The 72,089-nt window shown below is 43.5% G+C and overlaps 2 protein-coding genes and 1 long non-coding RNA gene across 7 annotated transcripts in view; all 3 read right to left on the bottom strand.

Annotated features, from left to right (window-relative positions):
* grm8a (glutamate receptor, metabotropic 8a) overlaps positions 1–13,385 on the bottom strand; it is a 333,220-nt gene extending 319,835 nt beyond the window's left edge. For 2 of the 3 annotated variants that reach the window (XM_086147148.1, XM_086147146.1), the window contains exons 1-2: positions 13,060–13,385; positions 8,306–9,129 (exon numbers count right to left, since the gene is read on the bottom strand). In XM_086147148.1, the coding sequence (XP_086003274.1) occupies positions 8,306–8,848 (543 nt within the window). In that variant the 5' untranslated portion in view covers positions 8,849–9,129; positions 13,060–13,385. Of the gene's footprint in view, positions 1–8,305; positions 9,130–12,115; positions 12,472–13,059 lie in introns of those variants that run through there. The other variant, XM_086147147.1, reaches the window with a different exon arrangement.
* A 9,927-nt stretch (positions 13,386–23,312) lies between these two features.
* LOC147234278 (uncharacterized) lies at positions 23,313–34,807 on the bottom strand. The gene is made up of 5 exons (XR_015106181.1): positions 34,300–34,807; positions 34,123–34,204; positions 29,540–29,804; positions 26,563–26,686; positions 23,313–23,550 (listed from the first exon to the last, which is right to left on the bottom strand). It is a non-coding gene; the product is annotated as an uncharacterized LOC147234278 (long non-coding RNA).
* Positions 34,808–36,374: 1,567 nt separating this feature from the next.
* Positions 36,375–64,085, bottom strand: znf800b (zinc finger protein 800b). 3 transcript variants are annotated; one of them, XR_015106180.1, is made up of 12 exons: positions 53,623–55,705; positions 51,853–52,210; positions 50,956–51,051; positions 49,580–49,723; positions 44,900–45,080; positions 43,503–43,683; positions 43,192–43,354; positions 42,024–42,385; positions 39,992–41,164; positions 39,350–39,464; positions 38,647–38,847; positions 36,375–38,274 (listed from the first exon to the last, which is right to left on the bottom strand). XR_015106180.1 is itself a non-coding variant. In XM_086147144.1 (12 exons), exons 2-11 carry the CDS (start codon positions 53,677–53,679, stop codon positions 39,363–39,365), a joined length of 2,817 nt encoding a protein of 938 aa, XP_086003270.1. In that variant the 5' UTR covers positions 53,680–53,727; positions 63,715–64,085; the 3' UTR covers positions 36,375–38,847; positions 39,350–39,362. The 3 variants fall into 3 exon arrangements, 2 of the variants coding, with proteins under 2 accessions (XP_086003270.1, XP_086003271.1); XM_086147144.1 differs by adding an exon at positions 63,715–64,085 and having other exon boundaries at positions 36,375–38,847; positions 53,623–53,727; XM_086147145.1 differs by lacking the exon at positions 53,623–55,705 and adding an exon at positions 63,715–64,085 and having other exon boundaries at positions 36,375–38,847.
* Positions 64,086–72,089: the final 8,004 nt, after the last annotated feature.

Below are 72,089 nucleotides of genomic sequence, written 5' to 3'. Positions count from 1 at the left end.
TTTTTGCCCTTCGGGCATTCGGCGCTAAAAAGCCCGGGATGGAACCGCCATCCTTCCAATTGGACGAATGACCAACTGATCCCCATCGGCTCACCCTTAAGGCGGTAGAAAAATACCAACTTCAAAACTTTGCATTTTTCATTCACTTGGTAGCTAATTTTCTCCCCAAAACCTGTACATACGATTTACACACATGTACCTGTAGGCTTCCCCGGGGGCGTGAATGCTTGTATCGTACGTGCCGGGAATCCGGCAGAGAGACCTGCTCTCAGGGAAGCAATCATAGCGGCGGTAATAAACAGGAAGTAGATGAATACATCAGCCACGCAGCCGTTCATTCCCCGGACGGACCGAGAGCAGAAAAACGCCGAATTACAGAGGCAATCGGAAAGCGCGTCCTCATGTGAGCATGCATGGATACATACATACATACATACATTATATTACATTTGGCAGACGCTTTTATCCAAAGCGACTTAAGCACTGCAAATAACACCTGCAAATACAAGATGCACAGGAAATATACAGGACAGTAAGCTGTTTTTTTTTTTTTTTTGGACAAAGACGTACACAAACGTACACACACACACACACACACACAGAGCATAGCCTAACTTGGTGCCTAACCTGATCTGGGGCAGCTCAAGCATCAGCGCAGTACGTACATACGTACATACGTACATACGTACATACGTACATACATACATACATACATACATACATACATACATACATACATACATACATACATACATACATGAGCGGTTGGACACATGCATGTGTGAGATGTGCATCAGCCAGATCTACAGGACTGTCTCAGAAAATTTGAATATTGTGATAGAGTTCTTTATCTTCTGTAATGCAATTCAAAAAACAAAAATTACCTTTCATGATATTCTAATATTTCGAGATAGGATTTTTGAGTTTTCTTAAGATGTAAGCTATAATCAGCAATATTAAAATAATAAAAGGCTTGAAATATATTTCAGTTGATTTGTAATGAATCCAGAATGTATGATATTTTTGTTTTTGTAATTGCATTACAGAAGATAAAGAACAATATTCGAATTTTCTGAGACAGTCCTGTCGTCCTTGTGTGATGTCACGCGTTCAAACTGCTCGCCAACCAATCCCGGCGCAGCTGGAGAGAGACAGAGCGTGGGAAAGACTTCCGCCTCCGACCTCGACAACGCAAAATTTGCGAAGAACCCTGCCGGCGTTGGAAGTGATGACAAGTTTTCTTCCCAAAAGAAAAACGTTGGCGCGTGCATTTCCATGACTTTTGGAGTCTCGGGTGGAATGAAGCGGAACCGAAGCTGATTGAATAAAGGTTTGATATCCCTGCATGTGTGTGTGTGTGTGTGTGTGTGTGTGTGCGCGCACGATAGCAGTGTTTCCTAAATTCCCAGAGGCAATGTCACTCCATCTCCTCTCACTGGCAGAGAGCCGTCGCCACTTATCAATTTTATGAATTGAATTTCATTTTTTGGTTTCCGTCTCACAGCGTGCACGCGTCGCCGCCTGAATGGCGCCTGTCACTTTGCTGAACAATCGGACGGGACTTCCTGCAGACAAGACACACACACACACACACACACACACACATCCTATTTACGGCAGCGCTGACGGAGGCAGTCGCTGATCGACGTTTTAAAGCATTTTCGTATTGCAGTTAATAATAAGTCGCACATTATGCTCATTATTGTTGGGTGTTGGAGGAGCTCGCCTTGCAGGAGCCGGTCTGAGGGTCGACCAGAAGGTCCCGAGGGTTCTGCGATCCATACCGGCGCTGTAATTACCAACCATGAACAAACGCGATCGATATTCAAGGGCGAGAAAGGAAGTCTCACAGAAAAACAGGTTAATCATAGGAAAGCTGCTTTTTTAGATCCGTTAATGACCGAAACGTCACAGTTACGGTTTTCCACAGACAGAAGCCGAGGCGCAGCGGCTCTTCTCTGATTGGCCGACTCCAACCTCCCGCACCAGGACGCGTCCTATAAAGACGTACGATGGTTCATTCGTCATATAAGGGGTCGGAGCCTTGGAACCGGTAAATTCCCGGTTCGATTTCCGCGCTCGAAGTGTCGTCGAGCAAGACGCTGAACCCCCAAACTGCTCCCCTGGTTCTGCTCGAACTAACTTCTGCTCATGGTTCATAGAAACCTACAACTGTTCAAAGGTCCTACAGTGAAATGCAAATATTCAGCGCTTCCCACATCAGCATCATGGTTGCCCTCAAACGTTCACATGTAACGGTAACAGTATAAATCAGGGGTCAGGTACCTTTCTGACTGGGAGAGCCATAAAAGCTAAATATTTCTAGATATATTTCATTGAGAGCCATAAAGTATTTTTGACGAAATAAGTAATTTTAACATAATTAAAATAATCAGAATAAAATAAATAATGAAAACATACAGGACCGTCAGTTAGGATATTGTGATAAGGTTCTTTATCTTCTGAAATGCAATTACAAAAACAAAAATGTCAGACATTCTGGATTCATTACAAATCAACTGAAATATTGCAAGCCTTTTAATCTTTTAATATTGCGGATTATGGCTTACATCTAAGAAAACTCAAAAATCCAATCTCAAAATATTAGATTATCATGAAAAAATAATTTTTGTTTTTCAATTGCATTACAGAAGATAAAGAACTCTATCACAATATTCTAATTTTCTGAGACAGTCCTGTAATTTTAACATAATAAATACATAAATAATAATAATATAAATTAAATAGGTCTTACTTTCAATACGACCTCTGATGCCGCACGGATTTGTTCGAAGTGCCGCTTTATATTTAACCGTTTCATCGATGCAATTTTATCACAGCGTATTAAACATACCACAGATCCAAATGCAAATTCCTCATTGTTTTATTTCTTTTCGCCAGCTTTTCCGTTACGAGGGTTGAAGCGGATAAACTGGTTGGTTATCTGATGAAATCGATTTCTTCACCTTCACAATGACCCGCAAGTGCTCGCAAGCCAATGGGTCCCGACCCGACCGACCGACGGGCGACCCGTGACATTTATCTTCAAAACGAATTTCTGTTTACTTTAAAATGACACAATATTATGAAGAAGTATTTTAAAATCAGTTCCAAACTGATTTTTTTTTTTTCCAACTCAAAATTGTTTGGGAGCCACATGCCGTCACCGGAAGAGCCATAGGTTCCTGACCGCTGGTATAAATGTAATGTCAAATAAATGTAACTACACCTTCATGTTAAATACCTCTGAATTTATTTCTCATTCAAATCCAAAACATTACGCATGCATTCCCATCTTGAAACAGCCTTCCATCTGCATCAACTTTTCTCTTCCTGGACATTTAGGGATCATTTGTATTTCTTAATACTCACTCTTAGCGAGTGAGTTAATGAATGTTGCATGTTTTTTTTTTCGTGGTCCTGCCGTTGCCCGCCGCCTCTCGCTCGATGGGATAGACTTCGGCATTTACCGACACCCTGATTGCAGAAGAAGTGGTAGAAGATGGTGGATAGACAGATAGACCTTTTAAGACAGGGGATCTACCCGCAAAAAAAATGCAAAAAAATGTTCTTTATATGTACAATGTATGTAGATGTACCTTGCATAACCGCATGAGCCATTATTGCACAACACAAAATGTACATTACATTACATTCCAGTCATTTGGCAGACGCTTTTATCCCAAAGCGACTCACAAAAAGTGCAATTCAGTCACCCGAAGATCCAAAGTACCAGTAGTGGGAAGTGAGAAGTGACAAATCAACCAAACAGCCGTCTCAGAACCATATACATACATACATACATTCCATTGTTAATGTTTTTTCTTTTCCCCCAGTGCGATTAGTAGGGTAGTGCTTGGTGAAGAGGTATGTTTTCAGGTATGACAATCTTTGACATAGGTGACAGAAGTATGCACATTTTTCTGTCAGGACCCAAGTTCACTCCGATGACGTGCACTGAATTGATTCATCGTCCGGACGGTCGCCGCTTCCGGTCGGCCTTATTAACGATGAAGCGACTCGTCCGGAACAACGCTTCGCTTGTAACTTTTGCTTTTAAAGTATGTTGTGTGAAAAGTGACTGCCGAACCGTCCCGAACGTACTTCGAACATGTCATCGTGGAAAAAAAAAAAAAAAAGTCCTCCTATTCTGTGTGAAAGTGATACGTTTTTGTCTTCTTACTTGGTCCGGTTCCCACACTCTTTTTATACCATTCCTTAAGTTTAAGAGATAAAAAAAAAAGCTAAAAATTGGAGTTAATTGGAGTTTTGGACAATAAACTGGACTGGACCTTTAACACCAATGCCATCTTCAAGAATGGTCAGAGCCGCCTGTTCTTCCTCAGGAGGCTCAGATCTTTCAACGTCTGCAGGACCATGCTGCGGATGTTTTACCACTCGGTGGTGGCCGGCGCCATCTTCTACGCTGATCAAGACAGCTGACACCAACAGACTCAACAAGCTCATCAGGAGAGCTGGATCCGTCCTGGGAGTGGAGCTGGAGTCTGTTGTGCAGGTTTCAGAGAGAAGGATGCTGAAGAAGCTCCTCAGCATCATGGACAACATCCATCACCCCCTGCATGCCACGTTGACGTCCTGTCGGAGCTCTTTCAGTCGTAGACTGATACCACCAAGGAGCTCCGCTGAACGCCACAGGAGGTCTTTCCTATCTGAGGCTATCAGACTTTTTAATTCCTCTTCCCTCAGCCGAAGGGAATCTTCAATCTTTGTAGTTACAGTTAACAGTTAGGACAATTCATATTTCATTGTATTTCTTATTCTTCCTCCTTTCTACTATTATCTATTACTGTTATGTTTTTTACTTGAAACTATGGCACAACAATTTCCTTCGGGATAAATAAAGTTGTTCTCATCTCTCATAACTTGCTGACTAGCTTGTTAGTTTTGCTGCACTTTGCGGCGTTGTTTGTGCGTGCGCAGTGACCTCGGTGTCAGAAAAAAAAAAAAAAAAAAAATCAGATATCATCTGATTGGCTGCCGTGTATATCAATCAAGTGACGGGATGGATGATAGCCTGACGTCTATTCTTTTTTTTTTTTTTTAAATATCACGCCATCTACCATTACTACCTTTGCGATCGACTGGTAGAACGCTATCGCCGTATTGCGCACCCTTGTTTAAGACATTCTCGCCCAACATACGGAGATATACAACCATTCACAGCTCCTATAGAGACGACTCATTCACATCGGGATCATTTCTGGTCACCGATTAACCTCCTTTTGAACCGAACGAACCCGCAGTAACACGGAGAACACGAAGACGCCGCACCTCCAGCTTCTATATATTTCAACAATTTGTTTTCTTGTTGTAGTGGAGCATTTTAGCTGCTGCCGTGAACGGCGTCTCTCCACTTCTGACCTGTCGGGCTTCTTTCGGTTCCTCTGAACGCCGTGTCGAGCTAATCGGATAAGAGCCGAACGTACAGAGATGAAAGAAGAGTCGGGGAGCAAAAATAAAAAAAAAATCCTTTGTCATTAAAAGTTTCCTCTTCGTCTTGTTGCTCATTAGAAGTTTTATAACCCTTTGTATCAGCACGCGTTCCTGCTCGTGTTCTTACCCTTCACATTTCTTCAGCGTCCCGACCCAACTTTCATTCGGCTCCAAAATGTGACAAATTCTTTTTATCTGCTGAAAGATGTTTCTAGAATCGCAGCCCGGTTTGCCCGCAGCAGACTTTCCTTTTGTTAAGTCTCGCGTCTCGTCCTGCCGGAGCTTCAGAGCTGAAACCGTTAGATAATCCTCACAAGAGTCGCTGTAATATTAAATCCATTATGATTTGATGTCCCGTTTTCGTGACGTAATTCCATGCGGATCTTTGTTTTGAAAACACACCTGAACTAAAAACCGTGTATCTATGATCCAGTTAAACCAGTGTTTATTTATGAAGCACAACGAGACGATCCAAAGAATCGCTTTCATTCATGTTGACATTTAGCAGCCATTTTAATAAAGCGAGACGTTCCTTATTTAACAACTGCAACATGTGAAGGTGAATTCAAGCACACGCGGCCTCGGGAACAACGGCGGCTCGTGCGTTCACAGCTTTTCACGGATCCGGAAGACCTCGTGCACGACGGTCGGACCTCCGAAACCAAAAAAAAAAAAAAGGTTTGTCGACATTTAACCGTCACCTGAGCGAGAAAGTTCGATTCCCACAGGATGGCCCTTTCTGTTTGCATCTTCTGTTTTTTTTTTTTCTCCTGCCGTCCAAAAACATGCAGGAGACCCTGAGATTGGCCAGATGAGAGGGTGAATGGTTGCGATGGACCGGCGAAGCCACGCTTGTCGCTCAATGACAGCTGAAGAACCGGTAAAGATAATAAACGACTAAATAAATGAAGAATTCCCCCTCAAAAAAACATGGTAGCTTTTGTAAACACCTCTACTGAGCACCAGCACATCCATCGGAGGCTCCGTGTGTGTGTGTGTGTGTGTGTCAGTTCTGTGTTCGGTTCTCCAACCCAACAAAAGAGCTGAGCAGAAAAAAGTTAAGGCGATTTGTTTGCCTCCATTGTTTGCGAGAAAACAAAAAAAAAAATGTTTGTTGAAGAGATTCGATGTCCTCGTTCTTGGAATCTCCATGTTCTGCTTTGGGTATCAAATACAAGGCAAACCTCTCTTGGCGCTTTCCTTGTGCTGAGTGGGCGACTATCTGTGATGAGCACTGTCAGATTAGCCCATATAAAGACAGACATATGTTTATTGCAGCATGGGTATGTGTGTGTGTGTGTGTGTGTGTGTGTTGCACTATTTTCAGCCTGTGACTCGTGCTACATTATTCATGTTAAAAGGGAGAAAGATCCAGTCTTGTGACATATAACACCATTGCCACAGGCTCTTGCTCGATGTAATCGCCTGTTCACGCACACACACACACACACACACACACACCCCCATGCACACACACACACTGCGAATCACCAAACGTCTGAGACTCCCACACTCACAGACATGGAAACAATTACTGGAAAGCTTCGACAAAAACATGCAGCGATCCAGTATGGCGTTGGGCGAATGTGAGATTCTCCGCCGATGCCGCCGCGCCGCCGTCCTCGCACGTGCACGTGCACGCGCGTGGAACCTCCGCGGGCGACGGGAACGCTTTAAAATCGTATTAGGCAAATGAGGCCAAGGCAGGGAAAAAAAAAAAAAAAACCTGTTCAAGGTGCCGTTGTCGTGACAGATTCCCGGGTGTAAATCACGTTTAGCCGGCGTCGTTGCTTAACATGCAAATCTGGCGTCGGAGGCGCGAGCCGGTTGTTCACGAGCGCTGTCAGACGCGCACGTGCAAACCGCAAATCCCGCCGCTCGTCGGTTTTTCAAAATAGAGGGCGACGCAGAAATAGTGAGACCGCAACGCAAACATTTCTGAAAGAGCGCCGGATGGATGTGGGTGTGAAATGCCGCGGGCTCATATTTCATAATCACAAGGCCAGCCGTCAGCCGTCCTCGGCTAATAAAGACAACACACACACACACACACACACACACACACACACACACACACGCTGATTAATATGAAGCACTCCCTTGTTGCCACTCAAAACTTCAACCACCATGGCGCGGCAGCTCAAATGTAAATCAAACCCCGACTCCGAAAAATACAAACAAAATGGCTTCATCGCCGTGGTTACCGATTTGTCCTCAAAGCACGGTCGTCCCGGGATACGAGTGTTCCCTTTTACACGTTTGAGCGCTTCGCGCAAGGACGACGGGCGCGGCGAGCACAAAGGAGGAGCACCGTTTCAAGCGAACACACAAGCGCACGTAAGGATGCTCAATTAGGCCCGCTCGAAAAAAGGGAAAAAAAAAAAAACATACAAGAGCACAAAGAGGTGTCCAAAAAGCCACACACACACACACACACACACACTCGCTGCAGCGAGTGAAGTGGTTGATGACAGATTTCAACAGTAATTGATATCACTGTCTGGCAGCCATTTTTTATTTGGCTCAACCACAAGCCAGGGATGATCCAAGCTCCGCCACGCAAATATGCACGGCCCATCCGCGCAAAACATCGCTTGACACGTCTTTCTCTACACACACACACACACACACACACACACGAGGATGAAATCACACTTGAGGACTTCTAAAAAGGCAAACACAGAGGCAGAGGAGTTCTATTTCCTTCCAACCGGTGAAGCAGGAGTCGGCGCTGTCACCGCTTTGGGAAAGACTGAATTTTAATTGGTTGTCATCACCGAAGTCATCTCGCCGGCGATGATGAGCGAAAGCGCCCCGTAACTCGGGAGGGGGAGGAGGTTCGGCGTCTTACCTTGAACAAGCGTAGGATGTTGGCCACCATGATGGACACCGAGCTGGCCGCCGCTCCGATAACCCCGACTATTTTATCCGGCTTGGTGAAGATGGGAGGGTCCCCGTTAGCGCAGCGGACGTCCGAGCCGTCCCGCTCTATCAAGGCCTGCACGAACGTCAAGGATTGCTCCAGAGCGTACGTGTCCCTGGAGCAGGTGTCCAAGATCCTGGCCCCCAGCGTGATGTTGGGAAGAAGCTCGGGATCCTTGTTTATAAGGTCGATGGCGAACATCATGGCTTCCAAGCGGTGGATACCCTTCTCCTTTTTCAGCTCGCCGCAGGGCGTGCCGCGATCCCCCCGCGAGTGGACGGGAAACAGTCCGCCCAGGATGATGTCGCCGTCCAGCCGGATGGAGTGGGCGTACTCCGGGGCCGCCTGGGGGTCGATGGGGATTCGCTGCGTGGACGCCACGGGAAGGAGGCACGTGCAGAAAACCGCCGCCAGGAGGGGAACGGCGGCGCGAGACTTGGGGGAAGAGGCCAGATTCAGAGGAGGTCGCATGGTCGGAGCGTCGGGGTTGATCTCGGGAGGGTCTTCGAAACGTTTTTCTTTGGGGGAGGGGACGATAACGTCCTATTGGCCAGAAAGGGAGGGGTAAAGAACCCCGAGAGGGGCGCCGGACGAACGCCTGGAGCGAATCATATTCCAAAGAGACGGCGCTCGAAGCTGCGCCGGTGGTGGGGAAAAAAAAAAAAAAAAAACGTCACCAAAACGGAGGAGGCGGAGATCTGGTCGAGGAGTCAATCTTGTAATCCACGTGTTACATCTTCAGCCGGGCCTGTCTGGGGAAGAGACGGAGAAACAAGCAGAGGCCTCGGTGTCAGCGGGATGTGAATGTAGGGTTGCACGCTTCACCTGACAAATACGTGGGCGAAGCACGAATCCAGTCGAGCATGCACGGAACAAGCGATGAAGACCGAAAAAAAAAAAAAAAAAAAAACGCGCTCTTTCGGCCGCGGCCGCCGCGTACCGCGGAGTCCATTTCTCAAAGAAAACACAATCTGTCAGTTTGCGATCGTCCCTGTGCAAAGACGCTCAGCGGCACCAGGAGGAGCTGTTTAAATGACAGCTCGGGAACCTTTTGCAAAGAAGGGGGCGGTATTTGCATGAGGGTACGTTCTGCGGCAGAGACGAGGGCGAACGGGAGGGAGAAGCCGGGGAAAACAAGGGATTAGAGGGGGGAAGAAAAAAAAAAAAGCAGCAAAAGTTGCATCATTCCGACACCTGCTGCCGCTGCAGCTAAATGAGCGCGCAAACTCCACGTCCCGGCGAAAAGAGACTCCTGCAGAAAAAAAAAGGAAGCTACATCGCTTTCGCCCGTCGGGATCGAACGTGAAGAGCTGCTAGATGTTTATTTGGACGCGCGGCCTCAGGGAATCGCTTTATTTACTGCGCGGTCGGCGTTTAAAAACAAAAGAAACGTAAAAGTAGCACCTGGATCCTTTATAAGCATTTAAACATGAGGTTAATTATTTCCTTTTTCTTTCTAGAAAATCATCCCGCGTCGCACTCGCGAGGGTTATTAAGCGAGAGGACGCGCGGCGCAAATCCAATCACGATACCCGGATTACACAACAGTAGATCCAAGGCCGCCGAGAGCTCCTCGTCCAGCATTAACTTAATGAGATAATTCGTTCATATTGAAGCCGTCGCAAAGAAAATAGTTTTTTTTCTTATTATACGCCTTGCTTACCTCGACGCGCTCGGCCCGAGACGGCCCACGACGCAGTTCGGACTATTAATCAGCTCAATTCATTCACTTCCAGACTTCTTCTCCGGTCGGTTGAACACCAAGACCACGTTCTTTGGTTTGGTTTTGGACTTTTTGTCTTCAGATGCATCAATTTGGCACATTGATTTTGTTTTTTTCGCATCCGTCGCCCTCCTCCTCTCGGACCAGGAACTCACAAAGGCAACCTTGTGAGCGTCCGACGTTACATCACCGCAAAGACCATTTCAAAAAAAAAAACCTGCAGTTATTGATAACTTCTAATCAAACGTCAACGTTGACCAACCTGTTGGTTGGATGCGAGCGATTGGTGAATCATTTTGCGAAAAAGATAAAGCTGCGATCCCGAGAAGAAATCGGAGAAGTTGACCGCGTGACCGTGATTATATTTTGAAAGCTAGCCAAGTGTGCGCTTCGGTCGATATTCCGTTCGATATTCTATTAATCCGGCAGCGTCTCTATTTAAGCTAGGTCTGATGCGGCTTCTCAAAATCCTGACGCCAGGTTCATTTTGGCTCGATGGCGCCCCCTGGTGGCCGATCGTCTCGCCCATGAAAATCCACTGAAAATACAAACTTTACTTATTTTTACATTTACCAGCCGTTCCTCGGCCGGCGTTCCACGCCTTGAAAATAATAAAAATAAAATCGCAGCGTGAAACACACTCTCTCGGGCGGATCCATTTACGTTTTCACCCCCCCACTCTAAACGGAATTAGGTCACACACACACACATATACACACAGGCTGGCCAGTGCTATGATGAAAAACCCTGTTTTATATAGGTTAGCTGCATCAGCTAACAGCGGAGCCTCCACGACGAGCCCCGGGTCCCCAGAACTTCTGCTCCTTCTGAAGCCGGAGCTCAGCAGCACCCCAAAAGTCACACGAGCCGCCGGTTGCGCCACGTTATTTGTTGCCGCACATAAACATCTCAGGGGGTCATCCGGTGGGCTCCGCTCCTCGTCATTAGAAGTTTCCGGTCTCATTTACCCCCGTTGTCAGGGAGACTCGAACGTTCTGCCTTAATAAGCGCCGGTTTGATTCGGGTTTTTCCCCTCTTTCTCTCTCTCCCTTTCCCTCGGTGTATTTTGTACCCTCCTTTCTCCCCCCCCCCTTTCCGCCGCTCCGCCGCTCTATCACTTTCTGCAGGCCTGGCCTTCTCTCCGGGGAGCCCGCTGCTCTTTTCAGAAAGTGATAGGTCCTCCGCCACCCTCCCTCTCCCTTCCTCGCTCCCTCCATCTCTGAGTAGGTGTTACCCCGAATCCCTATTTCAGCAATTGCCCCTTGGGTCTCCGATCACCTCGGCATTTCTATCTACCCGCCTCACCGCCATGTCAACCCTGCAGCCGAATCTACGATATTTGATTTTCACGACTCTCAGAGAACGAAAATGCAATCTGAAAAGGTGACACACACACACACACACACACGGGGTTCGCTCGGGGAGGGGGGAAGTGGGGGGGGAAAGACCACCCTTGCAATGTGATAGAATATGAAGGATTAGAAGCCTGTTCCTGCCTGCGTGTCAGCGTGGCACAGGCGGCTCGTGGACGGGTTTTGGGAAAACGCGTGACTAAGTGAGCGCTGCCGGTGGATGCGGGTGGATGTGGGAGTGGGTGGGGGGTAAAAAAAAAAAAAAGAAAAAAAAAAAAAAAAAACACAGCCCACAGGTTCAGACAGGAACGGCGAGTGAGATCAAAGTGTCGGGGTGTTTGCTCATTATGCAGCCCCACATCCGTCCGTGCAGCGGCGCCCACATTCTAGCTGCACCCTAATTAAGACGGTGCCATCCAGAGTGGCAGCAGAGAACACACACACACACACACACACCTACACACAGACACACACACACACACACACCCCTCTTCAGGGACAGATTAAATGATGGAGCTGGTTCTCTGAGATTCTCTGAAGTGTTTTACCCCCCCCCCCCTACACACACACACACACACACACGTATGTATACATACACACACACACCACCCTTAAAAAAAAAAAAAAAGAAAAACATCCACGCAGCTGGAGATATTTACTTACCTCATCCGTGTGAAACCAAATAAAAAATAAATCAATATATTGTTTTTTTTTTTTAAAGCCCCAAATCCGTCACCAGAGGAATGCCAGAGAGAGGAGGAGGAGGAGGAGGAAGAGGAGTGCAGCTTTAAGTCGCAGGAAGACCAGAAAAAAAAATGATGATATTGAAATCCTCGGAGAAAATAAACCAAAAAAAATGAAAATAAAAATGAAATAATTGATCCGGCGGTGAGAGGAGCGGCGTCTGCAGCCTCTGCCGGCGCTGCGCGGACTCCCTGCCCGCCGCCGGCAACTTACTTGCAGAGGAGAAGGTCTCTCCCCATCGCCCCCTCACACACACACACACACCCTCTGCAAACACACACACACGCACGCACACAAGGAAAAAAAAAGTCCTCCTCAGGTGCGAATCTCTTTTTTTCCTCCTTTTCCTCTGAAGGAAAGCAAAGGGAACAAATATCTCCAGATGAAGACGTGTGAGCAGTGTGTGTGTGTGTGTTGCAGCACCCACGGGTGTGTGTGTGTGTGTGTGAGGAGGGGGGTGTAAGGCGGGGGTCCGTCCTGTTTTTTTTTTTTTTTTCTCTATTTCCCCTTCAGGTGAAAACGCAATTAGCGCCCGGAAGTTGTTTAAAATAAAATAGAAATCGGAGGAGGAGGAGATGAAGGAGTGAGTGGGAGATGGAGAGGAGAAGAAGGAGAGGAGGTCCACGTCACGAGAAATAAGATGATCACAATTATTGGTTAAACCCACCTGTGTGTGTGTGTGTGTGTGTGTGTGTGTGTGTGTGTGTGTGTTTGAGAGCGAGCGAGAGCGAGAGAGAGTGTGTGTGTGTGCGCGTTTCTTCATCCATAATCCTTAACGTTTCAGCGCGTGGACACCCCCCCCCCACACACACCACACACACACACACACACACACACACATGCATGTATGCATGCATACACACCTCCGGGTCGGATGTCGCAGAGAGGGGACGACGCACGGAACATCTGGACGTCTGCGGCCGAATCCGCTCCGGGACGCGGACAGTGAACGCATCACCGCCGCTGCCGCTCAATCAAGTTTACCAGGGGATCGATCGGATCGATAGTTTAAAAAAAAAAAAAAAAAAAAAAAAAAAAAGGAAAAAAAAAGCCAGGCTCCGTCTGCAGAGACATTAATAAGTCATCAGAAGATTCACTCTTAATTGCCTGAACTTCAATCAATTTTTACTGCGTCCATTGATTCTCCTTCTGTCCCCCACCCGTGGAAAAAAAAAAAAAAAAAAAAAAAAATCACGTCACGGCTCTTCGCGGCGAACAGGATTGGATGAACCGGAGCGCGTCCCATCTGCTGCGTAATAACACATCTGATCCGCCGTGGGCAGGAGAGAGGAGAGGCTGGGCGCCGGAGAAGAACCGGGATGTTCCCTCTTGTGATGTTTGTGCACCGCGGTCCGAATCTGCGTGCAGGAGCCGCCGCGCCGCCCGGTGGGAATCTGGAGCAATGACGCCATCTAGTGGGCAGAGGAGCCGGGCGGTTACCGAATCACCTGGGTTCAGTGATTCGAATCTTCGGACTGAATCACAAGTTTGAGGTGTCCGTTGACTCGGGTTGTGTGAATCATCTGGTTGGCAAAGCGAGGCTTAGTGATTCGAATTTTCGGACCGAATCACAAGTTTGGGGTGTTAATTGACCCGGGTTGTGTGAATCATCTGCTTGGCAAGGCGAGGCTTAGTGATTCGAACCTTCGGACTGAATCACAGGTATTAGGTGTCCATTGATCCATGTTGTGTGAATCATTAGGCTGGCTGGTTTTAAGTGCAGAGGTGAGGCTTAGTGATTCGAATCTTCGGACTGAATCACAAGTTTGAGATGTTAATTGACCCGGGTTGTGTGAATCATCTGGTTGGCAAGGCGAGGATTCGTGATTCGAAACTGCGGACTGAATCACAGGTTTTAGGTGTCCGTTGACCCGGGTTGTGTGAATCATCTGGTTGGCAAGGCGAGGCTAAGTGATTCGAAACTTCAGACTGAATTACAGGTTTTAGGTGTTAATTGACCCGGGTTGTGTGAATCACCTGGTTGGCTGGTGTTAAGCGCACAAGACAAGGCTAAGTGATTCGAATCTTCAGACTGAATCACAAGATCGAGGTGTCAATTGACTCGGATTGTGTTAATATCTGGCTGGCTGATTTTAAGTGCAGAGGTGAGGCTTAGTGGTTCAAATCTTCGGACTGAATCACAAGTTCGAGGTGTCAATTGACCCGGGTTGCGTGAATCACATGGTTGGCTGGTATTAAGTGCGCAAGGTGAGGCGGCGAACTCCAATGATTCGGGTGAATTGGTTCACTGACTTGAGCGGTTTGGGTAGAGGTGGTGGCACCAAAAACACAAATGAATCTGATGATTCGTTTGAACTGGTTCATTCGCCAGACCGCAAACTCAGCTGCACTATGGACTCAGACGAACCCTACACATTCAACACACATCAACGAACCCAGACCCAATGGGTCGTCTGGTTGGCTGGCGTCACGAGAACAACGCGAGGCGGCGGAGTCAGATCGGGTGAATCTGTTCACTGACTCGCTTGGCAGGGAACACCAGAAACACAAACGAATCAGGTGATTCATTTGGTCCACTGACTTAGATGATTCTTATATATTCAACATATAACTCTGATCTACATTTAACATTTTTCATATTTGTTAACTTCCAACTGATTTGCATATTTTGCAACTTAAAATATCAAATTCAACACTCAAGTAACTTGAGGGAACCAGATAACTTCAGTTACTGACTCAGATCAACCAGAGTCCATAAAATGAAACCCCACGACTCGCAACAGGTGTTGCAGTTGACTTGAACGACCAACCTCTCCCCAGAATTGCAACGCAAGTGCTTTTCTGTCGGCCTGCACGGATCCTATCTGCAAATGCTGACGTCCAAAGGTATGCAAAAGTATCTTCAAAGGTGCCAAAGTGTCCATGAGTGTGAATGAGCGAATGGCTTCGTGTCTATATAAGTGATTCGTTCAAAAAAAGAAAGGGGGTAGCTTTACCGAATCATGATTCGTTGTCTATTAACTTGTTCACTCACTCCGCCTACAAGCAAGGCACTACTAGCTAACTGTGAATAGGAGACTAAACAACATTTCACGATCGTACTGATATTCTCAGTTGGCTCCTTGCAAACAAAGCAAACGAACTCGGGCGACAGGCGACTCACTCAGTGACTCAAATGACTCAAAAATCCGATTCTCTTTGGTGAGAGTCTCAAATAAAGTTAAATCAGAAAAAAAAAGAATTGAGTTTCCCATCTCCACTCTGGAGTTTGTCCCGTGATTGACAGCTGACGGGTCGATGTTGAACTCGCCCTTTGACCTGCGAGTGCTGGGATTGGTCCGAGAATCTGATAAAAATGTGCCAATCCAGGCGCACTTCAACCACGGCGCAACAAAATCAGAATTTTGACATATTTAATAAAAGAGTTTCAAAAAAAAAAAAAAAAAAGCACAGTCACAAGGATGGGATGTAATTATTAAAAAGCAACAAAACTATATCCCAGCCTTTCAATATGTCTGACAGCAGCAATCAAGTTGGTCTCCACTTATGGATCGTTTGCACATCTTGCTGTTTCCAAACACTTCACACTAGATAGCATTCTCTCACACACACACACACACACACACACACACCGTTTGCAGCAGAGCAGCCTTGCAAAGCACTAACCAGGCCATCAGAAGCAACTTCGGAAAGGGGGGTTCAATATCTCGCCCGATGTCGCTACGATACAAGAACTGGAAGAACCGGGAATCGAACCGCCAACTTTGGGATCGGAGGGTCGCGAGTCCAATTCTTCGGTAAAATGAGACATGACTGTCATCCGCTTCACTAACATGGCCCAATTACGTGTTTTTTAAAGATTTTGTGACATAAACAAAGGGTCTGGTTTACACAGACAATGCTGCACACACACACACACACATACAATATCCTTTTGAATTTGGTATTAATGTGAACGCCTGTAACCTTAAAATACTCTCTGTGATTCTTCTGCCGTGTGAGACGTGATATCTGTTCGTCGAATTCCAAAGGGAGACGCCTAATGTGAGCGTCCGCGGACGGATCAGAGGATATTCTGCGGATTTGGACGACGGGAAGAGAGAGCGAGAGATGTTTTTCGTCACAAGATGAGGGCAATCGTTTGACCGAGTGACTCACAGTCGCGTCACCGTCCTTGAGATCAGACACCCTGTTTGCGCTCGCCGGCCTCATTGAGAGTCTCCTCGGCACGCAACTCGTCTGAGAAATGATGAAAAAAAAAGATGACGGGGCGACAAAAAAGGAAATCCCTGAGAATCTCACGAGGTTTCGGTTAATTATCAATTTTCACACATTGAGGGGAAATGTTTTTCTGAAAGATTATCCCAAATCCCCGCGGTGGATGCAGGAAACAGCCCTCCCCGTAAATTGGCTCAAATAATTGAAACGGTTGTTACAGTCGAGGCGAAAAACGACTTTTGTCAAGACGGCGTCTGCGCTCCTTGGCGTTCTATATGCACGGGGCTGAACTCACTGGGGCAGATAATTGGGACGTCTTCGAGATGCTCGGCGGCACGAGCCGAGACCAAGGTGGGGATGATCGCGGGGATTCATCGATTTCCGATCGGCGGGAGACGTGCAGACGGATGCGAAAGTTTCGGGGAGAATCCGAGCCGGAGTTGCGTGCGTGAGGTCAGAGAGTCCTTTCGCGACCCTGTTATTTTGGACGTTTATTACAAAATGCACTGTTATCACAAAATGCGGCTTAACGGACCCACTTCGGGAAGGTTACAGAACATCGCGGACGCTTGCGCTTTCGCTGAAATACACACCCGATTCTCACCCAATCACACACACTTGCAAGGTGTTCACCAGGCCGTCTGGGGCACATTTGGCTTGAGGACACGACCAGATGCAGGCGGACCCCGGAATCGAACCGCCGATCCTCTGATTGGAGAATCGCTCTACCGACTGAGATGTACAGCTGTTCACACACATCGGACCATATTGGGCCGGGGTGTCAGACTCTTTTATACCGGCATAATGGTTGCCTTCAAAGGGCAAGTATAAATGTAAGTACTCCTTCCACAATGTTACATATCCTTTCCATCTTTCTTGAAACAGCCTTCCATCTGCATCAACTTCTCTCTTCCTTTTTTATTTCTCAATTCCACTTGTTTAAAATCGTATTGATGTGGATTCATCGCCATCTAATGGCGGGATGCCGTCACTTTGCGGGTAACATGATCGGTATGAATGGTAGGAGATGTAGTTTATGGTCAATGCATGCCTTTAACCCATTTGTTTTAAGACAATCAGACCTTTTGGGATGTTCTCACTGGCCACATAAAATGACGTGGCGGTCCAAAAGTGGCCCGCAGGCCTTGAGTTTGTCATATAGAGATATACAACCATTCAAAGATCCTAGAGAGACAGGCAACCATTCACCCTTCCGTTCCCTGCTCCTATAGAGACTCCTTTCACATCTGGACCATATCGGGTCTCCAGTGAACTTTCTGCCTGTTTTCGGACTCAAACGTTTGACATACGTGATATAGGGTCTCCGTTGAACCTCTTTGGATTGTGGGAGGAACCCAGAGAACCTGAAGGGAACCCCCCCCAGACACGTGGAGACCATGGAGACCAGGGACCGTCTTGCCGTGAAGCCCCAAAGTGCGGTTGTTCATCAAAGTGCTGCTTGACTCTCTTGCACCCCTTGGGTCTCCTTCTATGGAGGAAACGCTCTCCCCCCCAATCGCTGCCAACAAAAAGCGTGAATGGACTCTCAAACTTAACAATCCAAGTCCAGCTGGCACCTCCCTTCTCCATTGACTACTTGAGGGCCGTCAACACGGACGAGGTCCGGGGGTCGCCCCTCAGCGGACCACCCAACTGGCAACACAAACTTTTCTTTCAGTTTCTAAATTAGCCACATTCCACCGATGCCAATTTTCCCCCCCTTTCTTTTGAAAAAAAAACAGACTCCATTTCAAAGCAAAGTAGAAAAAAAAGGTCTTCGGTAAATGGTTCGAACCCTGGAGCTTTGACCTTTGACCCCCCCCCGACAATAAGCCAAAGAAGTCTCATTCCCATCATGATTCTAGCTTTTCTAATTCTTTCGAGTCCTCATCCGCGGAGGTTCTCCGTCATCCAGGTCACGGTTGATTTTTGGCAAAATTAAGAGTTTCTTACCGCAAAGCTAAAATTCGGATTGTGCGAAAACAATCTCAGTCCTATTCAAATTTTAACTTTGGTACCCCCCCAGAAGTTGTACTCTTCTTCTCCCGAACGACATCCCGACCAGCACAACGACCCCATTCAACCTTGTTTCTGCAAAACCCCTAAACCGTTGGGATAACAAGCCATCGCGGTTTCGACCGGCCCCCGACCCTACCGGGAAACACCGTCTGACCTGAAGAAGCCTCTGGGATGAGAGGTGGAGCATCTCCAAGGGAAGAAATTCAAGTCCAGTTGCCACAAAGAGATTTTAACTTTCAGCGTTCGGCTCGTGTGAACTCACGGGAAGAAGCGGTGACTTCTAAAACCGAGGGCCACCGTTCAAACTCTGTTTGAATGGCGGCGTGAAACGTCGACCGTCAACCGTCCACCGTCCAAAGGAGCAGAGAAGAAGAAGACGTGGCGTCGGTATGACCAGGGAGAAGGATTCAATGTATTCGATGGCTGCCAGAAACTGAGAACTTTGCAAAGCCATCTAGTGCAGGGGTGTCAAACGTACGGCCCGCGGGCCGATACCGGCCCACCAGGGGGTCCAATCCGGCCCGTGGAATAAATCTACATTTTGAAAAAATACATAAAAATCATGAACTCCTTTTTTTAAATAAAAATGCAGTTCTTCACTGTTTTAGTCAGTGTTAGCAACATGGCACAACATGATGTCACTCAGAACTTACAGCAGATGCCAACAATGCGGCTTCCAGATGACTAAATAACATTTTTACTTATCATTAGAAATGTTTCTGCTTTTGCATCGGCCCCGAAACCCTCATTGGCAAGAAGTCGTCAAAAAAGAGAAAAGTTGACATGGAGTTTAGGGTTTGCTAAGAAAAATGGACCACTTCTTATCTGTTTGTTGAGGTTAATATGAAACCCGTATGCTCGGTGTGGATGCAGCAAGTTTCGGTACAACAAAATCCACGGAGAACTGAGAAGACAGAACTGAGGCATAGCGTTGTTGAAATTGCACTTATTTTCCTTGGATGTTTATCGTGTATTTTTTTAAAGGGAACAGTTCATTACATAAAAAGATTTTTGTAATTTACCTGTTCTCCTTTAGACTAAAACAAAGGAAAAACTTCTCCCACTTCTAGGTAACTGCGCGCTGATTTTACTGGTCCCCGGACCGAAATGAGTTTGACACCCCTGAAGTAGCGGGTTTTAAAAAAAAGGGGTTTCTCCCTCGGAGAAGGAAAGCTCCAGACTTTGCCCATTCACAACATCAGCGGGGGCCGGCGGCCCCGGCTGGATCCAATTTCCACGTCATTGCCAAGCGAGGTTACCCACGGCCGGCGGCCCGCTGGACTCCGCCAAGCGAAGATCAATCCGAGGAACCGGGAGTTGCCCTCTTTTTAACAGGGATTTTAAACAGCCAAACCACAAGCAAAAACTCTAAAATGACTTTCACTGCAACGACAGATCGTCCTGACGAACAGCCGCAAAAAGGTTCGTCCTCAGAGTCGGATGTCGTCCCGAAAAGGACGCCGTTCTTCGCACGCAAGATGGTCTTGAGCGGCTTAAAATCCCCCAAAACCGAACAGATTTTCCGCCGGAAAGCCTTCTTCCACCTCCCTGCTGTAATGTGAAACTTCCTTTTCGGAGATAAAACAGCGCGAGGGCTGTCGGAGCGCAAACAATCAGAGCGTGATGAGGACGTGGGGAGGTTTTACTGTCGGAGGAAAAGCAGAGAGTCTCAAATAAAAACGGTTTATTCCGTAAACCGCACAATCATGGCCGGAATCTCGACGGTTTGAGAAGTCCTTTATCCGGTAAACATAATGGAGTTTCTGCTACCGGCAGTTTATTTAAGGGACAGAAGCATCGGCTCGGCGGCGCACAAAACAACTTAACCGTCCTCGCGCTCCGCGATGGCGGCGGCGGATAAGACCGGGCGAAAGATGAGCAGGCCATTAACATTGAGAGCTGATTGCTCTCGAGGAGAGCGAGAGTCTCCAAGGCCTCGTTTGTTTTCACGAGCCTCCTGCAACTTATAAATCACATCCGCTCCGCAAAGGAGGCACGGGCGGACGCCGAGCGGCGGAGGATGAAACAAAACGCTGCAAAAAAACCCCAAGTGGAATTTCCTGGGCGCTCTGAGAGCGGACGAGAAACGTGGATTTGTGTGCGCGGGGAAGACAAGCGTGTCATATGAACAGATCCTGCCGGGAAAAGAAGACCCTCTTTATTGTTAATATGCAGCAAAAACTGAGGAACCGTCTTCAGGTATCATTAATCTTAAATTATGTTTTTTCTTTTTTTTTTTTTTGTGGGTGTTTGTTAGCCATTTTGTTCTTGTATCTTTCCGGGCGCTTGTTTTGCGTGCCCAACATGGCCGACACCCGTAAAAAAACACACAAAAAAAACAAAAAAAAAAAAACAAGTGGCACAGATTCAGCTTTTAATCCCAGGTTCGATAAATATCATGCCGTTTTACCAAATTTGTTTCCAAATTTACTCACCGGGTCTGCAGCTACATGCCGAGCAGAGGCCGAAAACAGAGTTTAAAAATAAAGGAGAAGTCGGGAGATTCATCCTGATGAGTTTCTGTCAAACGAAAATCTCGGGCTTGACGAAAAGGCGAGGGTCGCAGTTTGGGAACCACCTGCCTTTCCTCCGAACCGCAGCCGCACAGGTGTGGGTAGTCATGCAATTAGCTCATGCGGCACCCACGGACCAATCAGGATGCAGAATACTGTCACGCCTCCCCTCCCCGTGAGTCTTCTCCCTGGATGTCGAGAAAACACCCAAGTCCCGCTCCGGACCGGTCGGGGGTCTCGGGTCCGCCGATGTTAGAGGAACCGCGTAGACTCATCGCCACGGTTACAGCCGGTGAGGTCGTAACCGATCCGCGGAAACATCTACCCTGCGGCAAGAAGGTCCGGGTTCCGTTCCGGTGTCCACGTCCTCCACGTGTCCGCGATGGATTCCTCCAGGTTTTCTCCATTTCCCACCAGCGTCCAAAACACAGTGAATTTTGCAGATCTGTGGACGAGTGAATGGCAGAACATCTCTGCCCTCCCTTCTAACTCCTCCCTTTTCTGCAAGAAGCAGCAATAAAATCAAATATCAGGTTTCAAGTGAACGGATGTAATGTCGGATCCGTCCGGACATTAAGTTGTTTTCTATGATGTTTGTCGAAATCCCACCAAAATGATCAATGGGAATCAAATTTGGAGGTCTGGATTTGGAGTCTCACTCAAAATGAAAGTGGAAAAACACACTAAAAGCGGATCCAACGTGGACGTAACGTCCTTAAAACAAGTCCAAATGAATCTGTGTTGTTTCCTAAGTGAACAGTTTGATTTCACAAAAGTGTGACTGACTTGGAGTTACAAGTATATATTGATATATATGCCTATCTAGCGGTGATGGACAGGCGGACAGACGAGGTTGGACGGGAATCTCCAAGGATCGAGATGTTTGCGGACGACATTGTGATCTGTAATTAAAGCAGAGAACAGGTTGAGGAACATCTGGCGAGATGGAGGTATGAAGGTTAGTCGCAGAAAGACAGCATATATGTGTGTGAATGAGAAGAAGCGGGTGGAACGGCGAGGCTACCGAGGGACGAGATCAAGAAATTGGAGGATTTCATGTGCTTAGGGGTCCAGATTCAAGATTCAAAGCGTTCATTGTCACATGTACAGTTTAAAAACATGTTTCCCTGTCAAGTGAAATTCCTACTTTGCTCGCCGCAGTGCTGATAGGAAGAATGTAAACATTATTATAAATATGATTATGTTGAATATGAAACAGATGCAGGGCAATAAGACATTTGAGTGCGATTTAAGCGGCCAGTAAATTTAAGGTGTGCAAGCTGTTTAAGAGTTCTTTAATCGTGTTGTTCTACATTTCATTTTAACGGGAATGAGTCCATCGGAGGAACGGCAAACGTTAGATGCCAGATGGAGACGGTCGGGTCACGGGTCACCTGTCGGGAAGCAAGTTCGCTGTTAAGCGAAACGCCGTTTCTACCGTATTTGCAAACATATCCGTGCTTTTTTTTGCCCTTTAATGTTTATATTTGCATGAATATAGAGCAATTATAAGGTTAAGCGAGTACAATACATACGCGCTCACAACTCCGCTGCCTGGGCATTTTGATATTATGGTCGTAATTCCGAGTTGCCGTTAAACCGAGTACATGCCGGAATCCTGGCCCATTAAATTATTTTCTTATCTTATTTTCTTACAATTTTCTTACCATTTTCTTGAGTTAATCAGTCAATATTGAATTTAGAACGTATTTTTTTTTCTTTTGTTTAATTTTGTACGGATGATTACCTACAAGATAATATCGGTCGGTACATTTATATTATTATTATTATTATTATTATTAATGATTTTAAAATCATTAATTAAATTGCAATATTCATTCTGTTCACCGAGTTGGCCCGCGCATAAAAAAAAAAACTGGCAATCCAAAGTTTCTTTGACGCAGAGCCGTAACCCTGGTTAGTGGACGGATACATATTCAGGCCAACAGCTCTGGAAAGTCTAAGATAATTTCAATATCTGGATTTCACCGCAATACTTCATCTTGAAAAATGTTCCTGTTCTGATTATTTGGTTTTTGTATCGATAGCTTTTTACCACCATGAATAAAATCCGGCGGAAAAAATAAGTTTTCTTAAATGCCAGCAAACCCTTAAGATGATAAATTCAAGCTGGCAGTGAACTCAATCTACCCCGTTTCATGTATTTTATTAGTGTGTGTGTGTGCGTGTGTGTGTGCGTGCGTGTGCGTGTGTGTGTTGTGGGAGAGGGGGTGAAGCCGCCCCGGAGCACAAATTACATTCAAATTCTAACGGCAGATGCAGAGTGGACTCAGAGTCAAACAATTTAGTCAATAAATTTTGTTGATAAATAGCAGGAAGTCGCCTGAGTGGAAATATCTTTATTAATGACAGACGCAAATAGAGGACACAAAGATCGGGCAAACTTTTAACAAGGAAAGAAGCAAAGTCCGGACGGAGAGACGAAGCAGGGGGTCACGGGTTAAGTGTCCGGAGCGTTCATGGCGGCGGCTGGTCTGCAGAGAAGCTGGCAAATGGGCCGTGAAACATTTTGGATAGCAGGAAGTCCACGTGACAGCCGACGCCGTTATCGCTCTCGATGCGAAGAACTCTCATTTTTTGCGTTGCTTTGACACGCCGCAAAGTGGCAGGAGGAGCATTCACCTGCAACAAAGAGGCGTTTTTTTGGGGGTTGTTTTTTTTTCAGCCCCTGAAATCCGTCATGATTTGATGCATCTTTTATAAGTCGAGGAAAAAAAAAAAACAGATGAAAATATATTTATCTTTTGACTCTGTTGCTTTGAAGCTTGTTTTTTTTTAATATGTTAAGAAGGTTGTTTAAGTGAATAAGTTGATAATGACTTGTATGCCTCAGTCCAAGACCGGGGCTGGTCCCAAGTCAGAGCATACAAGTCATACAAGTCAGATCGGGCTCAGCAAGGAGAGCGGTGTCCCTCCACGGTTGCCGGTTCAATTCCCGCCTCCTCCCGTTCTTCTTCGACAAATCTAATTGCGCAGATGCCAAGACCAGTGTAAGTTGAGGAGAGACTATTTCTTTTCGCATTCCCTAATTCCGGTGTAAACCAAGGCGCAATCGTAGCACGGCTAATCCAGATTAGATTTGCGCAGACAAGAACTCTTTGGCATGATCGTGTGTCGCTTAAAGAAGCTTCTCCGTCCAGAATATCGCCCATACAGAGTCTTCTGTATCTTCTAGTTTGGGCTCTGAGGGTCGCCATCATCTCGATGTTGACCGGACGCTCAATGCTTCTTGTTGGCGTCTGGTTCTGGTTCATTTTCAATCCCCTTTTTGTATCGGTGTCGGCGCATCTCCGGACCGATACCTCCTTCTCAATCCTTCCACCGTCTTTCTGACATCCTATGTTTTATTTTCTTCTTCTCGTCATCCCTTTTTCACCGTCTGCAAGCATCTCTGCTGAGGGGAAGCAGCTGATGAAGATTCCCGGTCGGGTTAAATGACCCAGAAGTACCTAAGCGGTTGTCGTGATAAGAACGGTCTGAAAATGTCCGAATAATTAGGAAACAAGCTCGGGGGACGGTGTCTCTGCCCGGCGTGAAGGATGGCAGGCGGTCCTGGAGATAATTACACCTCTCGTTTTATCCGAGCACTTTTCGCCAACTTAAATCGTTTACACAAACAGCTCCACCTGAGCGAGCGACTTCAGCAGTCCTGTTGTCCGCCAGGAGCGCAGGACCGCGCACCGATCGGCTTTTCCCATTTCGATCTCGTCCGGCTCGTACCGCCGCCTATTTTCCAGATTTTATTCAAAAAATCCACGCTTTCGGTTCGGAATCTGTAAGAACAAGCGCGTTGCATAACATCATTCTTGTTCACTGGATCATCGTTTTTCTTACGTCGGTATGTTTTAAACTCGACGCCATCTGTTCGCCGCTATGAAATTCTCTGCCCTCCTGGGTGAAGCTATTTCATATTATTGTTTGTTTGTGTTTTGTTTGTTTTCCCAGACCCAAGCTGCCATCGAGTAAACTCACGCCACGCGCCGTGTTTTGGCCGGCGGGCAAAATGTAAAAATGCCTGTCAGAGTGTAACGTATGCTCGCTTTGCACGAGTCATTTCTTATTCACGAGTCGTTTTTAATATCGAGACCCTCAGACGCAGGTATTTGTTGGCTGCGAGAACTCCATCAACAAAATGTATCATAATCCATCTTTATAAAAATATATTAACAAAAAATAACAGATATCTGTTTCTCAAGATGCGGGACGGCTAAACTCAAGATGTTTTGAAATATAGAGATAATGTGAAAGTGTTTGCAGGGAGGACACGTTCTGCCTATTAAGTAGGAACATTTGTCTTCATGCGGCAGATGAAATTCACGTGAAGACGTCTGAATGCACGTGAGAAGCCGCCTTCAGCGTGACGCCGTTTGTTCTCACGTCTGTGGCTGGGAGCCAACGTCGACCTTTTTTTTTTCTTGAGGGGGGGGGTTTAAATTCCAACCGTTGTGCAGAAATTGTGTTTTCTTAGCAATCAACACCAGGGAAGAAAGAATAAAGAGCCAAAATACGCCGATACTCTGCCTCTGCCTCACGAAAAGGTAGATTTGCACATCCAGTGTCACACCGTGAACCGCACGACCATGAGAACAGTCGAACTATCGAAGCAAAACAACGTTTCCTGACGCGTACCGTCGCTTTCCTTGACCTTTGCATGTTTTGTACCCGAGGTGAAGATAAGCAATTAGGATTGGATTATTAAACGGCTAATCCAACTATAGCCCTTCTCCGCACAAGGTTTCCTTCCTTATAAAGGAGTTTTTTCTTTCACGGTTGCCAGGTTCCTCACCGGGGAATTGTTTGATCTGTGCAAATGTAATAACCCTCCGCTCAGAACCGGTGGTTCCCGTGAATAAAGCGGCATTGAAGTGAAAATCAGCGGTTCCAGAAACCGAGAACAAATATGAAGTTTAATGAAAGTAGCGTCGCGGTGTTTCATGGAGATACATTTAATGTGTAAGGGAGAAGCTTCCTTCATCCCCAAACACTCCGACCAGGAAGACGGCCGAAACTCCGGCGGGGCGGATCAATAACCATCTGACAAAGGTCAAAGATCGACCAATCGGAGACAAAGATTTGAAGAAAAATCAGATTTTCGCGGCGAGCCGGACGCCGTTTTCTTAGCAAGACGTTACTTTGCAGTTACGTACGAGACACTTAAATCGATGCGTCATCTGTTCATGATTTAAAGAATGGACGGAGGCGGGAAAGGAGACGGAGGGGTTTGGGGAGATACATGGCGGCGCAAGCTGGGAGGAATAAAATAAACATGTAAACATTCTCCAGGAGGTGTTCCATCATCATCCCCACCGCGGTTCAGGATTCAATATCAATACGTCGGTGTGTTTTGTTTTTTTTTTAAAGTCCTAGAACGTATGGACTGTCAACCACCGCGTGGCCTCTGGCGCCGGGAGGGAACATTACCATAGATCTCCCACATGGATTTACTGCCTCCGACCCAAATTGTTTACGGGCCGACGTCGGTAAACAAGCCGCGATTTTGACCTCGGGCTTCACATCCGGCCGTCTCCGAGGAGGTGCGAGCTATTTGTCCTCGATCTAGAGCCGCCACGGGGACCCGAGGAAGAAGTGCCAAGGAAATTTGGTTGGATTCCGCACCATTTGGTCGCCGCTCACCTTCAATCGCCTTTTCAAACACGAAGGAGACCACCTGGGTTCACGGACTTGCTGTCAGACCCGGAGCTGGACCTCTTCCGCCCCCGTGGGACCCGGGCTGGAAAAACAGCGGCAGCTGCAGAAACTTAATTTAATAAGAGGAAAGACAAAGCTAGAAGAATCTCATTCAAAGTGGAGTGAATATTTAAACGAATAAGATTAATGGTATGGTTAAAACAACCTTGCAAAGTGAAGCATCCCCTCACCAGAATTCTGGTTGAAATCTTCTCGCCGTGGCAACTGGACTTTATTATATAATAATACCTAATAAATTTCTTCACTTGAAGACGTTTGAGCCCTCATTCCAGAGGCCGGAATGAAGAAATTCAAGTCCAGCTGCCACAATAAGAAGATTTCACCGAGAATTCACCGTGACCTGGATGACTGAGAACCTCCACAGACATTCCTGCCACGACCTTCCAGAACACTCAAATATTAAAAACAACCAAAAAGATCTTCCCAGGCCGGTCCCACATCTTACACCCGGGCCTTCGAGAGACTCGCAGACTCTGCTGCCCCGCCTGCAAAACCCAGACAAGGGAAACCTTTGTCCTCATCGCTTTAGCGCTATATATATATATATACATACATACATACATACACATATACATACATACATACATACATATATATGTATATATGCATATATATATATATATACACACATACATACATACATATATATATATGCTTATATATAGACACACACACACATACATATACCCACACAATATAAATTCAGAGCGAGCTTACAATTTGCACAATTCTCTCTGTCCCTCTCTCTTTACATATATATATATATATAATATATAGAATATGGGAATTCTATATAGAGAGAGAGAATTATGCAAATTGTAAGAAACTGTTTTTTTGCACAATTCTATATATAGAACAATTATATATATATATATATATATATATATATGTCGTGGCAACTGGCAAATGGATATATATATACATATATAGACATATATATTCTATTTATACATGTATAATGATATGTAATATAATTATAGAATTATATTATATATATATAATATAGAAATATATAGAATTGTGCAAATTGTAAGTAAGCTCGCTCTGCATTCATATATATTGTGTGTGTACACACACACACACACAAAAACACACACACATTATCACTTATTACTTTTATTAGTAATCATTATGAATTTGTTTTTTATTTGTTGATGTTCACAATTCGATGCTGCCGTCTGATGTGCCTCACAAGTGACCCTCAGGGACAAAAAGTCATTTTGATTCTGATTCTAATGACCTGGATGACTGAGAATCATCCTTTCACCAGGTCGCTGCAGCAAATCATCTTCATCCCAATCATCTAACCCTCTGCACACCGGCCGGCTCCACACATGCATTCTGCCTGCCAGTTCTTCTGTCCATGTCCAAACCCATCCTGACCTTATCTCCAGAACATCTAACACGTTCTTCCTGATCCTCTCCGTCCTCCTCGCTCCTAAAAGGAACCTCAGCGGCTTCTTCATCTCCGCTGCCTCCTGTCTCTTTGGTCTCACCACCGTTTTAATCAATCCAACAAATACCTTCATTATATTGCAAGGAGAGAGAGAGAGTGAGAGAATCTGTCACGTCTCCTGAGGAGCTACAGATCTTATGGACAGACCTTGTTTTACTCACACACACTCATCAGCAGACAAGTGTCAACACACTAATCTCTAAGTGTGTACAGACTGTGCATGTGTGTTGCCGCGTCTCTTGATCAGACCGACCTCCCCGATCGCTTCTCTGGTTGCACTCGGCAATTTATCCTCATTTTCTCTCCATCTCTGTCTGTCTCTCTCACTCAGCGGGTCTCCGCCGCCCTTGGAACCAAATAAACGACTCCTCTATTCAGACGCATTACGGCCCATCAGTGAAAGGACAGAGGGGGGACGGCTTGAACGCTCCGCCGTCCCCGCGCACTTACACACTTTGCATCCGGCATCATGATCCAATGACCGCTCAGCGGATCCACGCGTGTTGTACAACACGCGACGGCGATGGGAGACCGTTTTCGCATCAATCGACAGGTCGGACCTCTTCTTCTTCTTTCGGCTTTCCCCTTCAGGAGTCGCCACAGCGAGTCAACTTTCTCCATCTAACCCTATTCTCTGTATCCTCCTCTCTCACACCAACTACCTTCATATCCTCTCTCACTATGTCCATAAATCTTTGAACAGCGGAAAGTAAAGAAAACCAAACAGAGTTTCCCAGGGGACGAAGCGAGGTGAAGAAAATTCGAATAAACCGACGGTTTTGTTTGGCTTTATATACACCGTACGTTTTATCACGCGGCGTATGTATGAAAATGGATCCGTTCATTGATATAGCGCCTTTTGGTCTGCAAAATGCGGTAATTTGTGACATTGTGACAAGTGAATTCTTTGAAGGACTTCTTCTTCTTTCGGCTTTTCCCTTCAGGTGTCGCCACAGCGAATCACCTTTCTCCATCTAACCCTATTCTCTGTATCCTCCTCTCTCACACCAACTACCTTCATATCTTCTCTCACTACTTCCATAAATCTTCTCTTTGGTCTTCCTCGAGACCTCTTGCCTGGCAGCTCCAATTCCAGCATCCGTCTACTAATATATTCACTATCTCTTCTCTGTACATGACCGAACCATCTCAGTCTGGCTTCTCTGACCTTCTCCAAACATCTAACATGTGCTGTTCCTCTGATGGACTCATTCCTGATCCTCTCCATCCTGGTCACTTCCAAAGAGAACCTCAACATCTTCATCTCTGCAACCTCTAGTTCTGCCTGCTGTCTTTTGGTCATTAGAACAGTTTCTAGTCCATACAGCATCTCTGGTCTCACCACTGTCTTGTACACCTTTCCTTAATCGACAGGTCGGACCCTCTACGGAAAATATGAGAATGGCACCTTCACTTTCATTATATATGAAAATAGTATTTGCTCACCTGCCTCGGCTCGCATATCAACCCTTTGCAGCTGTGGCAGCGTCAACTCTTCTGGGAAGGCTGTCCACGAGGTTCAGGGGTGGGTTTATGTGGAAGTGCATTTGTGAAATCACACACTGATGTTGGACGAGAAGGTCTGGCGCTCAGTATCCGCCCTTTGTCATCCCGAAGGTGTTGAATTCAGGTCTCTGTGCAGGCTGGTCAAGTTCATCCACACCAGACTCTGTCATCCGTGTCTTGATGGCCCTTGCTTTGTGCACTGGAGCTCAGTCATGATGGAAAAGGAAGGGGCCAGGTTAGAGCATGGAATTGTCCAAAAAGTCTTGGTATGCTGAAGCTTTCAAAGTTCTAAGGGGCCAAAAACAACCCCACACTATAATCCCCTCCCCACAATGAGGTCAGACAAGTAGCGTTCTTCTGGCAACAGCCAAACCCAGACTCGTCCATCAAATTGCCGGACGTCACTCCAGAGAAGGCGTCTCCACCGCTCAAGCGTCCAGTGGCGGCGTGCTTTTCGCCGCTGCATCCCACACTTTGCATTGCACTCGGTAACAAGTGGCTTGCATGCAGCTGCTCGGCCATGGAAACCCATTCTATGACGCCCTTAGCGCACTGTTCTTCAGCTCATCTGAAGGACACATGAGGTTTGCAGGTCTGTAGCCACTGACTCTGCAGAAAGTTGGCCACTTCTTCGCACTATCCCGCTCTATCAGTTTACATGTTACTAGAGCAACCCATTCTTTCACAAACGTTTATAAAAACAGTCTGCATGCCTAGGTGCTAGATTTTAAACACCTGTGGCCATGGAAGTGATTGGAACACCTGATTTCCATTATTTGGATGGGTGAGCGAATACTTTTGGTCCTAGAGTGTATTTACATACACACCAGTGACGTGCGGTTCATGGCTGGTGAAGTACTGACTTCCATGAGGCAGGAGAACTGCGTGCCTCACCTAGTGGCTCTTCACAGCAATTTTATGATCACTTAGCACAAGAAACTAGTAGGTGTTCACGAAAAAAAAACTCACTGTACATTCTTTACATTGGAAATGTAGTTCATATAGCAAAAGTGTTAAAATATTTTTATAGTGACATACAGAGAGACAGCAATCAGAACAGTGTGCAGCCTCACTGCACGTCTTTCTTAGTATTTGGTCAGTAAATGAGAAAATCCAGCAATTTTGAGTAAAAAAAAAAAAAGTCAAAAACTGGTGAAGTTAAATGAAAAATACCTTTACAGTGCAAATCAACGATAAAATAACCATAACCATTTAATTCTTTTTTTTTTTCATTTTACAATTTTTTCCTTTCCAAAATTGGCAAGTGAGGCACTGCCTCTCCTGCCTCCCCTGACTGCATGTCACTGATATACCTATAAATTTGGATTCTCTCTGGAGACATGTAGTATCTGCGAGAACTCATTAACAGAGAGCTGAAGCCAGCCTTTGTGATGGCAGTGAAAAACAGCTGACCAGAAGTGACGCTAATTTCTGTCCAAGTAATTTTTTATACGCAGCTACAGCAAAAAATAAAAATAAAACAACCAAAAAACACATTGGGCGGAGATAAAACTACTGTCAGCGAGCTCTTTTTTTCTGAACGAGTGTGTTTTTTGTTCGGCGGAGAATCACATTTGCATTGACATCACGCAGAGTGCTTCCCATCAGTCTCCCGTCTGATGATGAGTCCCAGGCCTAACCGTGTTCTCGCTTTGAAAAGAAATAAAATTAAATAAATCACAGTCACTCCGCAGAGGCTGCGCAGCGACGACTGCTCCTTGCATCCATTACAAGTGGATTTTATTAGCGACGTCCCCTCGGTATACTGCACATGCTTAGGTTAGTATCCACCCAAAGGAGTGCATGTGTGTGTTTTCTTGTTTTTCCCCAATCTGGCTCTGCAAGCCACCGACATTGTAAGAGCAGGAGAATTAATATACTGTAAATACACGTGTATTAATACTTTTATTCATAATACCAAACCCCCAAAAATACTAATTTGCTGAGGAACGTCTGCAATAATCATGCAGTCAGTCTAACATTGTGTGTGTGTAAACATAAAAATACATACACACATACACACACACACGTATATACATACATATATATACACACACATATACGTATGTATATATTATATATATATATATATACATACATACATACAAGAATACACATATACATACATACATACATACATAAAACACACACATATATACATACATGCATATATATACATACACACACACATACACACACACACACATACACATATATATATATATATATATATATATATATGTATACAGGACTGTCTCAGAAAATTGGAATATTGTGATAAAGTTCTTTATCTTCTGTAATGCAATTCAAAAAACAAAAATTACTTTTTCATGATATTCTAATATTTCGAGATAGGATTTTTGAGTTTTCTTAAGATGTAAGCCATAATCAGCAATATTAAAATAATAAAAGGCTTGCAATATTTCAGTTGATTTGTAATGAATCCAGAATGTATGACATTTTTGTTTTTTGTAATTGCATTACAGAAGAAAAAGAAATTTATCACAATATTCAAATTTTCTGACAGTCGTGTACATTTATTCATATATATGTATGTATATAGATATATACATACATACATATATATATGTATACACACACACACACACAAATATCTATATAAATCTATATATATCAGAAAAATATTATAAAAAATTTTGTCTTATTGACTCATTTTGCACTTCTTCACCCATGTCCATGTCAATTCTGACTTTCTCAACTTTATGATTCAGATTGCCAATCAATAAGTCCCCGTTTTGTCAAATAATCTCTTGAGTTTGGACGGGTCGTAACAGAACAGGGTACGGTGATTTCATCCGGGCCAGATTGTGGCCCGATTTTGTATCCGAAGGTCCAAGATGGGGAGTTAAAGATATAAAAGTCTGGCAAATACCAGATGCCAAGTACTTTCCCTTGTGCTTTGTCTCGGCGCCACTCTTTCCTTTGCACCATTGTCACCTTCTTCTCCCTTCCCTCCGTTGTGTCGCCCTGGCAGCCCAGGCTTCTCTCTGGTCGCTCTGCTGCTGGTTAAAGGTCTTCTGCCACCGCCATCCATCCTCATACCTTCTTTTCCCCTCCATCCCTGAGTGGATTTTATCCTGGATCTCGAGGTCAACGATAGTCTATCGGCCCCCGGTCACCTCATATCTCCCTCGGATCATCGATGTCAATTATGCGGCAGCAGACTCGGTCGTGATATTTGATTTCCTGAAGCTACATAATGCAATCTGATGATGATACTCCCACAAATACAAACAGCCTTATGTCTCGCGTCCCTCTGGAGTCACCAACCCGGCTCAGTGTGGCGGGGGCTTACCCAGGCTGAAAATTGGAGTGTTTGTTCAGGCTGCGCACAAGGCAGTCGCTAGCAATCTACCCTCCAATGCTTGGCTGCAAGACGTCCCGGGAGACCCGACAAGAGGTCGACGCCTCAGACAATGAGGCTCCCACAAAGGATCAGAAGAGCAGACAAACTTCTCCACCATGATAAGGTGACAATTCAAGGAGGACAAACCGGGCTCCCACTGAACGACAACTTCTGCTGTTGTAGTTCCTTGGAACCAAACATTCCTGGTTCGATTCCCGGCTCCTCCCAATATGTCGAAGTGTCGTTGAGCAACACCGAACCCCTAACTGCTCTCCTGGCGCTGACAGACGGCAGCCGACAGCTCATGGTTCATCCATGATGGGTTAAATGCAGAGTTTTTGGGTTCAGTGGACGGTGCCTTGGGATTGGGTACAACCTGGTCCTCCATAATTCTGCTGGGACACGTCATCATACTCATGGGCGATGGAAGAGGAACCTGAAGGGGGGGGTGAGTAGGAGAACCGGCACACCTGGTCTGAAGCCAAATGGTGTTTTATGCCACGCAAGACATGGACTGCCCCCATCAAACACTGTGTTTGGAAGGAGCTGCTGCCTCCAGAGATGAAGTATTTTGCGGAGTTGTTACTGAATGAAGGCAGGATGAAGGGTCTGTCCGTTGTCGCGAAGGCAGAGCTGTGCCAGTTTACCAGTCCATTCACGTATTCACTGTCTTAACACTCTGACAGAACAAATTCTCAGATGCAAATAGTTGAAACTAGTATTCCTCTGCATGGTGGCTGGGGAAGCACGTCCACCTGGCAGGAGGCCCTGCGGTTGACCCAGAATATGCCAGAGGGAGGGATTATATATCCCATCTGGCCTGGGAAAACCGTGGGTCAAGCAGAAGGAGCTTGGACGAGTCGCTGGGGACGAGGGTGCCTGGGTTTAACCCCGGCAGGCTGCTGCCCCCACGAATAAGCTGCGGGACGGTGATTAAATGCAAAGTGATATAATTAGAAATCTAAAATCTATAGATGTTGCTTTGATGGAGCCCAAAATGATTTTAATTGCTGTAAATCCAAACAGCAACACGCTGTAACGTGTGCAATCCCAATGTTCCGATAAGAAGGTGACGAAGCAAACCGGGAGACGGGGCAGGGTTGGGGAAAGGCTGGGGAAAATGAAATTGGTGTTTGCTCATTATGAAATCTCTTACTCTCTGTACAGAACTGTTTGGGATTCCAACTGCTTCCTCGGTGTGTAAGCGCCATCCACAGTTCACTTTGCCTCCTGTGGGACTAATGACGGATTATCCTTATTTTAAAAGCAGAGAACACCATTGTTACAATGTGGATGGTACATGTTTTTTCACCTTTTTTCAATTACCGCCTACCTTATATCGAAGCATCCATGCCCTGCAATGACACCGACTTACCGAACCCGTGTTCCTCGTTACATTGAGCGGAGAAGAATGAGAGAGAAAAAAAAAAATCCATCAAAGACAGAAAGGGAAATAAATGGTGGGTGAGTAAATGAACAACGAAAATCATCGCCGAGGAGAGGAACGGGGGGGAAGAATGGGAGGGAACTGCTTAAAAAGGAAGGAAGGGTACAGCATCAACAAGCGACCTCAGGAAAAACCAGGTGTTTACGCTTAGAGTTCTTCTATTAATTGCACATAAAATGATCACAGTAAACTGGCTCAAACCCCACCCACCTATCCTGGACCAGCGGCGTCAGAGACTTAAGGATGTAAACTGCATGGAACGCATGACAGCAAACTTACGACTTCAGACAGACCTATATCTTGACAAATGGGCACCCATTAAAAAAATATTTGGAGAGTTGAAGATATTATCTCTATTTGACTGAGTTAGATGTTTTTTTGTGTTTTTTTTTTTTTTTTTGCTTGCTATTGAGGAAATAAGGGACCTATAAAGAATATTGTATAATGTATATCTTGTTATGAGGTTTTGCAAGAATGTGTATGACTCTGTTAAGGAACCTGTTCTAATAAATGTTCAAAAAAAAAAAAAGGCAGGAAGAATGGGATGAAATTCATCAGAAAATCAGGATAATTTGGCCTTTATGATCCTGCATGTTTTTTTAACCTGCTTAAAAATAGTAGATGGGCTTATTTTATGTTTGCTGTAAACAGCTTTACTCACCCGAGGACGGAGCCTGGCTCTGTGATCCCTCTTCATTGTGCAGATCTGCCAGAAATCAACCACAACAAAGTTCAATAGCCTCTAAAAAAGGAAAGAAGCGATGAGGAAATATGACACTTGTGATGGCGGCGGTCAATTACAATTGTTTCTCGCCATTCGCGGACGAAACGTTCCCCACGGGCCACCTCCAGGAACACTTCAAGATCATCAAAACATGAACAGACATCATCACATCACGCTCTTAGTAGCCTAAAGTGACATTTTCACGGCGCCCGTTGACCGCCCGCCTCCCCGCCGCCGCCACCACTTTCCTTCCCTTCTCTCCTCTGCAACTCCGGGTTTGTGATAGATGGACTTGCAGGATTAGATTGCATCCCATCTGCGGCGTTAAAAAAATGAGAAGTTGCGAGGGGTCGGAAACAACCGTTTGATAATGTGGGATATGTGTGCGACGCCATTGGCTGGAAAGAATCGCAGAGCAGGGGCGCCATCTCTTGGCGAAATGGGAGCTTTTTTTTTTTTACATCTCTGCATTTCAGCAGAGAATATAGAATTATATTTAGTATTCATATCCCTGATAGTAGAGTAATGAAAAATAGTAATAAAAAAAAAGAGCACATGATACACAACAATAATTATGATAGAATAACACATGACTACACATTTAAAATCAATCAAATTAACTAGTGACATCAGGAGTTAGTTGTAAGTAGTATGTCTAGATATAATCTGATAAACCCGTCATGTAGTTGGCAGACGCTTTTCTAATTTTATTCCTTTTAAAACTTGAAATAATAGCTTTGTGTTTACATCTGATGTCAGTAATTCCTTCTAATATTTGCACATCTTTCAGAAAAGCAACAAGTATGTTGTTTTTCCAGACACAATATAAGATATATTCATGTACAGGTTTTTGCATTTGGTCACAAATATTTATAAATAACGATAAGGAAGTAAATGCACGATATAACCATGTATGCAATTTCAGCTGTTTCTGATTATAAGGATTGTGATGCAGAGTAATATGATACATCAAGTTGAACCAACAGACAATATTTCTAGTATTTTTGTTTTATATTATAAGACATTTTGCAAGCTGATGCTTTTCAATGTATCTGGGGCAAAATGTGCAAACATTAATTCTGTTTATTTTTTGATTAAATCAAAGGAACGGACTGCACAGAAGAAAAACACCGGGGGGGAGAGAAATTTAAATGTCTGCTTGGGGAAATCCCACAAAGACAAATCAAACCTCCTCTCATCAGAGAAAATGTATACAAAAAAAAAAGCCACAGAAATATTTGTTATGAAGTTTGATGTAACACGTTTTTATTTTGTATATGGTCATTTTTGTTTTGTATTTTTACATTCTCGTCACATCTGAAAGGCTTTTCTAACAGGTTCTCTAGAAGGTGATTTTAGTAAAACAACAACCGATAATATGACGATAAAAGAAGGAAAAAGTCTCAAACGTCTCTTAGGTTTGATTAATTCTTTCTCATCACACATTCCAAAATAGAAAAAAAAAAAAGCCAAAAAAGTCCTTCAAAATGAGATACAAACAAGACAACTAATGATGGGACAACGCAAACTTGCCACACTCAGTAAACTTGAGAGTCGCTGCTAGTCGAACACTTGTGAAGCAACAGTTTAGTACAGGTCAATAACTATTGTGACTATTTTCACTATTATTTATACCATCCATGAACAACTCCTCTATATATACACAGGTTTTCCAAGACCTTGTTCCACTACCGATTTCAGTTATAAAAAATAAAGTTTGGTCTTTCGTTTCGCCTGCTTTTGTTTCGCGTCATGGCTTTCCGTTCGAACGTTAAGACGTGTCTACATTTGGTCTTTTCTCGATTTATTCTGTCCCGCTCTTTTCTGTGTCAGTGCTTTTAAGACTACCTTGAAGGTCTGTTGTTGTTGTTGTGGAGCAAATGCAATCCTATAAATATCAGTATCAGAAAGGATATTGTGACTAGAACTGAAGAAACCATTAAATGTAATTCATTCATCCTAATGAAAGTTTTAAAAGAGCAATGGGGTTTTTTTTTTTTATTTCTTTAAAGAGTCCTTAAATAGACATTTAAAGGAACAGTATCTTTCACATGCAGAAAATGGACCAAGTTGCTCCTTGACAGTTCATGTTTTTTTTTTCAGCTCCTAGATTTTTTTTTTTTTTTTTTGGTCCACTGCAATATGGAATCGTGCCCTTTGTGATTTCCAAAACCACAGTTGATTTTAGCGCTCCAGTTCCCACAATATACTACGATCACTCACTCCCATAGTGCACGTTGGGTTTCTGAGAGATAACCCAAGTTTAACCCGGGGTTTGTGGCAGACAAAAATGGAGGATGCTAATATGAAGAGAATTACAGTTAATGGAGATGAAGCAGCTCTTGCGAAATAACCAAAATCAGCCTGTCAGCAAACATATGTTCTGAAACAGGCCCTGCTGAGCAAAACCAGCAGCGTTGTTTCTTTGAAAACGTCTATTGTTACAATGACACAACAAGTTACCATGTAAATGACAATAACTAATAATTAATGTCTGCCATGTTTGAACCGTTGTAACATATCTTAAATAATGTGAGTGTTCATCAAGTGAGCGTTTATCTAACACAATAACGAAGATGAGATGATGGAACATGTCATATCATGTTCTTATGACCATTCTGATAAAGCTTAAAATAGTTGCCTTATTTTGTGTGACTACTCGAACAAGACTAAAATGAATCTTCCTCTCATCCAACCAGACTGAATAAAGAGTATGAGGGTAAAACAGGAGTGTGTCCAAATAAAAGAAATGCCTTCATAACCATGCATTCAGTCCAACTGAACAGCAAGAACGTAAAAATCAGATTCAAAACAACAGAAACATTCAGGAAAAAAAATCACATTTTGTTTGTTTACAAAAAACACACACTTGCGGGTTTTTCCCTTGTTTTCAACGAACCTGGTATTCCTGGGATTTTCAATCCTCAACTAGAAGGAGGGGTGTTTCATATCAGGGGTTTAGATATTTTATCGAGCGCAAACAGTTTGGCTCAGACTCTGTGGTGAGAAAGCAGACAACAGTGATCTATTAACAAGTGGAGTAAGTCTGAGGGGAAAAGTGAGAATGACCATACCGTCCTGGCACGTCTGCAAATGGTCTTCAGTATCTGATGTGCCTTTCCATCTTCTCTCTCGCTCTAAAACCCCATCCATTTAGGATGAGGTGAAATATATACTCGTGAAAAATATTTACGGATTTGTCACTTTCTCTTAAGAAAAAAAAAAAAAAAAGGATGTTTGCTTCCAGTGTTTTTGGAAAGGCCAATCACTCACACACACACTCTCTCTCTTTCACACGCACACACACACAAGGGTTTTGTTTTGTTGTTTTGTTTTTTTTACCAAGAGCAAAGCAGTACAAATCAGTCATCTGCATATGGATCTAAATTTATGTACAATAGTAAGTCGATACAAATATAAACAGTCTCTCCAGGAATAGCAGCACCACCATCTAGCCATTTTGTGCACTACAACTTGCTGGCTTCATCGGGAACCCTTACAAAACTCACAGATTCCAGCAATATATTTGGTTCGGGAGCCAAAAAACGGGGGGAGGATCTCTTTTGTACGTCGTTCTTCTGTGATGCTCCGTTGTTGATTTGCTTTGTTTTCCCTCTCTCTCTCTTTCCGTTCCATTCGTCCAGAAGCCGATTCAAGTCCTGACTCTCCTATCCATCATGAAGAGGCCGTTTTCCTCGGTCAACTCGGCGCTATGAGACAAAAAGAGAGGGGATCAAGCAAGAGGCGGGGAAGGGAGAATCGGTTAATGAATGAGCAGGATGCAAGAAAAAAAAAAAAAAGGCCCACGGTTAGACAAAGGTTGATTTCTAATGAGCGGCGAGACAGGGAAATCTGTTAGCGGGAGAATGTAGGAAACAGCTGCAGAGTGTTCAGTTAGGGGCTGCAAGCTGATGGTGGTTTTTAATCTTTTCCCCGAAGAATGCTGTTTTACACAAGCATGCTCTCACACAAACACACCTCTTAAGCCACTTGTTGGAGTACACACCAAACAGTGCAGGCCTTTTTGTTTTGTTTTGGTTTTTGTTTTGTTGAATACACAGCGAGCAGCAGCTGAGATAGAAAGAAGGTGGGGGGTACAAGATGGGGAGATATCTGGCAAAACTCAAAGCAGGAAGAAGGAGCGGAAAATGGAAAAGTAAGACGAGAAGAAATTGTCTCTGACAGTAGGAAAAGGTTTTTTTCGGTTCTTACGCCGAGTGTTTTTTCACCAGACGAGGGATTTGGAGCGGGTGCTGACTCCTTTCCTCCTGTTTGCCGCCGCTGTAGCCGCGTTGCGATGGCTCCGCTTGTGAGACTCCAGGTACAACTGTTAAGATAATTTAAACAAATAATTCATTACATTTCGAATCACATCATTATTGTGTAAATGCTTCAGGTGTATGAGCATCTTTATTTCAATGTGTACACTTGATGTCAGGCTTAACATTTGCCAAGATATCATAAAACATCTTCCTTTTTCAGACAGCTGAAAACACAGAAATTCATATTAAATTTAAATCTGTATTTTACTAAAAAAAAAAAAGGAAATTTTGATAATTTGACCTTAAAACTGGGATTAATTATGATTTTTGCAGTAGAAATATACATGGAGAATGGGTAATAATTTATTCTGTGCAATAACCCAATGCTAATATATTGCAACAGCCAATAGCTATATAGTTACTTATATATATTTATATATACCTGTGCATACTTATATGTATATTTATATTAATGCTTATATTTCCATATCTTGTAGCCTTTACATAAGAGCTGCTTCTTTCACTTGGGAGATCAGTAAAGTAATTCCGACTCTGATACCAAGTTTCTTGGCAGAACCTCAGACTCCAGTACCTTTTTGGCAAAGGCCCGTCCACACTGGTCACAAGCGTGCAGGGAGAAATTCTTGGTCACCTTGACTTCGGAGGACGACCCGGTGCCGCTGCTCTCCGACTGGCCGTCGTGCCGTCGAGTGTGCGGCGTTTGGTTGGCGGACAGGGCGGAGGAGTTGCGCTGCTGCGTGTGTTTATCGCTGCGGCGGGTCATCGGAGGGCTGACGGGACGCTGCTGGTGGCTCTGCTGCCTCTCCTGCTTACGAGTGACGGGAGGGGACGGGGCGAAGGTTGCGGACGAGAGGTCGTGCTGCTTTCGAGTGATGGGCGCGGGAGGCGGCGCGGAGGAAGACGAGGAGGAGGCCGACCCCGTGCTCACGGCGCCTTCTTGCTTGCGGGTTACGGGAGGCGAAGAAGACAGGGAGGAGGACGACGAGCCGTGGCGTCCGTTCACCTCTTCTTTCACGGTGCCGCTCGTCCTCTTTGGGTTGGTGTTGTTGAGGACGACCTCCGCTAGCCGCTTCACCGCCCTGCTCTCCAGTTTGGGCATGATCTTCGCCAAATACGCGGAGGACTTCTTGTGCACCACCGTCACGTGACGCAGGACGTCTCGTTTACGGCGCGACTCGTAGCGACAGAGGGGACACCGGTAGAACTTGATGAAAATGTCATTGCCGTCTGTGTGCAGCTCGATGTGCTTCGATAAATTCTGACGTGAGCTGAACTGTCGCTTGCACAGCTTGCAGAAGAGCTGCTTGAAGTCAAAACCTACGGAGAGTTTGTTCATCTTGGTGGCCGCGCCGCCGCCGCCGCCCCCGCTCCCGCCACCGCCACCTCCGGATGAGTTCCCCGCTCGCGAGGCGGGCGATGCTAACGACGAGGCCGTCTTTGGACTTGATGGCGCTTCCTCCTCCTTCACCTTCAGGGCGTTGTGGGAGGTCGAAGTGCCTTTATTTGTGACGCTGCTGTCACTTGGAGATGGTGCTGGGCTGCTGTCGATGTCCTCCTCCTCCTCCTCCTCCTCGTCCGACGGCTCGACGGTTTCCTCTTTCACTTGGACATTGTTGCTGGAGCCTGCGCTGGTGTTGCTGGTTGGAGCGGCGGCTGCTGCAGCCGGCGCCGTCCCCGTGGCAGACCTGTTGCTTTTAATGCTGTATACTTTGTGGACGATACGCATGTGTCTCTTCAACATGAGCTGAAACGCACAGATACCATTCCATATCAGCAACATTTTTCAGTAACGCTTACAATTAAGCTTGAGAAAAAGGAAAAACACGCACAAACGTTGCCCAGATGGGTGTTGGATGAAAAAAAATGGACTAAATAAAGGCTTGAAAAAATCTGTACACAAAGAGGGCTTCAATGTAAAAGTTTATTTATTTTAGAATGATGTTTCGAGCCAAAATCCGCTCTTCTTAACAAATACGTTACCATGGCGCCATTTTTAAGCGGAGTGATCACGTGAATTTTTTTTCCCGGCAAAAGGCGCCTCTTATTAGATATATATATTTATTTTAACAAAGTTTGACGAGATGAAGATAAGCTAAAAATAAAATGTATATTTTTGTTTGAACCTATTTTAACAAAAGGAAGAAGTTAAAATAAAATATAGATTTTTTTTTTTGATTTAACTTATTCTAACAAGATGAAGATAAGCCAAAATTAAATGTATAAATATATATTTTTATTCTAACAAGGTGAAGATTAGTTAAAATAAAATATATAAATATATTTTCTTTATTTTTTATTTTTGTGAGCCTTTTGTGGGGAGAAAGGGGGAATCACATGATCATTCCCTTTAAAAAAAGACACCACGGTAACATATTTGTTAAGCATCTAAAGAAGAGCGGTTTGTGGCTCGAAACGTCATGCTTAAATAAATTACATTACATTACATTGCATTTGGCAGATGCTTTTATCCAAAGCGACTTACAATAGAAATTATTTTTACATTGTAGCCCTCTTGGTTTTTTCGAACCTTTGTTTGATTCTTAGCATTAAGACAGAATAGGTGGATTTGTAAGAAAACTTCCTGTGTGGTAAATTGAGCCCACCTGTGAGCTGTAGTTCCTCTTGCAAAGAGTGCAGCGGCACGACGCTGTGTTTGCCTGTGAGGACGCCGGCTGGCTGGGAGCTTTGGCTTGGCTTTGGTTTGATGGGGCTGTTTTCGAGTTCACAGGGGTGGATTTGGAATTGTGGCTGCGTGTTGGGGAGCTATTGTTACTCCTTTTGGGGGGCGTGACCTCCAGGGAGAAAGGCTGGCCGGGCCGAGAGGAAAAGCCGGGTGTGATGGTGTCTCTCCGCAGGCCGCGATGCACCTCGTCGAAATGACGGCGGACGTTTGCTTTGGTAGCAAAGGTTTTGAGGCACACTGGGCACGATTTTCCAGTAGGTGTGCTGAGGGTCCTCGGTCGACCTTGATAAAAAAAAAAAAAGAATACGCAATATTTGCTTTTAACATACAAAAAAAAAAACATACATGATCGATGATGAGCCATAAAGAACACACTTATATGAAAAAAGAAATGAATATTCTTCCAGTCATAGAACATAACTTATTAAATATAAATGACCTGGAATAAATGGCCTCTCATCTGTTACCGTTATTCAGTGAACATCCACTTTAGGCTGACAGAAATGTAACGTCATTTCCAGACTTTAAGACGCTACTTTTTTCACACACTTCTCACACACGGCTAAATTATAGGTATTTGGGGGGGGGGGGGCGTGCGAACAAACTTCATGCCGCCACAACATTGAGCCTCGTCACATTTGACCAATGAAATGACTGAAATTCTGAGGCCGTTCAATTCTGACACAGAGGAAGACGACTTTAACGGTTTTAGTGCGCAGGAAGAAGACGACCAAGATAGCCATCGGCTGGAGCAGCACAGAGCGGTGAGAGAAAATGGATGGACTTTTCCTTGTGTTACTTATTATTAATCTTTTTCATCAGCCGTGTTACAGGTGCTGTTCGGGAAAAAAAAAAAGCATTTCCAGTACGTATTATTTGTGAATGTTAAGGGTATGTATTCAATTAAAAGTAAAAAAAAAATTCTGTGTAAATATCTCATGTTACAACGTGGACACCTTATAGACAAGTACATCCTACACATATATTTATTTAGTTATTGTTATTGTATTCAGGTGTGCTAAATAGTCCAGGAATGTGACAGTGGCCTTTTTATTTTTAAATCCACTAGTGTTACCTTTCTTACTGACCTTTCACCATGGACAGCAGGCTTGTCGGAACTGTCCTGGTTTCTGTGAATTTTCGAAGCTCTTCGAGTTTAGTCTGGTGCATTTTACGGCAATGACGCCTGATGCTGCGACGGGAGTTAAAGTCCTGACCGCACAGACAACACGAGATTGTCACATCCTCAACCTGAAGTAGAAGAGCCAAAAAAAAACAAACAAACAAAAAAAATGTGTGATGATTCCAGCAGAGGACTTAACAACTGTTTCAATCACTATAAAGTATGTAAACACAACAGTTCTGGCTTTTCTTACTCCTGGCAGGGCGCATCACGTACCCCGCTAGTTGATCCTTCCTCTTCTGGCTGTGGCGGATCTTCTTTAGCCTCCTCATCCGCCTCCCATCTCTTCCGGGTCTGGCTGTGTCCCGGGCTCTCCGGCCCTGCCGACTGGCTCGCCTGATTCTGCTCAGCACCATCCACCGTTTCACCCTCCCAAACCACAGGACTCTCTCTAGTGCTGAGAAGAGGAATTGAAAATAAACCGTATGTCGTCAAAGATCAGCGGAGATGACTTCTTCTTCTTCTTCTCCTTTCAGGTTTTCCCTTCAGGAGTTGCCACAGCGAATCAACCTTCTCCATCTAACCCTCTTCTCTGTATCTTCCTCTCTCACAGCAACTATCTTTATATCTTCTCTCACTACATCCATAAATCTTCTCTTTGGTCTTCCTCGAGATCTCCTGCCTGGCAGCTCCAATTCCAGCATCCATCTACCAATATATTCTCTATCCCTTCTCTGTACATGACCCAACCATCTCGGCCTGGCTTCTCTGACCTTCTCTCCAAAACATCTAACATGTGCTGTTCCTCTGATAGACTCATTCCTGATCCTATCCATCCTGGTCACTCCCAAAGAGAACCTCAACATCTTCATCTCTGCAACCTCTAGTTCTGCCTCCTGTCTTTTCGTCATTGGAACTGTTTGTAGTCCACACAGCATCGCTGGTCTCACCACTGTCTTGTACACCTTTCTCTTCGTACCCCTGACAATTTCCTCCATCCATTACAACTTGCTTGGACCCGTCTCTTCACCTCTTTTCCACACTCTCCGTTGCTCTAGACTGTTGACCCCAAGTACCTGAAATCCTCCACTTTCTCGATCTCCACTCCCTGTAGCCTCACCATTCCACCTGAGCTCCTGTCATTCACAAACATAGACGCTGTCTTGCTGCGACTAACTTTCATTCCTCTCCTTTCCAGAGCATACCTCCACCTCTCTAGATTTTCCTCAAACTGTTCTCTGCTTTCACTACAAATCACAATGTCATCTGCAAACATTATGGTTCATGGAGATTCCTGTCTAACCTCATCTGTCAGCCTGTCCATCACCACTGCAAACAAGAAGGGACTCAGAGCTGATCCCTGATGGAGTCCCACCTCCACCTTGAGGTTCTCCGTTACCTCTACAGCACACCACACTACTGTCTCACAGCAAGCATACATGTCCTGCACCAGTCTAACATACTTCTCTACCACTCCAGATTTCTTCATACAATACCAGAGCTCCTCTCTTGGCACCCTGTCATATGCTTTTTCTAGGTCTATAAAAACACAACGCAGCTCCCTCTGGCCTTCTCTGAGATGACTAGTAGCGGAAAGCAATTTTCAATGATGAGGGAAGACGTAGTATAACGTGATGGCTTTAACCATGATCTTTTCAATCTCAAACACCTACCTCGGTGTTTGGGATGGGTATCTTGCCATTTCATCCTCCGTGGAAAGGTACTGAAATACCGCCTTTGTGGAAGTTTGAATGGGCTCCAGGCGCACCACGTAGTCTGGCTGGTTAACTCTGGGATATATGGCTTCCAGCAAATCCTTCATGGCGACGCTCTGTCTGTCATCGCCCGGTGACCCTGATACAATACAACAAAATGTAAGTTTTTTTTAAATATATACTGCTCAAAAAAATAAAGGGACCACTTGTAACTCCAAGTCAACCACACAGTCCGCTTAGGAAGCAACACTGATTCATTTGGACTTGTTTTCAGGACATTACATCCAAGTTGGATCAGCTTGTAGGGTGTTTTTCCACTTTCATTTGGAGTGCAACTTCAAATCCAGACCTCCATGGGTTCGTACTTTTGATTTCCAGTGATCATTTTGGTGTGATATTGTTATCAGCACATTCAACTATGCAAAGAGCAAAGTATTTTACAAGAATATTTCATTCATTCAGGTCTAGGATGTGTTATTTTAGTCTTCCCTTTATTTTTTTGAGCAATGTATTAGAATATTATGTCCCAAGACAGCCTTCTCCTTTATGGGATGAGCATCATCTATCATCCTCAACTTTTTTTATTTAACACACCGAAATGAAATATGTAGCTAGAATCGAACCGATCTTTTTACCTCTGTCCTGGTCTTATAAATTAATAGTTTTCTGCTGCACTTCATCTTGCACACTTAAATGTGATTGTTCTTTTCATCCCATTCAAGAAAACTTGAGGTACAAATGTTACAGCTCAGATTTTAAGTGCTTAAATGCGAATGGTTACGGCGCAGTCGGAAAATATTCTGTGTAGTAGAAGTATCGAAAAAAAAATGGTAAATGACAGAGTCTAAGAGGCAAACATAAGTTTATCCGGTTTCCCCATAATTATGGCCACAGTCGCAGTAGCGCGCGCACAAACACACACACACAGGGCTTTTTGTTTTACCAAGAGCGAAGCGGGACAAATCGCTCATTGATCAAAATATGATAGGGAGTGGCAGCTGACTTCAAACCACACAAGATCCCCATGTTCGGTCCAGTAGTTCGTCCATTGCTGAGCCTTTAGCGGCACCAGAGTGAGATCAGTTTCTGACTTTCTGAAGCCATGCTGACATATTGGCTTTCAGGCTTTCAGGAGAGAAAAGAACGATTTGTACAGAAAGGGTGTGTTTTTTTTTCTCCCTGTTTTCTGAATTAGGATTTCTACTTTAAAGTTAGAGTGTGCGCGATAATGAGAGACAGTTTCAACACAAATCGGTTTTCAAATAATAAGTTTTCGAGGCCGTTGAGGCTTTCACCTGCTGAGCAACACATGTCCACTCTTATTTTGGGACTATTTATTTGTAGTGCAAGATATTTTCTCTTCTTTATTTCAAACCGAGCTAGGAACGTGTGTAAATCACATTTCACACTTCATTTCGTGAAATTCTTCATGTTTGTGCGCACACAGTTTTAATGACACCTGAGATTGCACATCAGTCAGGGGTTGTTAAAGTGGGCAGTTAAATTTTGAAACTGAACACTGGCTATAAAATTTAGAAACTCCTCTTCTGCTATCATTGGCATTGCATTTGAGAGAAAAAATATATTAACAGAGAGAAAAGCCCAGCCTCAAACCACACCATTATCCCTTCAAAACAGTGAACAAATAAGTGCTCCAGGCTTTTGACCAGAGGGAAAGAAAACCCCGCCACTGCTATCTCTGGTATGGTCTTTCTTGTGAATCTGCCCACTTCAGCTCATTTATCCTTAAAAAAAAAAAAAAAATGGAGTATGGATTCGGTGCCTTCTACCCGCCTTATTCCTCACGGTGCACGGTGAGCAGTTTGCCAATCATCACTATAAACCTCTAAATTATAAAGAAACCCAGTCCATAAAAGCTATTAAGAATATTAAAAGACCCAAGTGCAGAAAAAAAAAGATAGCGATCTTCTGTCTGAAATGCGTTCTCCAATGAGACGATATGATAATTAATGGTAAAAAATGTAGAAACAACAATTACAACATGGATAAGGAATACATTATCCACAATTGTCCAATAAGGTGCATAGTATGTTTGGTCTAATGGTTCAATTATGCCCGAGGCGTTTTTAAAAACTGTTTGATGAGGCTCTGGAGATCCCTTTTTGTATGCGTATAGGAGAACAACAAGCACCCAAGGGGTGACCGATCCTAAAAACGGTTTATCTGAAAAAAAACAGAATAGTCTTGTTTTTTTCCAGGTCCTTATTAGCCTCCTTGGTTGTTGCAGTAAACTAGATGCTAGACGATGGCCAAATAAAAGCAAAATAACCACCTCCCAACATTTCTCACCATCAAAATCAGATGCCTCCATTTCATTTTCCATGATAATCAAGAGACAGTGGCGTCTTACAGAGATGATGATGATGAAAATCAACGGGATTTAACCCTTTCTCCTGGAAAAAAGTCTGTCTAGAAAGGTGTTTATTTTTTAGACCAAAAATGACTTGCAGTACAGTGAATGAATCTGAAAGTGCAACTTAAATTATGCCCAGTCTGGTTGCACCTGCCCAGCGATTCCCGAAGGTCATCAATTTATATGCTCTTGACGGAGGATGTTTGACCATCCAAGGGTCCTATAATGGTTAATCCAGTGCACATTTATTGTTTTCCTGATTTGACTTTAATAACATAAAATACATCTATCTTATTAATTTATCATGCATATATGTACACACACACACAGACATACATACATACATACATACATACATATTTTTTTTTAAACACGTTAAGGAAAATCTCTTGCTTACGATACTTACTATATTAGTACATAAACACATAAAAATTAACAAAATCATTTTTATGTGCATTCTAGTAACAGCTTTCCTCAAATCTACCAGTGTGGAAGATAAAATAAACTTGTAGTTGCCCTGAGCAACATTAATAATAATAATAACAATAATAAACAGACAGCAATAACAACAATAATAATAATAATAAATATTGTTGTTATTACTATTATTATTATTATTATCATTATTATACTAATAATAATTCTAGAGGAAGACCAAAAAGAAGAAGTAGCAGTGACGTAGTGAGCGAGTATTTGAAGGTAATGAGAAGGTGTGAGAGAGGAGGATGCAGAGAATAGGGTTAGATGGAGAAGGTTGGTTTGCCCCTGACGGGAAAATCTGAAAATAATAATAATAATAATAATAATAAAGGTATGGTGACGCATCGGTTAGCACCTGGGCCTCACAGCACGAAGGACCCCGGTCTGATTCCGGCAATGCACATATGCACCATATCTGTGAGTTTGCATGTTCTCCCGTGTCTGTGTGGTTTTCCTCCCACAGTCCAAAAACTTGCAGCAGGTTAATTGGAGAAAAAATTTGGAGAGTAGCCTCGGGTGGATGTTGTTTGTCTTTGTATGTGGTCCATCACAATTTCTGGCAAAGCCATTTCTTGTTAAGTCATCAGCCCTTGATACATACACACCTCAGATTAGTGCTCTTTGTGCCTGCCTTTCTCCCAATTATAACTCACCGCCTTGCTGACTCTGTGTACGACTAAAGAAACCCAGAGAATAGTAAAAGACGCTGCATGATTATGGGGGCTGATATTTTTGTGTTTGTCTGTTTGGCAGCTTTCATTGCTATTCTAAGTGACATTATGTTTATTTTGGGTTGAAAATGTTGATTCAGAAAACCAATGTACTGTGTGATTGATTAAAGATGTTTTTGGATATAACATCCAGAAAATAAATCATATCAGTTAAAGGATAGAGCCCTGCGCTTGTTGAAATACAGTTGATTTGGAGTCACACCCCACAGCTTTCCCGGCCACCTTATTAAACCTGCAGCCTCTGCCAACTTTGTCATACTTCAGTGGTTGAATGACTCAACTTTTTTCTGTACCTTTGTTTAAAGATAACTAACAATGCGGAGACGTGCGCCAACGTGCCTCCGATGTCCCTCAATCGACCAACAGAAATGTAACCTTTAATAACCCGGCAAGAGCTTCGTTCATTCTTAAAGCACGAGAACCAGACAAAAGAGTCTCCTCCCTGGCGACGGTTCCATCCAAACTACCCGCTCCTCCGGCCCCGACCACAGGAAAGAAAACGATCTGAAAACCACACAAGCAAACAGATAATGCCGCTGCCCTCTTATATCACTATCCTTCTACAGCGCACCAAAATGTGACAAAAGTGACAAGAGAAAACATGAACGTATCTGGCGTCCACTTGATACCAGACAAAACAGACCGGCGACCCCAACCATCTACACACCAGTGTGCACGAAAGCAAACACAAAGGACCAGATGTCTTCCGAGGTCTACAGAGGGTGAAAAGACACAATACTGTGTGTGTAATTATGGAAACATGGGCTAATGACAAAACTTCACTCCCTGGCGTTCAGCTGGACGAGCAACACGAGCAGCTATATCTGGTCAACACAGGCCCTGAGAAAGTAGGTTCTCCTTTGTCAAGAAAGGGTGAAGCGTGGCGATACGGAAGCGCACAACGCCTTGATAACCGGAAGACCCTTGTGATGGTCGGGGTTTTATATACAAAGACCAAGTTTGTAAATGAAAACAAATGAAAATAGACAAAGTTGTTCAACTGGATTTCAACTGTCGTTGTTTCGCTCGCTTGAGAACTTTTGAGAGACTTACCGTCGGACTCAGGTAGACGTGATAGGCAGTAGTACTCTTTATGTGTGATGAGGTTGGGCAGGCCTCTGAACAGGCTGCGACAGAGTTTACACTCAAAGATGGTGTCGACCTCCCGCAGCAGCATGTGTTTCAACTGGTTGGTGCCTGCAAGTTAATAAAAAAAGACAGCAACGATTAAGAACATTTTAAATGTACACGATGCATTTGTCTTGGCAGAGATTTTCTTATTGTATGAAATCATCACACTTCTGCAACAACACACTTTGCAATACCCTGAACGTGAAAAATAAAGTATGCTCCGATGCAGCAGCGGGTTTACTGTGTTCTCATTCATTGGTGACGATGGATGGAGCAAACAATATTCCTTATTAATGCCTGAGCAAAAATGAGTAAATGAAAGAAATTCCCATTTGAAAAATAAAAACTTGTCTTTTGAATAGTTATGCAAGCTTGTTAGTAAGCCTGTGGCAAAGCGGTACCTCATTCCACTCCAGGGTAATGAATATTTTTTGACGATGAAGACAATCACCTCAGAATTATGTGCTACTTTTACATCACTCTTGTCAACACTGCTTTGTCCCTAATATTTTATCAGAAGAGCGCCTCAGCCAGTAAGTCATATTATCCAGCACCCTTCTTCAAAAATATGACTCATTATTGTGAACAAAATAACAAAAAGCGAGAGAAAGAAAAAACACGCACATCCGTTAGCCAGTTAGGGCTGGATCAAAATAGTCGACTGAATAGAGGATTGAAAAAATCTGCACACCAAAAGTGCTCCAAAAATAAAGATTTATTTTACATATAGTACAAAAAACTTATTCTCGCATGACTTTTCGAGCAAACTTACCAGAAATATGTACATATTATCAGAAATATCGGAAATTATGTACATATTTCTGATAAGCATCTGAGGAAGAGCTTATGTTTGCTCGAAACGTCATGCGAGAACAAGTTTTCTGTGCTGTATGTAAAATAAATCATCTTTATTTTTAGAGCACTTTTGGTGTGCCGATTTTTTGAAACGGCTGCTCAACAAAATATCAAAAAAAACAACATTTTCAACTGGCCTTAGATAAGTTTGACACTGCGACAGTCTACATTTGTCAGCATAGCAACGGAGGAGACAGGGAACACACACACCATATTAACCATTCAACCCATGTACCGCACAGTGCTGTTGTGGCTTGATCCCTAATGCAAGCCTGGCCTTTGGACAAAGGAACTGATTGCTTGAGACAATGTAATAATGTTAAACTGCTTTCACTCATACAGAATAGTCAATGACGGTAAAGCCCAGACAATGTCGGGTTTGCACAGCACGTGTGAAAGGAGGAGATATTAACACATATGAAAACATATTGAAATACACGCACCTGAACGAAAGCATTCAATTATCTGTTGAATTCCGGATTTCGATGTCTGCAAAGGCTGCTGGAGAAGAGGGGGGTCCCCGGGCTCCACACAGTGGCCTAGACATAGAGACACAGAAGGGGGGGGGGGGGGGGGTTCTAGTGATTGCATTTTAAACATCCATCCATTCATTTTCTATACTGCTTATCCCGTATCGGGGTCGCTGGAGCCCCCAGGGTGGGCTTTACCGTGGAACCGTAAGCCAGTCAATCATAGGGCCACATTTAGAGACATCCAACCATTCACGCTGGACCATTTAGTTGTCAATTGACTCAACACATCTTTCTGGTGAAAATCCACGCAGACACAGGGAGAGCCTACATATTAACACAGAACTGCCCAAGTCACACTCCAACCTTCTTGCTGTGAGGTGGAAGCGCTCACCACTGCACCACAATCTCATGTTTTTTTTTTTTTTATTGTGATTTGGTTTTATCAAGTAACCATTTTCCTGTCTAAAAGTCTCTCATGCACACAATTCATTATGTGTCTTTTGTAGTAGCGTTGGAATTACAAGCGGTATTTTTTTGAGTTGACACTACAAGAAAAAGTTTAAACTTCCTGGGGTAAAAATTTTAACATTTCTGGATCATGATCTCTCAGTTGGAACAAGATAACGCGCATTATATAAACAACAAGGAATAGAATAGAATAGAATAGCATAGCATAGCATAGCATAGCATAGCATAGAATAGAATAGAATAGAATAGAATAGAATAAACATTGTATCAATGTCAAGTTGACAAAGTATTTTGCAATTAAAAAGCCTATTTTGTTTTATGTAGAACACATTGCCGATCGGACATAGAATGTATCTACAGGTGGCTGGAACACAATAAGAAGGACGTAATGTGACCCACCTGTCTTATAGCTATGGCTACTGTCACTAGACTGACAAGACTGATCCTCAGTCTGGCAACTCTGGTCCCTGGTTTCAGTGGTTGCGCTCCCGTGAGGCTTTGGCTCAGGCAGTAGAGGCGGAATGGGTTTCCACAGAGGCTTGACCTGAGACTGCAGCTGGGCAGCAGAGTCCCCTTTCTCCTGGACGTCCGTGGGAACATCGTTCTGGTCGCAGTTCTCAGACAGCATCTCGGCTGATTCAGAAGCTTGGATTTGAGTTTGATAAGAGGGCAGGGAGTCTCCTTCAGACGGCGGCTCTGGAGGCTGCTGGGCGTCCGACTGGGGCTGACCTTCTTCCGTCTCCATCTGTTCACCGCTCTGTGGGGAAATACAAGAAAAATGTGAGCCCCAGAAAGAGAAACACAACAAAAATAGCAGATGGCATAGAGAATGAGTGTGTGTGTGTGTGTGTGTTTGTTTTGTGAGTGTTTGTATATATCATACAAATATGTATTAACAAATTATCACTCATTAAGACAAGTCAACTTCTTTCATATTGTTGGAAAAAGAGGTAAAAACAGGAAATAATGTATGTGTGTCAAGCTTTCATACCTCCTGATAGTCCAGCGAGAGATACTTTAACCTTGTCACACTAACAGACACCTCCCACCAGATGAGGTGACAACAAACCAAGCCCTCTCTGTGCGTGTGTGTGTGTGTGTGTGTGTGTGTGTGTGTGTGTGTGCGAGCACTCTCTTTCTTCCTGCCTCCCCAATCTTTCCTCCAGTTCCACACACCGATTTATTCTCATTTTCTCTGTCTGTCTCTCGCACTCTGGGTGTCCCAACTGCCCTTGATATGGAGAAAATGACTCCACTATTCAGGTACATAACAGCGCCTTACAAAAGGACAACTTTTAGACAATTGTTATCGCAGTGTTCTTACACACTTTGCATTTTGCATCACACTCAACTGACCACAAATTAGGAGTAATATAATACTATATATCACTAAATATCTGCAGGACACCTATGTTAAGTAACCCTGAAAGCAGATTTTAGTTCTACCAGCGGCTCATCGGTCCGCTGCATTATTGGCTCCATGTTTTTTAATACTATAATTAAAATCATAACTTCCGAATTTCTAAGCGGAGCAACAACAAAAGAAATAATCTGATTGGAGAGTGGAGGTGACAAAGATGCAGAAGTAGTATTCAGACAAGAATTTAAAGGAAATTACTTCCTCCTCAGTATCAAGTAAAATAAAGCCACTGAGCTTGGTAAACAACAAACCTTAGGCATTATTACTATTAGGTTGGTAAATTATACACCCCTCATAATCATATTCTGGAGACAGTATACAAATCTGTGTTGAAATGCGATGATATCTTTAATTCAATTAAAACAATTACACTCATTGGACATCTAGGGAGGCTTGCAGAGCTAAAATTACATTCAATGTGCGGGTTAAGCTATTCAGTGGAACCCGGACCAAGATTTGTCTGGAGTGTGAGTCACAGATTGTTCTTCTAACCAGTGACCAGTCAAGCAATTATTTCAAATGCATGCACAGGATAAAGGACAATAAAATAAAGATATAGACGTGGGGGGTTTTCAGTTATCTGGTATACGGCATCAGTATTTCTTCACTTTCACCGAGGGCATGAAATGAGATGATAATCAAATGACTATTTGTATTTGCATTGCAGCGTAAACTGTTTTTTCACAATTTGACAGTGGATTTGGCAAAAAATTCAAAAGAAAATTGTTCTTTTTTTTTTTTTCCAGTACCTCTCTGCGGAGATAGTGAGAGCTCTTCCTCCCAGTTGACTTCTGGGCCTTCACCATGCTGACAAGACTGGCCCGCTGCACGGCAGGTTCACGATCAGTGCACACCTGAAAACCGCAACAACACGTCACATGATCCGTGGCCTGAAGTATTAAGAGAAACTCTGAGCGTCTTCAACACGGTTTATGGTTTGTGCTTCGGGGTTCTGTATCAGTGACAACAATCCTGTTTGATAGGTCTCTGCAATCGTGGGTAGATGACCATCAGTTTTTACACATCTCTTTTAATCTGAAGTGGTTGGTAGTGGCATAAAATCAACAATAAAGAAGTGTGGACACTAAACATGTTCACATGTGTGCATTAATGTGTGCAAAGTGTGGGAATCGGTGGAAGTGGGAATCATCTGGGAAAACATCTTCAGCATGTGAGAACTCTGAAATGGCGCATCGTGGTGGCCATGATATATTGTTGTGCATTATTCCACAAATTGTTGCAAAAGCGTACACGATGGATGATAAGAGAAAGAAAAGGGGGAAAAAAACATAGCAGCTTTGAGTATTTTTACCGAATCTGTAGAAAATTGTAGTGACACTTAAAACAGCTGAATCCATTGAGGTCACCATCCTCTTTTTCCTCAGCATTTAAAAAAAAACAGATCAGTTTCTCGTGATACTGCTGACAGAACAAGTTTCTTTCTGAATGATTGCATGAGGAGCATGATTGCTATAAATACTTTTTAAAACCAGAACTGTGGTAACCCTAATACATTTTATTCTAAAACAAGGACATTGTTTTCTAAATGTAAGTTACTTTAAGGGTCAGTCTCACCCTAAAAGTATGCCCAAATATGCATCTGTAGCACAAAATAGCATGTTTCTTGAATGAGAGTCTGACATTTGTGCATAACTTGCTTGTACTTACCTACTAAAAAAACATTTTCTAATACACACTATTGGTTTGCCTCTGAACCGTTATTCATAAAATCCCAGATAAAAAGATTTCAAATCGATTTAATGTTCTAGCTACAAAATAATGATTGCTGCTGCCCTCTGCTGGGCTGAAACCTTCACGTCAGACTGTAACTTCAGATCAAACTTTCTTCCGCTAAACGTTTGTATCCACACTGGGGTAAAGCTGACCGCCCCTCTTCTTATTATTTTCCTTTCACAAGACACCACAGTGAATCATCTTCCTCCATCCAGCCTTATTCCCCGCCTCCACTTCTCTCACACCAAATAACTTCATTTCACTTTGTCCATGACGCTCCCCTTCGGTCTTCCTCTAGTCCTCCTGCCTGACAGTTCCAACCTCAGCATCGCTCTCCCCAGATCTTCACCATCCCTCCTCTTTCCATGTCCAAACCATCTCCGTCTGACTTTATCTCCAGACCATCTAACATGTGCTCTCCCTCTGACGGACTCATTCCAGATCCTCTCCATCCTCGTCACTCCCAAAGAAAACTTCCGCATCAGCATCTTCAAGCTGACGACCTTCACACTTGTTTTGGTATGACACGTCCAACACCTTCAAATTATACAGGGTTTTCTTTTGCATCGACGTACCAAGGCTACATTGGAGTTTCAAATTATATTATGCTTTGGTGCTTTGGTTAGAGAATAAAGTTGCTTTCAGAAAATTGCTAAACTCACAAAACTGACACAACATTGAGTGCAGAGTGTAAGAGAAGGAAGGTATACAGGGCATATAAGTCAAATCATATTCATACATCACCTCAGTTAAACGCCTTTATATCGTCATTTAACTCACTCACAGAGCACAAGATAGAAACAAGTGCAGAACAATGAACAATTTGATTTATCTTCGGGCCTTGACCTTAAACCTAAAGTGAACTAGCAGAGACCAACTTCTGTGTATTTGCAGTGGACACAAATCTACAGCAGATGGAGACAAAGCTAACACTTCATTTTAAATAACACTAACATTATTTTAAAAAAAAAAAAAAAAAAAAAAGGAGTACCAGGATATCAACAGAGGAAATCATATTGGTTTGACAAAGCTATATGAAATCACCTGGGTGGGTGAGTCATCAAACAAAGAGGCCACGTGAGTGGATTGTCGCTTATTTTTACAGATGGCCTTTCTCCACAGTGGCAACCAGGTATCACTTTGCACGTTGCGGCACAGAAAGTTCTTGTGCGACATTAAAAAGCTTTCAGCTGTTTCAATGATGAATATTGCACAGGTATCTAAATAACAAGCTCGTGTCCATGAAGGCAAAATGTGTGACAGTGTGACATGTATTGTTATTGTCATTAAGGTCACTTGAAAAAAAATGACATACTAAAATGAAGAGACCGAGAAATGACAAACATGGGCGTTTCTGATCACAAATTATGATTCTGTGATTTCTTTCAGGAGATTGTTAAGAGCATGTGTTGTGTGTTACCAACTACAACGTGGCATTTTAACACATTGCTATCTGTTATAGCAAAACACCTTGTCTGTTTAAATGAAACAAAATGATGCGAATCGATGGCTTTATCTAGACGAGCATATTTTTGTGGTTTACGTACCTTGAAATCTGCCGGATTAAACCCATACTTTTAATCTTCTATGAACCTGTTGTGTCTGATTTATCAGGAAAATGTATCCCATCCAAAACAAGTTGGTGGATCTGGCATTTGTGAGCTCTGTGGGGTTATTTTCTACATGTGAAGGATTTATACATGACGGAGTACAAGTTAGAGATGAGGGTATTTTGTCTGGACTTACGATAACTAGAAAACAACTTATCTGAAACTAAACAATCAAATCCAAAATGATATTGTACACAAGCAAAAATGAAGAGAATCCATATTATTCTGCACCTTCTCGGGTTCTATTTATACGCTGGGAGAGAGATTAACACAAGCCATTATCTCTAATGGGAATATATTTCTGGAGACTCCGTCTACCGTCGACAGCAACTGAAAAACATTCCCATTTTAAAAGGTTTGATGACTTGATTTTACAAGTTAAGATTATGATATCCTCTTAAATCATACCGTTAAAATAAAATGTGAATTTTTCGGAGACCCCTCTGCGTCTGTCTTCAGACGTTAGATTGATTTTCCTCCACAGTCTGAAGAAAGTTGTGTATGTTGTGACTGAAATTTGAGATCTACCTGTTGGTGTTTGGACTGAGTCGAACTTTTATACTTGCTGTTATGCATTTTAGTGTCCTGCCATCTTGAACGGGAGCACACGCTGACTTTAAAATGTGTACGGACCCGTTTCGACAAATTGTCTCCTTGAATACGTGAAAAATTGCAGACACAAACATCAAGTAACATCTCAATAAACCTGAGACACTACGTGAGAAGAATAAGAAAAATCAGTTACAGTCACGACTGAAAAAGGTTCTTGTCTGCCTTCATTTACATCTAAAGTGCAAGATTTATATGGTAATCTAATCAACCGGGGTTGTCTTGGAATTCTGAGTCTCGTTTAAGTGTGCCATTTTATCAAGTCAGTTGGGTCTACCGAAACGCGGGCATGACAACCAGTCGGGTGATGATCTCAACACTTGAAAAATGATCCTGACTCAAGAAAATGCAATGCGGACTCAATTTATTAAACACTAAACCGGTATAAAAGCACTCGGTCAACTCCCTTCCAAGATATGGAATCTGCAGTACCCGAGCTTCACGATACACATCCAGTTGAACAGATATGCACAACTACTACACGCACACACATACACGAGGGATTCTCCTATTTCCATGACAACAGACAGTTGTGGTTGTGGAGATGTGACTTCTGTTTGGTAGTTATAGAGATAATGTTCAGGGCTTGGAAAGAGGATTCAAGCACGGCTGCGCCTATGGATCAGCCTCCTAAACAACACCTCGCTAATAACCAGATGTTTAAGATGTCTGCTAGTCTGATTTATTCCAAGCTTCTTTGAAATGATCACAATTTTAAAATATATATACACAAGAGAAAATTCCTAAAATATCGACGCCAAGTCAAAAGGTAACAGCTTTACTCTTAATCACGTCTCAATAAGCTGAATCTTGTAGGACTTTCAAATCATGACAATCTCATAGGATTCCAAATACTTCGATCCATTGATCACGTAAGAGATTCTTGCAGTAATGAGAACATATAATAGACATATAGACATCCCATAAAGCATCTGAAAATAGTTTCAAATATTTCTGCTTGTAACTAAATGAGGGAACGATTAAAACGATCCAAAATAGAACAGAAAGTAGCTTTAAGTTCTGCTTGAGTTGAAAGATTCTTCAAAACGATCTGTTGATAATACAGATATGTGGATGTTCTTGGTCAAACGTAATTCGGGGTAAAGACTGTAAGAAGAGATCATTTGCAACACTCCAAAAATGAAATAGACTAAAATATACAAAAGAAATTGCAAGACATCTGCCATGTTTCCAAAGTAATCGGAGCTACAATGCTGAAATGACGACCACATCTTCTTCACTTCCATAGACCATTAACCTTTAAGCGCCCCCAAGTTATCTGTTAACATCGGGACTCATCACAAACTATTTCAAACTGTAAAAACAATCGTTATACATTTTGGAATCTATCTCAATTGCAAATGAGGAGAAAAATATGTCTATGCATTGTCAATAGAGGTAAATACATACATGTTGATAGTGTTCATCACATCTCACTCCTCACATTCACAAACACACCTCACTATGTTTTTCTCAAAGTTACACAGCTCATTGTTTAAGCTCAACATTTTGTTTAGGGAAAACAATCTATCATGTACCTTTTCAGATACAAAATAAGACGATAACAGTGGAAATGCAAATGTTGAACACATATGAGATCTGCCTTGTCTGTGCGCAGCACGATTTGACCAGTTCTCCAGCCAGTCAGCGATGCCTTCCCTCGGCTGAGCAGGACTTTCCTCCATTTGAGTAAATTCACACGCCTTCACACGATGCGAAAGGTCTCTCAGTTGTACATGAGACTCCTATAAAGGGCATATTTCAATGTAATCAAGCCCCGCATAGGGACAGTACCAATATAAATAAAAACAAAATCAATGAATTCTTTTAACGCGGCAAAAGCGTTGGACAAACTCTTTAACATCTGTACTTAAGCGAAAGTGTCACAGCGTTACAGACAACATGTTGAGTTGGAGAGATCCGATGTGTTCAACGGCAAGCACTTTTGGTTAGTAGTATACAATTATTCACAACACAATTTAGACTAGGAAAAAATGTTCGCACTTTTGATGGACTCTAAAAGAAAAGTTTTTGCAATTTGTACAATGTACCACCAAACTTTTTGATATTGATTATAGTCTAAGATTAATACTTTGTTATCAAACATTATGAGGTAAACACATTGAGAGAAACAAAATGAAACTTTTCCCATACTCCAAACACATTCTCAGCGAAAGCTTGAGTTTGAAGGAGCAGTTACGCTTGACACCAAACCAAATATAATTTAGGAAATATACATCCAGACATTTCTGGCACTGCAAGGGATATAGAAATATAAACAATTAAGTATTACTTCTATAAACTGCGCCGCTTTCTTGGGTCAAGTCTAAATGCGTGTGTCAAGCAGCGTAACAAACTGACAGAGACTGTGGTGAGTTCATGTTCCAACGTCGCATATCGAGAGCAACATCTGATGCATTCATAAAAGAGAAATAGATCATGTGTGCATAACAGTTGCTTTAAATTACAATACACTGCAGTTTATCTGTGCTTGTGCTTATCTGAATGCATGTTTAAGACTGTACAATAACTGATACAGACAGGTTTTAAACTTCCAAGTCAGTCTCAATCATCTCAAATGGCTAATAATTTAGGATGGGGTCCCTAAAAGTTATCACATAACGATAAACAATAATAATTCCTGGTTTCCACGCATAAATCACCATAATCACAGATATACTCGAATGGTATACTAACACACTAGTTGCAAAGAGAACAATCATTGATAAAATGACCACTACATGTCTCGCACGGCAACGTTTCAGTCAGTATATACAGAACCGAGCTCTTCAAAATAGACTTGAGACTTACAAATAAGACTGGAGGCGAGATACGCTAATAGACGATGACCCCGATGACCCGATCGAGCAAGAACGCAGTTGTTGGCGGGAAAAATATCGTATCTCTCGGAAATCCATCCCCTTAAAGTTAGACTTCAGCAAACTTTTGCCGTTGGAGAGACATACTCTGCATCTTTCAAGCCAGGTATGGATGCAATTAAATTAAATCAAGTCTTCAGAGTCAAATGAATTTATACAAATTCAAAGCGGACGCTAAAGAATGCATAGCATTGTCACAAATGAAATAGCTAAGCAAATTGTTTGTTTGTCTGCTTGGGTTTAAATCACCCGACAACCCAAGATTTTGATCAGAACAGACCGTCCACATAACAACGTATCCAGCAGATCCTGTCGAAACAGTCAGAGCCTTTTCGGCGACAAGAGGCAGCAAGTGCACCTTTGTTTACAGCTTGAGCCGAGCTGGAAATCTAGCAATCAACTTCACCACTGACACAGCAAGACATCCATTTTGGTTCAAAAGGTATACCGACTAAGCGGTGGGTTGAACCACCACATCCTTCTGGCTGCAGCCTGACTGACAGCTTAACTTCATACAGAAACCGCTGGACTTGTTCAGGACACTGTTTACTGGGTGCCTTGTAGTCTCAAAGGCCGATTTGGCTGACTTATTTGCAGAATGTGCAACTAACTGAAGTGGTATCTTGCCGTCCACCTCTCTGTTTACCTTACTGACTAGTAGTATGACTGGCAGGTAAATGTGTTTGTTGACTGAGTAGCTTGCACATTGGTTTAAGAAGCTGACTCAGTGAAAGAGCACAACAACGCATCATTAAAATCAGTGAATCATAACAATGACATCAGTAGGCTCTCATGGCGATCAGCTCTTCTGACTTGAGCCAAAGATACCAGGGGCACTTGAAATACATAACATTGAAATAACCCAGACATGGTATACAAAGACAAGATATAGAATGTAATATAAAATATCTTTTATTTCAAAATGCTGGAAATAATGCCGACGAGGAGGCTGTGCAAGATTTTGTAGAGTTATGCTGCGCAATCTTGTCAAGTCAGATTTTTTTTTATTTCCGTTTTATTCCTTACAGCCCACTTTTTATGTCCTAGTTTTCCATGTCAAGGTTAGACTGGCCGTCTATACTGAGGTACTGCTGTAACAGCCTTTTTTTTTGTTTTCTTTTTTTGGGTGGGTGGAGGGAGTTAAGCATAATCTTAATTAATTACTTAACTTTGCCATATATGCATGGCTGAGTCCCTCCTGTTATATGCATTAGAATGTGTAAGCCGGGTCGATATGAAATGCGTGGAAAATACAGCCGAAGGTTACCGTCTGAGGACGGTAAAGACCTTTACGAATGATACTTCACATTGCGGCAAAAGAAGTCAGATCGTGTTCTTGCGGGTTAAAGTTTGATCTAAATGGGTGGAGGTTTGCGTCTTTATCTGGGTCTGTTTCAAACCTGCACCTGCAGCATTACCCGGCACGCTCATGTCTCCCAAGTCTGAGAAATAAAGTACACAAAGCGCACACACCGTCATTGCAGGTAGAACATAAATCAGATTCAAGTATGGCCGTATATGTTAAGATGAGTAATATTATGTGTCAATTCAAGCTGGTGTTATTAATAGACCGCCGCAGCTTTGTTGGAGTTTATTCAATCATTTTAGTCACATGTGATCTTCTAAAAGGCATCAATCTCCAGTTTTAAAGCTTACTGCCGGGCTATAGAAGATATCATCAAGAACCACATGTCAGGTGATAATAGTGCAAGCATATTTCTCATGATATATAAATCATCACATCCATTCCACTCGAAACGGGCAAATCATATCTGCTCTTGATGGACTGATCGATAAAACACGCACATTAGTCCGGTCACTTTGGAGTTTGAGGATGTTCAGTCTTTGTAAATAACTTCTCGGGGAACCGTGCGCGGCGTCCAAACGCGCAGCGGCAACAAATAAAACGTCCTCGGATAAAAACACCCGGTTCGTCTCCGGAGCAGAAACGCGTGGCGCGCTTCGGTCTGAGCGGCCAAAAAAAAAAACAAAAAACAACAACAACAACAAAAAACGGGCGATCCGAATCCCGGACGACGCTTTACGGATCAGATCACCACAACATGGCAGGGAAGCGTTTATCCAAACATGACCGAGTGCACAATAGCCACATGCATCGAGCACCATGAGGGAAGCGCCGGACGGATGTGGTCCTCTCTGACCGGCCTGCCGAGGCTGCTTTTCCGCCACGGTTTCTGCAGGCATCCACTTACGCATCCCGGCCGGGGTGGACAGGAAACTGCCCATGTCGAATGCACGGCGCGGTCTTTCTCCCCCGCTCCCGGAATACTGTATCCCAAAGTCGGAGGCGCACAGCGATTGTTACGGCCGGTCCCTTCCAGCCGGGGCAGCGTCTGCACACACTCGCAGGCTCCATTTGCAAATCCATCGCCCCCCATGGGCGTAAGAGGCCGCGGGCTGTGACGCAAATGGCACCGGGTGATTTGCAAATGACATATCATTCCGATCCGTCGCCGCCGGGACTGCCCCGATCCACCTGGCCGTCCGCGCGGGATAAATATCCGCCCGATGCCGTGTGACGTGCAAAATAATATAAAAAAAGGCGGATGAGCCGCTCGCCTGTACGCGGGGATGCGGTTGCATAACTCAGGAAACTTAATAAAAATGTGCACAGGGCGAAGAGATGTGCGGCGGACGTTTCTCGTGCTTTGCGCTGGTTTCGATTCGACGCCGATGCTGTAACACACACACACACACGATCAGTTCCTGACTTTTTTTTTTTAGTGGCCGGGGGTGGGTGGGGGGAGCAGAGGAGGAACCGTGCACGGGGTGTTTGCAGGAACCCAGTGGCCTCGCCATGGTGGATGTGTGGTGGCCAGTGCGAGGACGCATGCACGTAGCCGACGGGGAACGGCAGGACAGCCGGAGTGGGACTTAGGATTCACATTCACAGGCCATAAAGGGCCTGCATGCATACTATTGTGCCCTTTTATCCAAGACTCCCCCAACTATTTACAAAAGGTTGGCCAGCACACACACATACACACACGCACACACATACACACACACATACACACACGAGGAAAAAAAATATCGCAACGAAATGGTGGCGGCGGTTACAGCAGCTGCCACCGTGCTCTGCGCAAAGCGAAGCGGCGAGCACGACCATTGCGCAGCGCTGGACTTCCCCGGTTTTGTGCAAAACTACGCGATTCGCCCAAACACTTGTATTTCCATCTCCTCCGGGCTGCCCTCGGCCGGCGAGCAGCGAACCAGCGCGCAGGGCAGCCGCCGTTCTCATGGCACGATTTGCATCAGCCCCCCCTCCACCCCCCTCCCACACACCACCCCCCCTTGAAAATCTCTTTTTACACGGTTATATTGTCAGCCTAAAACATCACTATTTAAAGCAAACAAAGAGGCTGCTTAAGTTGATTGAAGGCGGGGGGGAGAAAAAAAAAAGCCAAGTGCAGAACGCAGCCTCGGAGCTGCAGAAAGAGGCCCCTTTGCAGCATGGCAGGGGAGTGCGGCGTAAAGACGAGCTCGCCCGTGTAAATTCACACAAAAGACACGGCGTAGTCGTTTCAGAAATAATAAAATCAAGACTTTGGGGATGACAGTAAACCACCCCCCGTGTGCTGGGCTCGATCCGGGCCGGGAAGGACGGCGCCAATGTGGATGTAAACCGCTGCGTTTTGCGGCTCCGTGCCACCTTTTCCAAGAAGCAGCTTGGCGCACAGGACCGGTGACCCTTCCATCTTTGCGCGTCCTTCCACCGGGCCGAACCGCCGGCCAGCTCGCCTTTTAACGAGCCCCGGTTGAATGCGACACGCCGCCGTAGCCGCCCGCGTCTCCGATGGGCGGAAATACGCGTGTTTCGGCGGCTACAAGTCCCCGAAAGTAGTCCTCTCCCCGCCGCGGCCAGGCAGAAACAAGAGGGCGATGACGCCATTTTCTGCAAAAACAACCACGCTCGGCGGAGGCGCTTCGAGCCGCGCCGCAGCCCTCCGGTTCCGCGGAAAAACACCACCGAAAAGCCGAGCCTCACCTTGTGTTCGATCCGCGGTGGGGGGCTGAATTCGTGTGTTTTAGCGGGGGGGTGGCTTTCGCCGCGTCGCTGTGGCTACTTCTGCTCCGGAGCGGGGTTTTATTTCGCCTCCCTTTCCGCGTCCCCGGTTCACTCTGAGCAAGTTCCTCTGCGAGCCGCTGTCTTTGTGCAGCCGGAGCAGCCGCCCGGCGCTAAGCCGGTTCCTGCGCAAAGGTGCACCCTTTCCGGCCGATTCCAGCCGAGAGCGTCCGCGCGGCGGGGCGACATGACGAGAAACGGACGGACGCGACGTTTTTCGACGGAGGGCGGTTCTCGCCGCGGCTCGTCTCCCGCCGAGGGCCGGCGTTTGTGGCGTAGATCGGTCCCCCAAAACGCGCAACCTTGCGAGGGGACGGAGGGGAGCCCACCCACCCCTCCTGTACGCAAACGCATCACGAAACAAGCGGCGGGGTGCTTTTATATCGCAACTGTTGAGCCACGTTTTATTTATAGCATTAAACATTTAGACATCCGTGGGGGGGGGGGAGCGTTGTTTTAAACCACACATGCACACGGCGAAAACACACACGGGGAAATAAACACGTATAGACAACCGTGCGGAAAGTTATTGACAAAGCCACGGGAGCAGACGGCTGATGCGGGATCGATACATCGCGAACCCCAATTTACTTTCCCAACAGATAAAAACAACTTAATCGAACTTCAACCCAAACTTTGGCGTGATACCTGACAACGCTGCTTTTTCTGACTTTATCATCCAAATGCAGCCGCCGTGGATTTTCTCTCGCCGTTTTACATACGCTGTCATGCATACATACGTACACCTGCGTATTATTAAATACATCACCGCCGCCTTGTTGGTTATATCAGGGGGAAACGGCTAACAGGCAGAAAGTAACCAACTTTTCCACAAAGTTTTCATCCTTAGAATCACAAAAAATACGAAAGAAATCTATAATGCTAGAATTCTCTGCCTCTCAGTAACTCATGCAAACGAGTTAGCTAATCGCTGATTTATGTCAAACAACAGCTGAGCGTCACAAAGTGTCACTTGTGGTTTATGTCAAACAGTTTATGTGCAATTTTTGAAAAAGTTAGTAAAGGCAACATTTTGTTATTGAAACTCTTCTCTTAAAGTCATTTTCAAAACTGCTTTTCTTTTCCAAATGGGCAGAGAAGTTTGAAAACTAGCCAATTGAGCTAGCTCATGCTAGCTTAGTACGCACAGACATGACATTTAGCTTAGAGGTCAACTTGGCGATGGCAAAAAATGTTATATAAAAGGGGGGGAAAAGGTAAGAGAACTTACATGAAACCTTCTATAAAGTCAGCAACTCTTACACTTTATCTCAACTAACAGTCCGTTTGTTCGGACCGGCGGTTTACCCCCGGCCTCAAAAGCGAGTATAATGTGAACAAAGTCTGTTTAAACGTTGAACAACGATGAACATTTGAGCTAATTGCTATTTGCTATTTGCTATTATTGCATTTAGAAAGCAAAACTTGATTTTTAAGGATTTTGAATGCATTTCACTAAAACGTACTTGCGTAAAACAATCGAGTAAGTAAAGCACGGTCAACTGAAACGCATTTAATTCCAATTTTAATCAGATGCACATAAAGACATATCCCCAATGCGCATGAGACAAATTGGGGAAAGCCGAAAAGACTGACTCATAATGTTATAATTAAACAAATAAAAAGTTGTTATGGATATAAAACAAGCTGCATCCAGTTAAAAGCCACTAAGGGAAAGGAGCGGGGGGGCCTAAAGTGCTTTTCAACTGTTGATAATGGCAAAATATCTGAAAACAAAGAAGTATCACTTTCTCATCCCATATTCGACAAACATCTCAGCATAAACAAACATCACATTGCATGACAGACATCTAAAATAAAATGACCACAATATCGCAGACATACAAACAGCTGTTCGATAACGGCCAAAATCAATAATCTACCCGAACTAAGGATTTCTTACGAATCTGCTGCTGCAGCGTGTGTTTTGGTGAGTAACTTTTAAAGCATTTATCATTTTGTCAATTTCTCGGCTGGCCCCAGAATTTTCGTCACGGCATTTTATTTGTAATGGATAGTCTCAGACGTTTGACCTGCTTCAGACCTGGTTAATGACGTGAATGCAAAGACGGGAAAAATCCGGTGTCTGGAAACCAATCGCTAGCCCGCCTTCCCCCTAGTTAGCGTTGGTCCAAAAACTCTCGGTGGCCGGTAAAGAGAATACAGACAGAACAGCAAGAACTCGTAGGAATTAGTGAATGTATCAATAATTCATTACACTTTACATTTCTGTTGTGTTTGACAGCATTTTTCTCTAGAATTTCTTTACGACTTTCATCTGTTTTCTGTGTGTAAAAATAACAGAATGCGTTCCTTCCTGGATGCGCTCTTGCAGAAATTGAGCTATTGAAGGTTTTAAATGCACATTCATATTTTTTATTTCTACCCACCGGACACATTTTGTCAACGTGCCACGTTAGATATTGTCATATAGTGTTTCAGCGTGTCACTATTTTCAAAATGATGGGCAGTGGAGAGAATGGGAGAGGTCAAAAAGCGCATAGTGTCTCTGCAATTCAGGCCTTAAAGACTTCAAGAATTTTAAGAGTGGGAAGAATACGGATTATTATTAAAATCAATTGAAAACCCAGATATGAGAATGGGAGATATTTGAGCCACATCAAAATGCTGACTGGAGCCGTGGCTGTTGTGACCCCTCTGTATAAGAGTCAAATTGAATTTTGAATTTCTTGTTTTTGTTCGTTCATCACGGTGTCACCCATACGTATGATGACTGGACAAAGACTGTGTAACATATCAGTTATACTGAACACTCTCCAACTCTGATTTTTAAAATCAAATTGTGATATGTACTCTTACCGTCTATCTAGACAAAAATCATCAGCTCGTAGAAGTCAGATTTGTTTTTGGCTTGTTAGGGTTATTCTAGCAAATGCAATGCTCTCAATTTAGTGCTAACTTGGTCATCACATCTTTTCCCCTGCGAACACTCATTTCAGAATGCCTGCGAGTATAAAGGAAGGAGAATAAATATTCTAAATATTTATTCTAAATAGTCTAAATATTAGAAAGAAATTCAAAAATTTGTCTGAAATTGAGGAAGAAATTGAACGATAAAAAAGCAAACAACAAAAAAGGAATGCAGAAACTAAAATCGAAAAGAAATTCACCGAAAATCCTTAATAAAAGATGGAAAATCAGTCAATCAGTTGCTTGGGGATGTACATGAACATTTAAATGAATGTTAAAAATGAAAATAAATGTTTTTGAAAGGCTGCTGAAAGCAACTGAGAGCTACCTTATTTGCATTTAACTAACATTGTAAAGAAACTATCCTTTGTGTTGGTTTTATTGTGTATCTGCTATAAGTGACATTTGGTAATGTCGGAAAAAACATGGGTGGGAATTATTTGGTCCTGCCCCGTATGTTCTGAGAGGAATGTGAAGTAATCGATACATTATTTAATAGTCGTTCGAGCAACCGCCGTGCAAGGTAGTAAAACTCATTCGGCGACAGAAAAATACATCCACGCAGAAAATACAGGGCAGAAGTAAAAGTTTGCACCTGTCTTCTTGTGCCTATTGTTACATCTCGAGTATTTCCTAATATATTTTTCCAGTTAGCCAACATCACGCTTCAATTGTTTTGAATTCACCTTCGAATATCAGATCAAATAAAGAAAGGCACTCAACTCACTGAGAGCAAAATGGGCTGAGAGTGTGGGTGTTGGAGGAACTTGAGGAGTTCCCTAAGAGTTATAATCCCCGCCAGCCCTTTCCTATAGGCTCGTGAGAGCTCGCAACAAAGGATACCCACAACTATCGTCTATACACAATTAACTAAAGCACCAGCATTAATCCATTATCATAAGAATGCTGTTTGCAATGGGGGGAGAAACTCCTCGGCATTCATGGACGTGGACGAATAAAGCCGAGAGCTTTTATCTTTTCAATTACATGCAGGCTGCATTTATCACACCACCTAGTGACAAGTTTGGACAACTTTTCGTGCATGACAAATAATTTGTTTACACTGGGAATAATTTAAATGGCCAGCGTATAAATATAACATGAGCTTTTGGAAGGAATTCTGGAAATAACGCGATGATTTTTTTTTTTTTAGTCAGCGGGGATCTGCTTTGGAAAACCAGAAAAAAAAGAGGCATTCTATAACATCTCATTTCTATTTTACTATTATTGTTTTTTTGTCGCTTAATTGAAAATGCGCCTTTTTTTTTAGACATTTTCAAATGGTTATGAAAGTCTGATGACCCCTTTGGATGTGAGTCCGAGTGTCTGACATGAAGCTGTGCAGCACACGCGTGTTAATCGCCGCATCCGAATGATTCGACACCATATATGTAAGTCGTCCTCTACTTTGCGGGCAATATGTCAAACATCTCATCGCTTTCTGCGAGTTCCTCGTCCCCGATGAAGGCCGATTGGATATGAGGTCGTGTTGGAGATAATTGACCACAAGGTGTCAATGTTGTTGGCAAAGCATTTTTCCTTTCTGTCATTTCAGCCCTTTAATGTAAAAGCTGTGAGGAAAGCGGTGACTGAAATGCCTCCTAGATGTCATGCTCACATAAATCTAAGTGGATATAGCTGTTTGTCTGGAGAGCAGCATTAGATGAGCAGTATTAGTGGAGCCATCTGCTATATATAAATAGATAGATAGCCTTCAGAGTAAAGCCTCTGTTGTAATTACAGGCACAGCTTGAGGGTTCATGTCAGGGTTCACAAAAAAATAGCTAGAGGTCAAAGAAAAAATACAATTTTTTAACTTTTTTTTTTTTTTCTGAAGAAGCCACTTACACACCATGAGAAAATGAATTCCTTTTAAAATCAAACATTTTTTTGCCACTATAACAATTTTTGTCTTCTATTTCTTCCAATTTCTGACACACTAATATTTGATTTCTGGTCATTTTTTGCTCATTCTTTACCTCTTTCATCTTTACTTTTGTTATTTTCCAGTTGATCTCCTCCATGAGAATCACTCATTTGAAAAAATACTTCTTTTGTTGAACAATAAATTAATTTTTTTTTTTGCAATGATAAAGTAAAGTAAAAGTAAAAGTGGTGTTTTCAGTCAAGTTTTGCAATTATGGCTCCAACCACTAGGGGGTTCAGGAGCCCTGTGAATCGATGCAAACTGTGCCTTGCCTTGATAAAATATCAAGCTTTTCAGTATTTTATCAAATGTTTTTTTTTTCTTTAACCCCTTCAAAGTGTATCCAATATTGAATCGCCCCACACACCATGGATGGCCTTAACATGAAAAAAAACGACCTATTTTGATGTGCTATTATTTCAAATTTTGTAACCCGCAAAGTGAATGTCAATCTCTCACTCAAAGCAAAACAAAAATGGAGCGGCTTAAAAACAATGAAAGTGACTGAAAAATGCGGAAATATTCTCTAAAACACCGTCGGAAGAAGGTGCAAATCGGACGTGACCGTGAAGCGCTGTGGGCTCGCTTTGATATTTTCATGTGCAATTTAGCTTCCCCTCACACACACACACACACACACATAAATCCCGGTAATTGACAGTGCGTTATGGTTGACCTCTGTCAGGTGTTTTCTCTGTTTCTCAGACGAGACAATCGCCACATCGAACGGCTGATGATGTTCACTTGAGCCACGCTGCCGAAACACGCGTGCAATCGGGAGTCAAACGGCAAACACAATAATTGCCATGAGATCTGCAAAGTCAGAGTTCGCAAAGCATCTCTTGGTGAAGTGCAGGAAATGCTGTTTTTCCACTTAGAAAGTGCGATTCTGTTTTTAAGTAAGTTCAAGAACACTGTTTCCCCTTTTAAAACCCAGAAGCGCATTTCAAATCAGGATGTTTTTCTTCTCGAATTTTTACGAAAACTATCCGCTGGTTTTCTGATAAATTCCATGCAACCTTTTCATTCTCATCCTTTTAAATCAGTTACTTTCATATGACGCCGAAATTGTTTCCGATCGAGGGGATTCTAATACGGACCAATGCAAGATACAAACATCTGCGATTGGATAATTCTCGGTAATATAAAATCAACGTCAGTTATTAAAATGATACTCGGTGCACAGAACATAAACCTCCACTTGTCAGCCTTTTTACACTGAAGGTTTAAATTTCCGGAATAGGTTTCTTGGTGGAAGAAGTTACTCTTGACTCATCCATTCAGGAGACCATGTAGACCAAGACCCCGAGGCAGCCGGTATTATTAGGTATTATTATTCATTGTGCTCATTTAAGGGAGTTATAGTCTGAGTCAAAGTATAATGTTTCTATTTTATACAGAAAATGTGAAAATACAGCCAACTTGATACGAGATTTGTTGTCGTTATTTGCCACTATTGATATTTGGGAGTAAAAAGAAAGAAGAAAAGAAAAAGATATCGATTAAGCGCTAGTGTTGTTATACAAGAACTAATGTCAACAAAGTACCGTCAAAGAGTCTGTAATCATCAACGGCAACATTTTAGTTTATATCTTGGTTGAATGGAAAAAATGTTTTGACATTAAAATAAAACCTTTTTACTTGAAAGAGTCAAAATGTGAAATTAAATAACTGGCATCCCACATTCTCATTTTGACATCAAAACCTGGAGTCAATTCAGCGGCCAAACAACAGGATTACATGCTTGTCTTTGTTTGACGGGAAGAAACTAATCACATGTTGCCCAGCATTTATATTAACAAATCCTATGACGGCCAATAAGAAGTGACAGAACATATTATTCTTTTAAAATTGAAACCACGGGTAATACGATATACTCCCTTCCAATCGTAAATGACTTTAAAAATGTCGCCTTCTTATTTGATCCGTGTCAAAAGTACTACGGTTTGTCATGTGACGTGGAATTTGTGTGGCTTCGGTCGAAATCGAATTCAGTTTGCTTTTACTATCTGCGGTGGTTACCTTCAAGCGCAGTAATCCAATTTCATGAAAAGTTACGTCATCTTGTTTTTGAATCGTATTACTCGACGTCGGAGCTACAAAGGGGGAAGGTGGGGATCGCGCCGACCCGCCCGCTCTTCGGGGGACTCGTGTTTTTGTTTTTGTTTTTCGGGATTTTCAAAACCGGGCAGAACTTTTGTATCTCTGGGGGTCCGCAGTCAGATCTGAAACATTCCTCTAGAAAATTGAACTGTTGTCAACAGTGACAAGAGGCCCTTTGTGCGCTCGCAACTGAGAAGTCACTAACTGCACTCACTCAGGGACAAATTATACAAAATACATTACGCCTCCCTCGTTTCATGAAGGCAAATCTTCACTGAGATCTTCGGTCTTCAAATTCTAGCCAAACTCAATGAGGACAGCGATAAAAGTGCGGATGAAGAGCAATTCTGCACCGAAGCCTTCTGGAGTTTGATGTGTCATCGATGATTCGAGAAGGAATCGTCACATGTTGCCCATAGAAGCAAATACTAGATATTCTGAAAATTAAATAAACGTGCTCAATCAGCGTAAAATAAAATAAATAACATGGATGGGTTGGATTAGAGAAGGGAAATTAAAAGGGTTGAGCACAGACACGGGTCCACTTTAATCCAGCACACTTTGTAAATCGGGAATAACGTCGTTCGGGTCGAGAAACTTCTCGACGCGATCATCGCAAACCGCTCCTCTTCTGGTTTCTCTCACGAAGGTCGCGAAAGAAGAAAGAGACATTTGAAAACCCAGAGTCGCAATTAACAGAAACAACAACTGAAGTCATGGGACTGCTTTGAATGACCGCTTTCCGCTGCAAACAATCACATAAAACTCGGGTTATCAAGGCGGGAGGGCCGTAAAATGACACCGCAAAACAATCTGACCTCGTGTTCTATCTTGAGTCCCCATTTTATCTCCTTCCAGATACCATTCAGGGCACCTTAATCATCGAGCAGATTTCTCTGCCGGAGGTTAAAGATCAGAGTGAGCCGCAGCCCAAACGTTGGGAGTCCGAACTCCTCCGACGTCAAGCTGTGTTTTTTTTTATTTTTGTCATTTTTTTGGATCGGTTTATTTCAGTGAATGCCAATAAATTGAGCGTGTCATCAGCGCGACGTTTTCCTTTCATTTGAATTCTCGCACAAGAACGATTCTCAAAACGGTCACAGATCCAGATGTTACTGATCCCGTTTTTTTTACAAATTTTGGGTAATTTTTTTTTTTTTTTTTTAATATTCCCTTCACTGCTGATATATTTTGGTGATTTCTGGATTTGAAAAAAGTATTTGCCAAAAAAACACATCATTTTACAATATGCTTCTTTTATTATTATTTTATTGAGTTTTGAATTTGAATTTGAACACTTCATTAAAAAAAAATAAAATAAAACCATCACGAGAAT

This window comes from Fistularia commersonii, chromosome 5, assembly GCF_037954325.1.
Source record: "Fistularia commersonii isolate RoL2024-O1a breed Wild chromosome 5, RoL_Fcom_v1.0, whole genome shotgun sequence".
NCBI lineage: Eukaryota > Metazoa > Chordata > Actinopteri > Syngnathiformes > Fistulariidae > Fistularia > Fistularia commersonii.
This window is presented reverse-complemented; position numbering and strand designations above follow the sequence as displayed.

What these genes read in the sequence shown, in the direction of transcription:
- znf800b (XM_086147144.1), bottom strand. Translation starts at nt 53,679, where the DNA reads ATGGTGAAGGCCCAGAAGTCAACTGGGAGGAAGAGCTCTCACTATCTC. An exon ending in AGGAAGGATCAACTAGCGGG is followed by an intron (nt 43,355 to 43,502) that starts GTACGTGATGCG and finishes CTTCTACTTCAG; the next exon opens with GTTGAGGATGTGACAATCTC. An exon ending in AGAGGAACTACAGCTCACAG is followed by an intron (nt 41,165 to 42,023) that starts GTGGGCTCAATT and finishes TGTGCGTTTCAG; the next exon opens with CTCATGTTGAAGAGACACAT.